We start from the raw sequence: 72089 nt of genomic DNA, 5'->3' as shown, positions 1-72089 counted from the left end.
ACACCCTACACCCTGGAATCTATGAATATGGCGAAGGTTCTGGAGCCTCCTAGCATAAAGCAACCAAGTACAACTGCAAGATCTGTGAATAGAGGCTTCTCAAAATGCTAATTAGTTGAATAAATAAATCAAAAATAAAAAAATAAGATTCAGCCTCCATTTATTTCACTATTATATTTAGAATAATCCAATTAGTACTGTGATCTATCAGAGCTATGCAATAAGGAAAAATCTTCTTGGATTAAGTTTAATGAAGGTTTACAAGGGACAACTAAAAAACCCCATAATATTAAGTTATTAAAAATAGAATAACTATATGCTTGGTTCCTCATTAAAGAGAATAAATTGAGCGGGAAGTTAAAAAATTCTAGCTTTAGGAAGTCACATTAACTTGACACAGACCTGAGATTAACTATGCATTTCACATGAGGCAGATAGGGGCCAAATAAACCCTTTCTCATGCTATCTGAGGAATGACCCTGTTGTTGATCATTTAAGCATGTTGATGTCTGAAATAACTACACACTCCATGACTCTCCTAAGACAACCAAAACACACATACACACACAGACACACACACACACACACACACACACACACTTCAGAAATTCTTTCCAATTTTCAAACATTTATTGAAATATGTTATTTGGTATTGCCAAAGAGGAACTCCCTCATTAAGGTTTTCATAGTGGAAAAGAAACTGCTTTGATGAAAGTCTAGCATTGTCAAATAGAATTTTCTTCAGGGACGCAAATGTTTTATAACTGTCACTGTCCAATATGGTAGCAACCACCTACACCTCACTATTGAAAACTTGAAATATGGCTAGTGCAACTGATAGAACTAGTTTTTACTTTAAAAATTCTTTAAAATTCAATTTTAATGGCCATATGTGGCTAGGGGCTACTGTACTGATGAATCACACTAGGGGGCATGATTCTAAGCAATCCTTGTGTCTGTTGCCTTTTCTATTATAGTAGGAGGATTGAGAAGGGGATTATCAAGGTGTTTTCAATCTCCTAACCTTTAAATTTGAACTATTTAAATATTTTGACTACTGTGATCAGAATATTTTGTGTTTGTGTCTTCTCAGAATTCATATGTTGAAACCTAACCTCCATTGTGGTAGTATTAACATGTGAGGGCCTTGAAGTGATGAGGAAAAGGAGGCAGAGTCTTCATGAATGAGATCAATGTTCTCATAAAAGATATCCAAGAAAACCCCTTCTACCATGTGAGGACACAGCAAGAAGACACCATCTGTGAAGAATAGGCCTTTACCAGAGATCAAATCAGCTGACACCTTGATCTTAGATTTCCCAGTCTCTAGAATGATGAGCAATAAATTCTGTCATTTATAAATTACCCAGTCTAAGATGCTTTGTTATAACCACTTGAACAGACTAAGGTAATCCCCTTTATTCTAAACATGAGAGATGAAGTGATTTTTACCAATGGCCCAGAATAAAAGTTCTTATGATCCATTTATTTTCTTCACTGTTAATATTTTGACATTCAATTTTCTGAAAAGAAGACTCCAATGGAGATCAAAAGCACAAAATCAGGGGGAAAAATAGTCTGAATTCTCCCACAACTAACTCATTTGTGTCCCTGGTAAGCAGAGCTGCCAGTACATGTTCATTTAACAGAGAGCTAATGGGCATAAAGCCCTACAGTAGGCATTACAATTATAAAATGTCAAAGATAGAGTTCCTGCCCTCTAGGAAGTCACAATCAGAGTGATATTTACATAGAATCCTATTATATGGTTCCCCAGAGCACAAAAGCATATTAAATTCTCTATACCCTGCATCTGAGTAACTTTGTGTCCCTCAAAACCATCCTTGCTAAATGATGACATTGCAATCCTATAAAGATCAGCTTATCTGGTTCTGCCCTCCTCTCACCTGTACTTCCCACAGGTGTAAACAGTACAGCTGGCACTCTGTCCATGGCTTCCACATCTGCTTCAACCACACATACTGAAAATATTCAGGGAAAAAATTGTGTCTACTGAAACATGTACAGGTTTTTTTTTCTTTTCATTATTCCCAAAACAAAGTATAACAACTATTTGAATAGCATTTATATTGTATTGAGCTTTGTAAGTAATCTATAGATGATTTAAAGTATGTGGGAGGATTGTATAGATTAGATGCAAATACTATGTCACTTTATATAAGGGGCTTGCACATCCATGGATTTTGGTATTCACATGGAATTCTGAAACCCATTCCCTATGGATATAGACATATGTATTATTTTTGAAGAATTGAAAGCTTGCCCTTAGCTCAAACTAGACATCTGACCTAGAACTTCATTATTTCAAGACTTTTCTGATATTCTTTTGAGTTAAATAAAAAGTTCTGAGATCTTCACACTCATAATTAATATCTTATTTACAATTGTATGTAAACCAAGGAAACTAAATAACAAAATACTTGCTCAAACCTCAAAATAGAGGCAATTCTAACAACAAAAATCAATTTGACTATTTTATTCTTCTTAGCTAAAATCATCACTTTTGGATATTAATGCTTAGAATTTAATGCTTTCTCACATAGCTTAAGTGATTTGCTAGAAATATTTTCTTAAAACTTTAAACTAATACAGACCCAAATAGGCAACATGAAAACCATTAGATTTAAGAGAAATCATAAAGTTTTTAATAGCAAAATACGCCTGTCACTTTCTTCACAGTGTTTTTATAATAAAACATTATAATAAAGGCTATAACAAAACATTAGTACCTCTTATACTAAGCATCATATAAATGCTTAATGTTAAACTCCAATTTCAAAAGAATATTATATTCTTTTTTTTTTGAGAGAGAGAGGGGGACAAAGAGGGGGGGACAGAGAGAGAGAGAGAATTTTAATATTTTATTTATTTTTTCTTAGTTCTTGGTGGACACTACATCTTTGTTTGTATGTGGTGCTGAGGATCGAACCCGGGCCGCACGCACGCCAGGCCAGCGCGCTACCGCTTGAGCCACATCCCCAGCCCAAGAATATTATATTCTTCACAGCCCATATCCCACCTACATAGAACACCAGATTAGAGACATCTGGAAAATGATTGAGATTCCAACACAGTTCTTCAAAAAGCTCTGGCTTCTCTGCACACAAAGTGCTACATATGCATTAATAAGCCTGACAAAAATGTAAAGGAGAGGCTTGCCAGGAATGAAATTTCTCTTTCAGAATTTCTTCAGTCCAATAAAATTCTTCTTAATCTAAAAATGCAAACCTTCCAAGTCAAATGCTTTGTTAGAATTTCAATTAGTTTTTTTTAAATGGATCTAACATTTAAATTTTCATTTCAATGTTGGCGTGAATAACAGATGAACACAGAAATTCTAGGCAAGAATTATTATAGCTTTATATACCTCCAGGAAACTTGTCACCTTTCACAGACTGTAGCCACTTCAAAACTAGAATTCAGCAAACATTTTAAAAAAGATGTGCACAGCCATTGAAGATGATCAGCCTTCTGATAAAAATAATCATAGCTTCTTTCAGCTCCTGCCACAGCACATAGAACATGCTCAATAAATGCTGAATTGAATAGCATTTAGCATGTTAGCATGTCAAGTGTGACATGGGAAAAGATAGCTGTTTGAGTCCAAATGTAAAAGTTATCTGGGATAGATGCAATTTGTTGGGGGGTGGGTACTGGGGATTGAACTCAGGGGCACTCTACCACTGAGCCACAACCCCAGCCCTAGTTTGTATTTTATGTTGAGACAGGGCCTCACTGAGTTGCTTAGCACCTTGCTTTTGCTGAGGCTGGATTTACTCGCAATCCACCTGTCTCAGCCTCCTGAGCTGCTGGGATTACAGGTGTGCAGTGCTATTTTATAAAGGAGAAATAAATGGAATAATCACAGTCTGCTTGTTTTAATAATGCCTTGTGTCATCTTCTTATTTAAGAGTTTAAAAATTCCTGTAGCCTATGAATTCGTTAGGTTTCACTATAAGAATATTAGAAAGTTGGGATTTGTTTTCATGCTATAATAAAAACATGATCCGAAAGGTTAAGTGATTTGCTTGAGTGTAGAAGATCTATAATTTGTCCCCCAACCCCCATTTCCTGACTCTGAGCCTAGCACTGCTGACATGCATCACGCTGGGCCCAGCTGGCTGAGAGTTCAGAGACCTATCAAGGATTAGCAACCCTGCAGCATTTTATCAGATGTATCTTGCAACCTAGACTTCCTATCTTAGTCCATTCAGACTGCTTTAACAAAATACCTTAGAATATATAAAATAAATGTATTACTCACAGTTCAAGAGGCTGGGAAGTCCAAGCTCAAACCACTGGCAGACTTTATATCTGAAGAAGGCCTTCTTTCTCATAAATGGTGCCTACTAACTGTGTCCTCATATGGTAGAAGGGGCAATCAAGCTCCCTTGAATCTCCACTAATGCAACGCACGAGGGCTTCACACTCATGATATTAGCTAATTGCTTCCCAAAAGACCCTCTTCACACCATCACCTTGGGGTGAGAATTCCAACATATAAATTTTGGAGGGGACATAAACATTCAGACCAAAGCATCTCCCAAGCCAGATCAGACTAGTAGAGGCACACACCAGTGCTAAAGGGTCACAGAATGACCATAATCTACGCCCATGACATTCTAAATGTTTTCATTGGCAAATGACAATAAACTCAGGAGTATGAATGCCATCCTTCACAGACATACTTCAGATTTAAAAAAAACAAACAAACAAAACACATCACACAACAGTCACTATAACTCAACTGACTGGCAGCTGTTCACATTCACACCAACAGGGAAACACGGATCATTTCTCATCCCAAGAAGAGATACGATTTTGAGTACAAGCCTTAGTTTGAAGCTAAACCCAAGTGGAGAAAAACAAGTATGGTTTTCACCATTTCTAACCCACATGATTATGATGAATTTCCTCTGCCTACTTACTAGTTTCACAACCTTCTGGATCCCATTCTTATCTTAATCCCCCTAGGGAGGCTGGTTTTACCTCCCTCCACACACCATGGATTTGAGAGACCTTGAGTAAGGCTGCCCATGAAAGAAGCTCCTTCACAAGTTGCCAGCAGATCTGCAGCTCCTCCACCAGTACAGAGTACTCTCAAGGTTTTCAGGAGCTCCTTGGCAGGACCCTGCCCCTGGGAAGCTGCCTCAGAGTTACCAACACCTTATAAGGGAAAGGCCTTTAACCTTATCCACCCAAGTGTAACATCAAGCCATCTCTAACATCCCTCATCTGTGTCAAGCCCTCTCCAAGGCCCTCCTGCCCTCATATTAATGTTTCCCGAAATAATGTGAATGACCATGACATAAACGATCATAGCATTTTTAGCACTTTTTACATGTCAGAGACTGCACAAATTACTTTATTTACATTATTTGATTTAATTCTCAATATTTACAGAAGAGGAAAATAAGGATCATAGAGCTTGAGCAGGAGAATTTCTTAACTGACCTTTACTTCACCAACTCAGCAAATTAACAGACTCTATTTTGAAAAACTACACTGTGATAAATGACCTCTACCCAGTTAAGGCTGGTGTAGTGGGAAATCTGCAAAGTTTTCCCTTCTGCAAAGACGTGCTTACCAAAAAGCTAGTCAAGTTTGTTCCCAAGCCTGTTTTTGCCAATTATATTTGTTATTGCAGTGATGAAATTTAATAAAAATAATCTGCAAACCAATGGAATGCAATTATAAAAAGAAAATTCTGTTTCAATGACTCGGTAGGATGCTTTGAATGATAAGGCAAATTACAAAAGCAATTAAATATGGGAGAGAAAACAAAAAGGTTTGGGACTGAAAATCCTAGAAGTCTAGAGAGGTCCTATATTTAACTCCCATGTGTCTATAAGTTCTGATTTTTAAAGAGAATCAAAAAGTAAATAGTCTTAAAGAAAGGGTCATAAATGGAGATTTTGCAAGAAAGGCAGTATGGTCCTACAATGGATGCATCAAACACTAAAACAAACAAAAGAACTAAACCTGCCAAATGTGCATTACTGATTTAAATAAAATGTTCACGGCATTCAAGTTGTCCCTTCTTGGAGGGAAGGGCATTTTTTTTTTCTGTTGTATGGAGGAATAACTGCCATAGAATAAAGTATACAATTTCATGTTTCAACAGATGTTTGTATTTGTAAAATCATCACCAAAATCAAGAAATGGACACATCAAGCAACCACAAAGGCTTCCCCATTAAAATTTCCTCTGTATTCATTCTCTTTCCCCTCCCCATTAATATCCTTCTACCCTTCTCCAGGCAAGCACTCATCAGTCACTATAGATTCACTTGCATTTTCTAGAATTTTACATAAATGCAATCATATAATGTGTAATTTGTCCCTTTTGACTCCTTTCACTCCAGTCTGAGATTCATCTATGTTGTGGCTGGCTATGTATCAAGCATTAGTTCCTTTTTATTGCTTAGTATTTTATCGGATGGATATTACACTATTTTTCACCCATTTTTCTGATGTTGGGCATTTGGGTCATGTCTATTTGGGGTTATTACAAATAAAGCTGCTATAAACATTCAAGAACAAGTCTTTATATAGATGTTTTCTCTTCAGTAAATACTCATCAGTGGAATGGCTAGAATGTAGGATAGGAACACATTTAATATTTTAAGAAACTTAGTCCATTTTTTTGGTGTGTTTGTGTGTGCAGTGCTGGGGATTGAACCCAGGGACTTGTGTATGTGACTCAAGCACTCTACCAACTGTGCTATATTCCCAACCCCAACATTTTAGGAAACTAAAACCGTTTCCCACCAACATAAGAGTTCCGGTTACTTCATGTCGTCACCAGTGCTTGGTATTCTCAGTCTTTTTAATTTTAGTCATACTGAGGTGGTATCTCATTGTAGTTTTAATTTGTATTTCCCTGATGACTAGTTGAGAACCTTGTGTTTGTCATTTTTTTTAACAAAGTATCTTTGAATATATTGCCTACCCACCCCCTTTTATGTGAGTCATTTTGTCTTATTACTAATACATTTTGGGAGTTCTTTTCATTTTCTGGACCGAGTTCTTTTCTCTAGTATGTGGCTTACCTTTTATTCTCTTAGCAATGTCTTTTGGACAAGACTTCTCTTTTGAGGAGAATTTATCAATTTTTAGATTGTACATTTATATCTATCGCCCATCTTGTTATTATAGTATGAGTATGGATCCAGATTTCATTGGTTTTTACATTTTTGCTTGTTCCAGATTAATTTGTTATATTATCCTTTATTCATGAAATTTGCTTTGTACTTTTATTAAAAAATCAATTGATTATATATATATGTGTGGCTCTATATCTGGACTCTATAGTCTTCCACTGATCAACTAGACTATCCTTTTATAAGTTGTAGGTTCTATTTTTTTAAAACTAATTTAAAAAATACTAGCTAACTTGCAGCTGGATTTGTCAGTGAACTTGTGTGTGCCATGATTAAGGAACATGCTGCAGCAGAGAAGGCAGGAGAAAGGACAAAGTGGGGAAGGGAAAGATGGTAGGCAGGGAAAAAATAAGGCAAAAGGCATCACAACAACAAAAAAGTAAACAGACTAGAAAAAGTAGAGGATATATACTTTTAAATGGCATTTTCTCAATTCCACCATCACCAAAGACCACTCAATCTAATGTGACCACAAATTATTAGGTAATAAAATTGTGTTCTCATATCTATCAAAGGTGCACACACTGCCACTGTTTCTGAACATCTAAGACAACTAAGGTTGCTATAACTCTTGCCAAAAACATAGGCAGGCACACCTGTAATCCCAGTGGTGAAGGAGCCTGAGGCTCAGTGGTTAGGTGCACCCTGGTTAAATCCTCAGTATCAAAAAAGAAAAAAAAAAGTGATATACTGTACAATCATGTGGTGAATAACTTTTGATCTCTACTAAGCTTTTCAAAACATTCATAATAGCCCCCAGGACTCTCATCATCCTACTCCCTGACCAAATCACTCTTTTTTAAACCATGGGATTCTGAAACCTCAGAGAGACACCAGTCCCTGAGCTTCACCTACCTTATTTTCCGCCTTAATCAATCACCTGTTGTGTCATCAAAGCATCAGAAAAATGTAATGAAAAGCAAAATTATCAATTGCCAAACCATGGATTTGCATAACTTGACTATCACTAATTAGGTAAAAGGATAGCCCCTACACTATGAAAAATTTTAATCTTCTTCAAGACAAACATGTAATCAGCACATTTTCCCCTTAGGACTGTGTGGAATTAAAAAGGATCAAATACAGCAACCCCTCAAGTCTGGATACTCGTGTTTCAGACAAGATCATGAGAAACTGAAAATGGGATACACATAAAAAACTGTTTGAAAAAATTAAAAACTCTGCCCAAACTGTATAGATCAATGCTATCAAATCTGACAGCTTGACATATTTGAATCCAAAAATATCTCAGAGTTAGAACCCAAAGTGAATAGAATAATGGAATTTTTTTTTGTGTGTGAAGACTATTAAAATATTACCTTACACTCAGATAGTTCTCCTCAAGCAATATCCTATCTTAACAAATGGGAATAGATGTCAACAAATTAATGCATGAAAATGAGGCAAAAGTCACAATTACTGATTCCAAATACTTTCTCCCCTTTAGAAAGTATTCATTTTTTTCTAAAAGTAGGGGATGTTTTCAAATACTATGCTATGACCTGAATGCATGTCCCCAAAGTCACTTGTTGGAAACTTTATCCTCAGTACAAGAGTGTTGGGAAGTGGACCCTACTTGGAGGACCTAAAGGATTAAAAAACGGCTTGCGAGAGTGACTTCTTTCTCATAGTCTTTTGCCATGTGAGAATGCAGCACTAGAAGGCCCTCCACAGAGGTTAACACCTTCATCTTGGATTTCCCAGCCTCCAACACTGCAAGAAATTCCTCATGCCCACCATCACCTAATCTGTTATTTGGTTATAACAAAAACAAAAACAAAAAAAAAAAAAAAACAGACCAAGATACTGCTTGTTACTCCTAGCTAGGCCTCTTAGAATTTCACCAATTTTTATATTTAGCACATATTCTGCTAAAGAAAGGCTATTATACCTTTTAAATCTACTTCCTTGTCAAAACCCAAATTACCTCTAAACTGAAAATAAAATGCTCATCCACAGACACATATAAGAAATATAATTACCAATATTAGTAGGTTCTGCCTATAGTCCTGGCTACCCAGAAAGCTGAGGCAGTAAGATCACAAGTTCAAGGCCAGTCTCAGCAACTCAGCAATAATATCTCAAAACATAATAAACTGGGGCTAGGGATGTAGTTTAGTGGCAAAGCACTTGTCCAGTGTTTGTGGGGCTCTGGGTTTGACCTCTAATATCACAAAAACAATAAAAAATAAAGAAAGAAAACAACTCTCAAAATGGATCAATCATAACCTACATGTAAAAGCTAAGAGCATAAAAATTCAAGAAGAAATCAGAGGATATGGATTTTGCAACATTGGATTAGGTAAGACATCAAATGCACAACACACAAAGGACAAATTGATGGGTTATCCCAGGTACAGCAATTATCCAGTATGCACAAGGCCCTGGGTTCTGTCCCTAGCCTAGGGTATGGGTATGGGGGTGGTAAATAAAAGCGGGCAAGATTTAAACAAAGACACGCAAATGGCAAACACATGGAAAGGTGCTTAGCTCCATTATCATTAGGAAAATATAAATTATAAACCCAATACTATACCACCACAGATTAAAAACTGGTTAAAATGACTGGGCTGGTATTATGGCTCAGTGGTAGAGCACTCCCCTGGACCAGGTGAGGCACTGGGTTGGATCCCCAGCACCACATTAAAATAAATAAGTAAAAATAAAGGTATCGTACCTAAAACTAAAAAAAATATTTTTAAAAAAATGACTGACCATGGCAAGTGTTGGCAAATATGTGGAGAAGCCGAAATTCTCAGTTGTTAGGAATGTCCAATAGTGTGACCAGCATGTTGGTGCACGCCCATAATCTCAACTACTTGGGAGGCTTAGACAAGAGAATCATGAGTTTAAAAAAATGATGCAACCACTATATAAAACAGTTTGGCAGTTTATTAAAAATCTGCCACACCCCTACTAGGTTGTCTACCTATTGCACTCCTAGATTTTTACCCAGGAGAAAAGAAAATATATGTCCAAATGCTTGTGCACACATTTGCATAGCAACTTTATTCATAATAGCTCAAATTGCAAACAACCCAAATGTCCATCGGCAGGTAAACAAATAGGACCTATTCAAGCAACACAGCATAGATAAATCTAAACTATGCTGAGTTAAGGAAGTCAGACAAATAAGGATACATACTCATTATATGATTCTATGTACATAAACCTTGTAGAAGGCAAACTAATCTTGGGGGCAGAGAAAGCAGCAGTTGCTTACAGATGGAAAAGCAAGGAAGAAAGTGAGAGGGAGTGATAGGTATGTTTACTATTGTGACTGTGGGGGGCTATATATCTCCACCTATATCAATTGTATACTTTTAATATGTATGCTTTATTGTATAGCAATTGTTTCTCAATAAAGTTGTTTCTAAAAGTACACATGCACCCCCCATGCACATACACACAGATTCCATGCCCACGAGGCTCCCCTCAATTACTTCTAGGGACTCACCATTCCACAGAAGGTCCAGACACTTCTCCTATATGTTTTTATATTAAGCCATAGTTAATATTAAATCCCTCAAGCCCGTGTTTTATACAAGTTGAATAGATATCTTCCTATTTACATATCTGGTTAAGTATATGTCCCTATAATTGACATTTCTTCCCTTTATAGCAAATATATCTGCCATTCATCTAGATTTCCCAGATATGTTGCTCTTAGCACCAGAAAGTGAAAAAGAAATCAGTAAACAACCAAAAGCCAAACCAAAAACCAAAATTAATTTCACTATATAAAGTTGATGTTAAAAACAAAAACAGGTTCTCCAGTAATGAGGGAAGTTTAAAAAGCTTTTTCAGGTACCAAACATCTAAATCTAATAATTAACATGCTAAAAGTAGCCTATATGATAATAGTAATAGAAAAGAGAAAGCAAAACTGAAGAAAGTTCATGGACACTCCAGCTCTAAGCCATGGTGAGCTAGCTGAGGGAATCCAGATTTAATTTCTGGTTAGCCATTAACTACTTAACCTTATTTAGATTTGAGTTTTCTGGGCCTCCGCGAATCTCTAAAATGAGTACAAGAGTCAATGTAACTTAACAAACCCTTACTCTGTGACTACAATGAAAAGCATAACCCTTACTCTAAATTCTATTACTGTTAGGTCTATGGCATTTCCACTTTCTAGAGTTACTGGGGTTTTTAGGAATGCAATTAGGTAGTCCTAAACTTATTTTAAGATACTATCAAAATTTTTAATCAAGTGTCTTAGACCACTTGACATGAAGACCATCACCAAGATACAGTGGCCAGTCCATTTGAACACTGAGATATGTAACCAGTATTGTTCTACTGGACTCCATGAGACAAAGTACTTTATCTTTCTGTCCCTGAAACTTAGCAATGCCAGATCAAGCTTACATAATTATCACAATGCTAAAGATTTCCACTAGGAAAAAAATTCTACTTTAAAAATAGCATTATTATTAGGGCTGGGGATATGATTTAGGGGTAGGATGTTTGCCTGGAATGTGTGGGGAGCTAGGTTCAGTCACAAACACTGTAAAACAACAATAGCAACAAAACATTATTATTTCAAATATTATACCTGTACCACATTTTACTATCTTCAAAGACATTTACATTTATTAGACCCCCCGTGTGGAAAGCCAAGAAAACAGGAAAAGAATGAAAGCTCAAGACAAGCTTTTTTTTTTCTTTCAAAATTTAACTCTTTACTAAATAGCCCACATAATTAGCAATATGCTGCTGAGTTTTTTCAAACTTTAGTTAAAATAATGCAAGCAAGATTTAAAGTGCAAACCATTAAGAACAAGTAAGAGTTTTCTTCCACTAAACTTAACTCTTAGCAATCACTGTATAACTTTGGTCTTCCCTTCCCCTCTGTAGTAAGAACTGTAGTTTCCTGAAAATGGCAATGAAACTTTGTTGACATGTTACATTAGTAAAAGTCACAAAATCTCAAATCTACTTAAGCCTTTGAACAAAATAAAATTTATGCTTCTGATGCCTATAATAAGAAGCAACACAGGCTTTGAATCCTGTTAGATTAGAGACTCTTTTCTCCTACACATCTAGTCCTATGTTCTAACATTATTTTGGATTTTATCCACTGGCTGAGAATGACGACGAAATTAAGGGACCAGCAATCTAGAGAATAAATTATATTTGATAATACTACATAAAAAACACAAGTTTAACAATGACTCAGTTTTACTTTGCTTAGAATGAAGAAGCATACAATCTAGTCTTTTCATTATGAAAGTCTGTAAAGGCCTAGGAACCAAAGAAAATATTTGTAGAATAAGATCATCTATTATCAAAACTAAAATCAAATCAAATTTTTAAAATTAAGTTTATCCTGCATTCAAAAGAACAGTTGGTAAAGAGACCTTGAACAGAAAGTGGCAGGAAAGTGGCTCACAACAATTACAGCATTTAAAAGAATTTTTTTTTTGTAAATTGTAGATAGACTGCATGTCTTTATTTATTTATTTTTATGTGGTGCTGAGGATTGAACCCAGTGCCTCACACGTGCAAGGCAAGCACTCTGCCACTGAGCTACATCCCCAGCCCAGTTACAGAATTCTTTATAAAGCATAAGGAATGTTTTACCCTCTTTTGCTTTTAGCTGATATATATTAATATTCTTTTAAGCTTATCTAATATTCACAAGGACATAAAGCTTATATTTTGGTTAATTTATGATTATAGATCATATTGGGGGTAAATTAGGATGACCTAAGTTTTCAGAATGTGGCTAACCATGGCTGGCCTTGGCGTTTATCAAAACTGTGGCCTTGGGGCTGGGGCTGGGGCTGGGGCTGAGTAGCAGAGTACCTGCCCTGTAGGTGTGAGGCCCTGGGTTTGATCCTCAGCACCACATAAAAATAAAGATACTGTGTCCGTCTACAACTAAAAGAGTATTTTTTAAAAATGTGGCCTTCATTTTAAGTCTCATTTTACACTCTCTATTCAAAAGAATTCTCTATAATAAGAACAATAATTTTGGACTAGTCACATGGCCAGGGGGAGGGGGGGTTGCTATATAGAATGCTTACTTTGTTGAAAGTAAGTTTACGTGTGATACACAATTTGCAAACAGCACAGTCTATAATTTTGATTAGTTGTAATAGTGACACTAAAATGGTTTTCTGAAGTATTTAAAACTTCAGAATCTCTCTACTTATCTACTATATTTTCTGATTAGATCATCTCATTTCTCAAAAATTCCAACAAAAAATACTGACACACTAAAGACAATGTTAGTTTCTGAAATTTTTATTTTAATACATACATTTCACAAACAGAAACCCTCTAACACCACACACAATTCCATAACCAAATGTTTCAATTTTATTAACATTCTTCAACTATTTACACTGTCTTCCCTCAACAAAAGTGCAATCCAAAATATCTTGACAAGAGATCTTTACCAAGAATATGTTTTGAGCTGGTTTTGATGGTGCCCACCTGTTTTATTTTCTTCCAATTAATAATAATAAAGTAAACAGGACATGGAGATGAAATGGCTTAGGCAGCATCTTATTGGAACCAAAACACTAAACAAGGACACTTTCTCCTCATATCTATCCCCAACCTCCAACTAAAACTGCTCAACAGGTGTTACCATGAAACTAAATAGAAAAAGCAAACTGGGGTTACCAACCTGGGCTGGGCTTAGAATGACTGAACATTGGTCTTGCAGGACTAAATGAAAATTTTCAGCAAGTTAATTCTTGTAGTCTAATAAGCTATGCATGGATCTGTTAGTTTTAGTGTTTAAACACCTAACAATATTTTTTCTTGATGAATTAATTTTCCCCAGATATAAAAATTCATTTTATTCAGAAAATTAACTTCTTTTACAAAAACCAGATATTAAAAGGTGCATGAGGATGTTCCTGTGTAATTAGAATGGGAAAACATACCCATATCTCAATTTCATAGCACAATGGTTATCTTTTATTAGGTAAAAGACCAGTATAATTAACTGCTTCAGATGTAACCAGAAGAAAGTACAGAGCTAAGATGGTCTGAAGAGAAAATGATCAATGAGAAATTGTCTTCTCTCTAAACTAAAGCAGATAATTTGTTCAAGGTATGGAACTCTTAAAAATAAGTGACAAAAATGTCAGATAAAAGATCACTTTGAAATTATTAGTCATTCTTAAGACTGCCTTTATGTTATTGAATACTACTCATCAGAAAGACAGAAACTGGATCTCCTTGTGACTGATATCCTTTAATGTCCTACCTACAACAAAAATAATCTTTCTTGACATATCCCAATTGCCATCAAGGTACTCAGGGAAAGCTTGGAGAAAACAATAAGGTCAGCAGATCCCAAAATGATATTTATCATTATGGTGTTGCATACTCAACTGTATTTTCTTCTCAAATTGGCCCAATTTTCCCTTTTAGACAAAAATGTAATGTTGAAAAGGCAAAAGATATTCAGTTTCTCTTTGTATATGACTGAATACATCCACAGAATCCTGACTTAACCACCAAAATAACATCCAAAAATTTTTTTTACTTAATTATAGTGAAACCTCATCATACTTACTTTTCAGAGTATAGAAAACAACCTAAGGAGAAAACAGTGAATGTAGCATTCACTACACCCACAATGGTTTGAAACTGAAGAGTTTGCTGATGCAGTATATAGGTCAACTTTTACAATAACAATATAATAAACAGGTTTCACTAGAAAAATGTAGGTGAGTTAAAGAATTGCATTACAAATATTTTAACATTTATTCTAAATTCAGATATCAAATCCAAATGGTTCTCTGAAGACAAGAGAAACTTTCCAATTTTTATACTTGGTGCATAAGAGAACCAATAGGGAAATAGTTAATTCACAATTACAGCTTTGTGTATCAAAGAGAAACTTTCAAGGCTATGTCCTATAGACCTCTTGAAGCTGCATCAAACACTGTCTGACCAATATTGATTTTCTGCTTCTCATAAGCATTTTGAGCATTTCCTTCCACTGTGAAAGAGTTTTCAGATCATCAGACACCAAATCAGAAGCGGAAAACCAAATAACAATCATCACAATTGAAAGTTGAAGAATATTAAGTGAATGCATTGGTTCTTCAATGCTGTATTGAATCAAACAAAACATCAAATGCTTCATGTAGTAGAACTGAAATTCACTTGCAATGCCTAAATACTTCTAAAAAGAAAAAACACACTGAGAAAAAAAATGGTATCAACCAAATGAGTAATATAAAATATTCACACCAACCCCAAATGTGGCTATTCATAAGATTATTATTTTTAGTATTCTTTTAGCATATGTATGTATATACGTACACACATATATATAACTTAAAATTATCAAATTCACTTATGAGAAATGATTTTTCAATTCCAATTCTACCAGGGCATGGCGTATCAATGTATTAAATCACCAAGATATAATGAACAAAAGGTTGTATTTTGGAATGCCCAAAGTTGTTCTGTATGTGATTTTTTTTGGGGGGGGCAGAAATAAAGTATCCTAGAGATCTTGAGATATATCATTATGTACTATAGTGATTCTCTAAAATGAAACCCATCTTAACAAGAAGTATCAAAATTATTATCTTCATCATTCTCTCAATTTTTTTCTTTCCCTCCTTAGATCAACTATTCAATTTTGGAAACTCAGTTTTAAATGTGCTAAGTGTGGCTATGAGGTATTATGAGGAAGTAAGTTTGTCATAACTGGTTCTGAAGCTTACCCATTAGGTTCTGTGACTGAGAGATTTCCTGCAAAAAGGATGTACCAAACAGCACTTTCAACAGTGCAACCTATATAAACTATTACTTTCCAAGTCACGTTATGTAAGGATTATCCTTAAGAGCTAGTTTGTCATTTGAATCTTGACTTAGAAGTTGATCAAAGTTTTGCCTTTCTGCCCTCTTGATTCAGTGTACATCATTTCCAAATTCATTTCACAAGTCTCTGTTACAGGTCAGCTTACCTAAAAATATTTGCAACACCAACAACTGTGATATCTTATAATTTGAGTATTATTTTCAGTAAGAAAACTGACTGTTAAATTACAACAGTGAAAGAAACAGCACTCATGTCCACTTTCAAATCATCTGTCAGAGTAAATTGCATGTCAATATGTGCTGCAGAATACTAAGCTGCAAAAGCCTAATACACTATTTGCTCTCCAGGCTCAGACTTACATTCACTTGTCACATGTTTCCCCAAGGTCCACTGAGGATCTAAAAGCGGGTCTTTATAGTTAACATTTTAGTAAGAGCTCCCTCCAAACTCCTATCAGGCTTTTAGTTTATAGCCACATAATCCCCTTCCTAAATCCATGCCATCCTCCCCACAACCTTAAAGCTGCATCAGACTCTTGGTGAGAGTAAACCCCTACCCAAACTCACTCGATCATCTATCTGGTCCTGACCAAAGACTAACATTTGGGAATCAAGACAGGGAAAGGGGCAGTCCCCATTTTAGTGGCACACATACAAAGTAACTCTGCTTTAAATTAGAAAAGAAATTAATGTCACAGAATGTTTCCCTATAAAAGATATGTAATAAAGTAATAATATCAATAAAATAGCTATTACTAAAGCAAAGCTTTCATCAATAAGCTTCGAGAACTTTGAAGGAGGAGAATGGCTTCACGAAATGGTAGTCCAGGTTCCCACAGTGTGGACACTGCTGGACGTTGCTGTACTCAGAGAAGTACTGCATGCCAATCCGCACGTCGATCACTGGCTTCCCACAGTGCTTGCAGTTCAGGCGGGCCTGGGAGAAATAAATACTGTAAGCCACAACTTCTTCAGTTTTGCAACTCTTGTCAAAGTCATCTAAACCAACATACTGGGAAACAGATCAAGAGTTCAGTAAAGCATCTCCTCTATTAGCAAAACCAGGGTATATGAAGCCTAAGATATGTATTCAAATATACATCATCAATCTGAAAGATTTATAACTCGCAATCTCTCTCTAGATGAGGCATTGCTAGTCCTTTCAAAAATTCTAAACTAGTACTGCCTAAACCACTTGATTAAAGTTTCCTTGACAATTGGGGCCACCTGTACCCTGAATTTTAAGAGAGGAGCTGCTGGGTGGTAAAGTGCTTGCCTTGCATGTGTGATTACCTGGGTTTGATTCCCCAGCACCACAAATACAAACAAAAACAAAAGAAGAATGGCTAAAGCGAACTTCCTCATTCAAACCTGCATAAAATTTCTTTGAAGATTCTGGGTTTATTTCAAAAATTCATAAACATTTTTCATTCTACTCCATAATACATTGTGTTTTCTTTGAAGGAAAAAAAATCCCCAAAATATTTAAGCAAAATTGGCAATACAGGCAGAGAGTGTTTATCCTAAGGCTTCAGGAATCCACCAGCACAGTGTCTCTTCATTCATGCCTGGGCCTAAAGACTTTCAGCAACAGATCCAGGACTGAAGGAATTAAACAGAAATTATAAATAAACACACCTAACTTCAGCTTCCTCCTAAAAATGTACTAACAATCTCAATTTGTCCTTAAAATACTACTGTGAGATAGGTATTATTATCTGAATTTAAGCTCATAAAACCGGGGCATTCAGTGATAAAGTATCATGCTCAAGACCACACAGTTAGAAAGCAGAAAAGCAACAATTTAGACAAGTGTAGCTTGCCCCAGAGCCCACACTCTTCGCCAGCACATGAACTCCCTTTCTGCAACCTGAGATAATCTCCCTTTTAAATATTTCTTCCTTCCCAACAACATTAAAAGTGAGATTCTGAGCAAACCTCTCTCCTTAACCTTGATTATCCTTTCTGATAAGCAACAGTTGCTTATTTTTGGATCCGATGTATTGGAAAACTCCTGTGGATTCCTTAATAGTGTCTAGCACCTTTATCTTCACAGTGAAAACTTTAATTGATTAAAAATAATAAAAACAGCAAACATGGTGTTATGGTTTGGATGCGAGGTGTTCCCCAAAAGCTCAAATGTGAGACAATGCAAGAAGATTCAGAGGAGAAATTATTGGGTTGTAAAAGTCTTAACCCAATGAGTGATTTAATCCCTGATAGGGATTAACTGAGTGGTAAACGTAGTGTTAGGGTGTGGCTGGAGGAGGTGGGAATTGACGGTAGTTTGAGGTATGTATATATATATATATTTTTTATCTAGAGAGTAGAGTCTCTCTCTGCCTCCAGATCACCATGTGAGCTGCTTCCCTCTGTCACAATCTTCCGCCATGATGTTCTGTCTCACCTCAAGCCCAGAGGAATGGAGCCTTCTATGGACTAAGACCACAGAAACCATAAGCACTCAAATAAACTTTTCCTCCATTTAATATTATTATGGTCAGATCTTTAGTCACAGCAGTGAAATGACTGACTAAAACATATGTTTTCCATTTCAATAGAAGGCCAGAAAACATAGGTCTGGGTTTAAATCTTTTTGTGGGGACTGAACCCAGGAGTGTTTTACCACTGAAATACATTACTAGCCTTTTTTATTTTTTATTTTGAGACACAGTCTGGCTCAATTGCCCAGCTGGCCTCAAACTTACAACCCCTGCCTCACCCTCCAGAGTCAATGGGACTACAAGTGCATGCTACAACACCTGACTGCGCTTAAATCATTTTAAAGAAGAAATACATAGTGTGTGTGGCAGAAATATATATAGTGTGTGGAATGATGCCACTTTGTTTTTTTTTTTCCTCCTCAATAAAGATAGTAATAATCCCATAGTACTTCAATGCTGTAATAGAAAGAACACCAGAATGGGAATTACAGGTTTTAGTCATTGCTGTGACAAAATTTATGTTAACCTGGGTAAAACATTTAAATTTTTGAGGCATCCATTACAAGTGGAAAATCAGGAGGCTGGACAAGCTCTCCCAAGTCCCTTCCAATGCCAATATTCCATGAGTTAACAGTCCCAAACATTCTTTTACTTCCTTATTTTATTTAATGTAAAAGATAACCCTTGTGGTAGGTGTGCAGAGAAAGGAGCTACTTCCTTTGGTTTCTTTGATCTCAAGAACTGACATTTAGACACAACAACAATCACAAAATGCTACAGTGAATAACTAAAAAATTTTGACAACTCATTTCCAAGGCTAAGTTTTAAAATGGAAATATGGTCAATGTATTAGAATGGCATAGAATTAGTCAATCCTATTTGGAACTACAAGTCCAGCTATAGATTTTAGGACTCTCATAAGCATATTTCTCCTCTGCCAAATACTAATACAAAGTAGATCTGAAATACCACCTCTGTCAACTTTTCAATTCAATAGACAAAGGTTATTTTCTGAGAAAACAAATAATAGTAAAGACATTCTCTTTATAAAAATCAAACTGACAACACTAATAATAAAAACCCCTATAGTAACTAAGTATGTGTGTTATCAGTTATTTCTATTAAAAGCCAGGCCTGCAGACTGAAAAATAAAGAAAACTTTCTCCTCTACCCATAAATAGCAGGAATTATATAACAAGTTCTTTAATCCCCAAGTGCTTGGAAATACACCAAGCTATTTCCAAAGATTTTTACCTCCTGTGTTTCTATGATCTTTTTTAGTAATATGTTTGCATGTTAATACTACTCTCTTTTCCTTATGACAGTTAAAGTTCAGATGCTACTTTAGCCTCAAAAAGCACCTCTTCCTACCAGTGATTTAAGGATTGCAAATCTTTCATGTCAAACTCACACACCTTATGAGGTAGGCAATTCCTAAGTAACTAGAGCTAAGTCACAGAAAGGAAACAACAAAATTCTGTGAAAGACAGTGAAACTTTCATCTTCCTTTCAAATCACAACCTATTATTGTAAATTCAGTGTAAGCTAATTATAAAAAATAAGAGAAAACATAAGCATGCAAAAAGAAAACTACTACCCAGCTCATCTGAATCAACTAGCAGATCCCTTTTCCTGTTCATTCACAAAATGGAAGCACAGTATAGTGCCATTTTGTTACCTGTTTGTTTTTTTTTTCCTTTAACAGATGGGAAATACTCTACATATTAAAAATATAGCTATTCTACAATGTATCTTTTAATGACTTTGTAATATTCTATCACAATGTAATGTCTAAATCATCCATGTCAGACTCTGGGGGAGTTTCTGCATTTCTTCTTTATTTGCAGGAGCATCTTTTCCAAGGCCTATCACCTCCCTCAAAGTAACCAAAATGCAGGCAGCCTCTAACTCTGTTATATTCACTAATGGACAGAAGCTGAGCATCACCTATTACTCCCTGGGTGGAGTCCATACCAACCTGACAGCAGGGAGAAGCAGCCAGGATGTCGTAGGTGTACATGGTGCCCAGCTGGTGCCAGCTGCCATCCCACCGTGACTTACACTTGATGCAGATGATCTTGTGAACCCCTTCCAGGCAGTCCACACATACTGCGTACAGATGCATGAGTCTCCCTGTGCACAAAAGACACAAAGCTGAGAGTGGCCATCGTGAAAATCACATCTTATCGCCAAAGGGGATTTTAAAAAATGCTTTATCTACCAATTCCAAGTAAACATTTTATCATATGCATAAATATAAAAAGCACAAAAGATATTTATCACACATCCCCAAGCTGCCCTTTAAAATTAATGATGAATTACTATTATCAATAGGACAGCTACTTTAAACTCAAGCTTATTAAAAATATTAATACTTGCTTCAAATTACTTTTCCAAAAAGTTCTGCCAGGTTACATAATTGATCCTCCCAAATTCATAAAAGCAAAGCCACATATGCTCCAAACCAGCCTGTATTCACAGAACTCTGCTCAGAATCTTACGTGTGGCACATGGAGAATGAACCAACTCTGGTCTTATAACGAGCTCTTGCCACTATGAATCTCGCCATAAAAAAAGTCAAGTCTGTCTCGGTACTGACAGCCCAGGATTATGCCACAGTCTACATTACTATGTTAATTATCCTTCTCTCCAAATTGCTCAGCCATCATCACATCTAATTTAGGAATCAGAATTATATCTTACTTATAAGTAGTTTGTTAAAAGTTCAACATCTTATTATTTACTGGGCTCTTAAAAAATCACAACCTCATTCCTTTATTACTTATCAACCTCTTAATGTTTATAAAGAAACAATGTCATCCTAATTTATAGGAAAGGGTTAGGATTCAAACAAGTGGGGAAGATTCAGAATGTCTAAAGATCTGCCTAGACAATATGTATCAGTAGCACTGCTATCTATTTAGGAACACGGAGCTTCACTGTGCCCAAAACCCCTTCACCAGAACACATACCCAAAGTGGTCTCTTATTCAGAATGTGATCACTGCCCCATGTTAGACTACAGGTTTTCACCATTGGTAGGGACCAAGCCACTTCTCATCCACTGGAAAGGCATGTAATGAACAGTCAGTCCTTAGAGGGAACCCTTTTGTTATAGTTGCTTACATGACTCTCTATTCTTGAGGGCAGGAACTGGGTCTTATTCATTCACATAGACTTGGTGTCCAGCACAATGTCTGGAGCATGGAAAACACTCCTCAAGTGTGGGGGTATATAGATGGGCATGCTATTATAATAGCCAAAGACATTATAACCTTGGGGCCCTCTGTGCCAAAAACAGGAAGGAGACCAAGAACTGCTTGCAATACAGCCCATCTCTGCTCTGGTACACTGAAATTAAGGTGGTCTCATTTGCCATGGCAACTCTGAGTGCCTGAAGGCAATGTTAAGGAGTCAGTTCTAGTATCCAGAGACCACTAGAAACACCTCATTTCCAGTCTCCCTCCCAGACCTACTCACTGCAATTCTCAAATATCCAATCCTACATGGGCCGTTGCTAGGGAAGGTGGGAGGAGAGGGGCACAGAAGTCAGGTGTTGATCAATAGCCATGATGATAAAGACAAATACTGTGAGCTCTACATGAATCATTTCATTGAACGCTTATAGCAACACTATCAAGTAGGTCCAACTGTTACTCCCACTTCAGACAGGAGGAACTGAAGCTTAGGGACCCTGAGCAGCTTGCTCAGTTTCACAAAGAAAATAAGTGGCAATATCTAGACTCAAATTCATGTCTGTCTCTTAACCTACAGGCAAACTCTTGGGAAAGCCTGGCCCAGACAGAGTTTGTGGATTTGATTTTAGTTTTATTACACACTGTCTAAAGTACAGAGAATTCTATGTTTCTAAGGATGAGATTGTTTGTGAGTTCAAGTAAAAAGCAGATTCAAAAATGACATGTGGGGGGCTGGGGATGTGGCTCAAGCGGTAGCGTGCTCGCCTGGCATGTGTGCGGCCCAGGTTCAATCCTCAGCACCACATACAAAGATGTTGTGTCCGCCGAAAACTAGAAAATGAATATTAAAGAATTCTCTCTCTCTCTCTCTCTCTCTTTAAAAAAAAATGACATGTGGTGCAAAGTGGTAAAGAAGGTCAATAAGACCTTTCTAATTAGACCCATGTTAATAAATTATTAAAACCAAACAAAACATTTTCTCAGAGGAAGAATCAGAGCATGAGGGCACAGGTGGAGGTAGCAGTGGGGGAAGATCAGGGGTAGGGCAAGGGAATAACAATCTACAGGGTCCACCACTGAAAACAGCAAATTTTTCAGCAGCACATAATCAACTGTATACTGTGGAATCCCATAGCCTGGAATGTTGACTTCTTATTGCCATTGAAAATACTTTAAGGAATATATGGTTGGGAACCCTGGTGGAAAAAATGAACTACACAAACCTGTTATAAGTAAGATCACCCATACATCTCTGAGATATACCACAAAAACACTGACACATGTCCAAGGTCTCATTTGTGACTTCTCTGGTAATGATTAGACACTTTGACCTTCAGATTATAAAATTAACAGTGAATTCTCAATACTTTTATAGTATATATCTAAAACATTCATTATCTATTTGTGTATGATTACATATTTATGGGAATACAAATGACAGGGGCCAATCTAATTTTCACCTCTTTCTCCAACCACTCCCTAATACTTAATCTCAAGACTTGGTCTTGGGCTCTCTCATATCCTCTTTCTTTTCTTTCTCTTTTCTCCTTGTACTCAAGATTTAACCACCACTGTTATAAAATAAGCTCCTGGTGTTAATCCCAATGCTAATGTATTTTGAACAGTGCTTGCTAGATATCTCCATGCAAAAGTCCCAACATACATTCAAATACAAATGCTTTCATCTTCTTTGCCTCCCAAATCAGGTCCTATTCCCAACTTCTCTGCTCCTGTCTGGGTCAGCACCACTTATCTGATCTAGAACCAAAGTGGCCAACAAAAACTCTTCATCCTCTATAGTCAAGGAGTCCCAAAATGCGCCATTTTCCTTTAAAATAATCTCTTGAAGATATTCCCTCCTTTTGATTCCCACTGTCACCATGCAGTAGGCTTTCATCATTCTGCATTTAGGCTACAAAAATAAAGTTAAAACTTTAAATTAAAATTTAAGTCTCTAGGGCCCAACCCTTTCAAATAACTTTGGGGGCATGTAATTGTGCTTTTTAAAAATTGTTCAAAATCGGGGCTGGAGTTGTGGCTCAGTGGTACAGTGCTTGCCTAGCACGTGTGAAGCACTGGGTTTGATCCTCAGCACCACATAAAAATAAATAAAATAAAGATATTTCAAAAAATTGTTCAAAATCTTTCAATTCATAAGAAATGTGGCCTTCTATCTATGCACTCTCATTCATCTTCATAAAGAATGGTTCAAATATATATGTATTTAGATGGACACAATAGCTTTATTTTGTTTATTTAGTTTCTTTATGTTGTACTGGGGATCAAACCCAGTGCTTCAAGAGTGCTAGGCAAGCGCTCTACCACTGAGCCACCACCCCAGCCCAAGAATGGTTCAAATTTTAAAATGGAGAAACAAATGTGTTTCTACAACACTTCCTTCTAAAATTCCAGCAAACAGGATTTAAAAAAAGGAATAAAACACAAACTCCATCTTCCATGAAACAATGAAGTACCTATAATCTTAAACCAAAATATATGAGGCTGCAAAGTGGATAAAGGAATAGGAAATAATTTAGCTCTCATACTGGAAAATAAACACTGAGAACAGGGGATAAGCTGCTGAAATGGGAAATGGCAAGGTGGGGAGTGCTGCAAATTACAAGCAACCAGAAAATTGCCTCTTTCCTCAAGAAGCAGAATATTCTAATATCCTCAGAACCTGGGCTGGACTCAGGACTTAGGCTGATGAACAGCATATGGGAGGAGTTTTGGAACTCAGCCTTAAGCTCAAGCCTCTGAAGAGTCCCTGAAGCTTCTACTTTCACCCTCTGGAAAGCTGTTCTCATAATGCCATGTGAATAAGTCCAAGCCCAAGTGGATGTAAATTAGTATAGCCACTACAGAAAGCAGCACAGAGGTCTTTCAAAAAATTAAAATTTGTCACTGATTACATGGTGACAATAAAATATTTGATATTCTGTGTAAAAAAAACAATTAAAACTACAACTACCCATGTGATTCAACAATAGTAGTGGTACAGGTATATATCCAAAGGAAATGAAATTGGTATGTTAAAGAGTTACTATGCTCCCATGTTCACTGCAGCATCATTCACAACAGCCAAGATATAGAACCAACCAAGTGTCTATCAATGGATGATTCAATAAAGAAAATATCGTACATATACACAATGGAACGTTATTCAACCATATAAAGATGAAATCCTATAACTTGTGGCAACATGGATGAACTTGTCATGCTAAGTGAAATAAATCAGGCACAGAAAGGCAAATATCACAATTTTAGAGTAGAATCTTTTAAAAAAAAAGTTGAACTCATAGAAACACAGGGAGAATAGTGGCTACTCAAGACTGGGAAGGGGAGAAAGAGATTGCCTAGTTGGTACAAAGTTAATTAGGAAGGAGTAAATTCTGGTATTCTATTGCACAGTAAGGTAACTAAAGTTAACAATATCAGAAGAGGATTTTGAATGTTCTCATCAACAAAGAAAGGTAAATGTACAAGGTGACAGATATCCTAAATAGCCTGATGTGATGATTATACAATGTATACATATATAAAAACATCACATTGTACCTCACAAATATGTATGAGTATGGTGTTATTATGTATCAATTAAAAACAAAATAAAACTAGCCTAAGGGAAGATGAAGACTACATAGATCCTAAATGAGCCGTTCCAGCTGAGACTCCTGAAGCATCTAGTCTGACAGCTGCTAGATGTGTATGAAAGATTGTTCCAACCAACCCACCCATAGAATTGGGAAAAGTTCTTAAATCATAACTGCTTTTAAGCCATGAAGTTTTGGAGTGTTCTGCTTTAAAACAAAGGCTAAAAAAGAATTAAGTAAAATTCTCAAAATGAATGAGACTACTCCTTTTGAATTCAGCTCCCTTTTCTTGCTCAGAAATATAACATAAGAAATCGTTAAGAAAAAGAAATCGTATTCATGAATTAAGAACAGAAAGCTATTAAAAAGAGCTCTTAGGAATTAAAAGTATGAGAACAGAAAGTCAAGGAAATCTCCTAGAAAAAAAGAATAAAGAGATAAATAAAAGGGCCATGAAGAATTCTCGCTCAACCAAAAAGTAGGATGAATATAAGAGATCCAACATCTAATTAACAGGAGTTCTATAGTAATTTTTTTTTAAGTGACAATGAGGAGAAAATTTATCAAAGAAATAATACAAAATAAAATCCTTCCAAACTGAAGGTTTTGAATCAATAGCCCAAGAGAGTACACAGCATAATGAATGGAGTGGGTAGGGGAAGAGCAGATATCATGGTGAAATTAGAACACCAGGAATATAAGAAACCTGCAGGATGGGGTGAAGATAGAAGAAGAGACAAGAAAAAGAAATCAGACTTCCTAATATCAACACTGTAATACAGAAATACCTTTAAGAAGAAAATAAAAGAAATACTTTCAAAACTCTCAGGGGAAAATATTTTTTAATTTAGATGACTATACCCGGTTAAATAGTAGTCAAGTGTGAAAACAGAATTGAAACAGACTTTTAAAGTCTCAAATCATGTATTCCCATGCTCTCTTACTTCAGAAACTTAGTCCTAATGATGTCTCCTAACAAACTGAAGGAATAAACCAAGAAAAAAGAAAATATGGGATCTAGGAAGCAAAATTTACACAGGAAAAGAAATGAAGGCTTTCCAAGGATAGCTGAAGTACAGCAGGTCCTAAGGGTACCAGGATAAATAGGAACAGGGGGATAAAAGGCTCTGTGAGGAACATTTTCTGAAGAAAAAAAAAACACAAAAATGTCTGTCAGGTATGTGGAAATGCTTTTGAAAGGTTTGTAAAGCTCCTGGAGAGAGAGAGAGAGCAACTAGCCAACATTATATATATATAAAAAAAAACCTAAGCAAATAAAAATATGAATTAACTCTAATGAAAACAAAAGGTATCTCTATAATAGGAAATATAGCCATATGCTTTGGCTCAACACTAAATATTTACAACTCATAGCAGCAAAAACATTAAGGATTTAACCAAGAATTGTGATATTTTCTCCTAAAAAGGGGGGATGTATACTCATCCACCATAAAAACTAACAGATAATATCTAAAACTGGAGAATGAAGATAACAGTATTTAAATTATGATGTTAAAGCTTTTCAAAATCAGTGAAGATTTGAAATGCTTGTCTCTGGGGACTGAGACAGCAGGAGCTGGTGGGAAAAAAGCAGAGATATATTATTTTCACTACAGGCTTTTTAGCACACTTTTAAAGGTATGAACATGGTATATGTCATGCATCTCATCTTTATGGAGATTCAATCATTTTATAAAAATTAAAGAGATTTCACACTTGTACTATCCAACCCCATGTCATTCAATTTATGCTTCAAATTTGCCTAAGTTCTTGGATATCATCCACATAAACTTTCCCACTGTTCCCACCATCACCAAAATAATGTCTGGGGTTTCTGCACTTTCCTTTTGATGCTAATAAGACAGTCTCATCTTTCACAATTTCAAAATTAATTCAACTAGTCTGAAAACATATTGGCCCATCCTGTTCCTTATTCCGCGTCCGCCCCCCCACCCCCTGTTATGATCGAAGAAAATGTACAGCTTTCTGGACACATTAACACAGGATTCAAAAGAAACTATTTCATAGCCAGCGAGAATTATACAATTCCTTTCCTAAATTCCCTCCCAATTATGAAAAACTATACACCAGTAATCCTCTCTTCAAATTAAAGCAGAAAAAGAACATAAAATTACCCACCAGGCCAACTATACTTGGTACAGTGACATCAGAGTACAAAAATCACCATCACCTCACTGGGCGAAGCTGAAACATTCACATGTTACCTAGCACCTGACTAGAACAAAAATACATCAATTAAAATTAAGTCAAAACAGAGCAATTCCACCTTGTTAGCTTTTTTTGAGTTTTAACAAACAGTAATCAGGCAAGGTGAATCAACACCTATACCTTGAAGGTGGCAAGGAACATCATATTCGATCTCATCATGTCTTGAGGGGCTTAAGAACAGAGTTCCATCCACCAGAGGGAACTGTTCGAAGACAGGGAGTGCCCGGTGGCACAGAGCACAGTTTACAACATTTCTGTGGCTGGCACTGAGGGCTGCAAGAATGAACTTCCGTAGATCCTCGCCCTGGCCCACTTGAGCATCATCTTCCATCCTTACATGAAAAGTGTTCAGCTTGTGCCTGGGGATGTGAGTGAGGAGCTCAGAGAGGTCCAGCCGCCGTAGGAACTGTACAGGGGTATCAAAGTGTCCCCCCCTGTGAACAGATAACCCAGTTGGAGCATAATCGAAGTGGGCATTTCTGAACACATGGCCCCCAGCCATGGCCTTTTTGTGAGGCTCAAGATGGATGGCATTCTTTAAGAATTCCCCAAGGTATCTGGAGGAGCGGGGACCACTGAAGTGGGCAGGGGAAAGGATAGAGTAGCCAGTAGGTGGGGACTGGCCAGGGGAGCCACAAGGGGAACGGGCACCATAGGCTGTGGCACTGACGACCTTTTCCTGGGAGTTCTGCCGGTCCATGGAATGTCGTCGGGGGAGATCATGGTTCAGGCCTTTCTGAGACTTGTTTGGGGGCCTGCATTTTTTTGCCTCCTCCCCAGCCTCCCCTGGGGTCCTCCCTGTGTTCTTCTCTGACCCAGACTTCTTCTTTTTCTCGTCCTGCATCCGCTTCACCTGGTACCAGTCTGTGTCCTTCTTTAAGTGGCCCTGACCACAGCGACAGGAGCAGAATCGGAAGGCCAGGTCATAGCCCTTCTTGGTCCACATGTTCTGACGGCACTGCTTCTCATTCCAGCTGCGAGCCCGGCCAATGCAGTTGAATTGTGCCAGGATGCTGCTCTCCCACTCATAGAAGCACTGCAGGTGCATCCAGGTGCTGTAAGGGCAGTGCTCATTGTTGCACACCACCTTCTGATAGTCATCCTTCTCCAGGTCCACTGGTCTCCCGAAGCTGCAGAGCAAGGGTGTGGCACATAGGGCTTCTGGAAGAGGAACCAAAAGAGAGACTCAGTGCACAGGACACCAGCAGACACCAATCCAGACAGCAAACCTATCATCCACTTCAGCCCATTCATGCCAGAGATATGCCACTACTGGAATAACTACTAGACAAAATTAAAAAACATTTACCATTTTCTTCTGGTATGAAGTTGTACCAAGGAAATTTATTTTCTGATATTTGTTATCTGTTAAAAAACAAACCAGTGAGCTTCAAAAAGTCTGGATTCTTCAAGTGCAATTTTGTGTCAGTACTTGCAACAGTACAGTATGAGGTTTTCCTAAGATGTGGGGTGGGTATAAAGACAGGCAGTTACAAGGTTCCTTTAAAAATGAATAATCACTCCAGAGAACTAAGAAATAATATGAAGCAATTCTGTTGGCACTTTCAAAGCCCTTTATCATGGGCTTTAAGTTGTCCTGAATATCAGAAGAGAGAAAACAGATAAGCCTCAGCTCCAATTCTCTTCTAGAGTGAGCTGACCTAATGACAGTTATGTGTGGTCAAACTAACTTACTGGTCTACAAAGAATTCCACTGCCAGACTATAAAGGGAAAAAAATCAGAGTTCTCCCAGTTCTTTCACAAAAACAATGAGATGTCTCTACCCGGTCTTAAGCAAAGGTCTCACACGTTACAAACAGCCAAGCAAGTTCCCAGAACAGAAGGAAAAGATGATGGCACAAAGCAGAACTCATTTCACCTCCAGGGCTGGGGTTAAAACCCAGGACCTCACACATAGGCTAGGCAAGCACTATACCACCAAGCTATATCCCCAGTTCCCAGAACCTATTTCTTTTTTTTTATGGACCTTTTAATATATATATATATATATATATATTTAATTTTCTATGGACCTTTATTTATTTTTTACTTATATACAGTGCTGAAAATCGAATCCAGTGCCTCACACATGTGAGGCAAGCACTCTGTCACTGAGCCACAACCCCAGCCCAGAACCTATTTCTTAAATAGCAAGTGTGGTATAGAGATTAGAATTCCACTGGATTCCTGTAACTTCTCAATGATAACTCAATGAACTTAGAACTCATTTTTTTATTTGTTCTTTTTAGTTATATATGACAGCGGAATGTGTTTTGATGTATAAAACATATAGAATTTTTTAAATGTCAAAAAATTTGATAGAAACACTAAAAAATCAATAGTTTCCAGAAAGAGGGATGGATGAACAGAGCACAGATGATTTTTATGACAGTGAAACTATTCCATGACATTATAATGGTGGATACATTTGTCAAAATTCACAGAGTATGCAGCATCAACAATTAACCCTAAGGTAAACTATGAAATTGAGTGATAATGATGTCAGTGTGGGTTAATCCACTGTAACAAATGTACCGCTCCGTGGAGAATGTTGATAGTGGGATGTTATGCATGTGTGGGGGTAGGGAGTGTGCAGGAACTCTCTGAACTCATAATTTGCTGTGAACTTAAAAAACTGTTCTAAAAAATGAAATATACTTTTTAAATGAAAGGAAAAAGAACTGGAAGCCCAGTTCCATAGAATACTAGCTTATAAAAGTGGACTGGTTACTTCACCTATTTAATTCTCAACTTCCTCAACTATAAATGGGCATAATTAGTTACTTCCTTATAGAGATTTTAGTGAGGATTAAGTAGAAAATGCTTAGAGCTTTTAGCATAGTACTTTGCATATAGGATTTACTAATGTTATTGTCACTATTGTTCTTATTAGCTGAATCTTTATGATACAACTAGGACATTTTAATTTGTGAAATAAGCTCTGTAATGAGGTGGTGGAGACGCTAAACTAGATATGGCAAAATTGGTCAAAAGTAGGGCCAAACTCGGAGACTGAGAGCCTGGTGGTGTAGCAACAGAAAGGATTCCAGGAATGCCAAAGAAAGAGGCCAGAAGCCACAGGCCCAAAGTAGGAGCTGCCAGTTATATGGAGCAGGGGCTGAGTTTAATTACAAGCCCAGAGATGAGAAAAGCACCATGCAGAGCAACATGACCAGTAGACTTCCCCACCTGGTCTCTGCATTTCTACAATTTTCAATACAATTCATCACTCCCCTTAAACTCTTCTCCGCATTTATGTGCTATTTTATTACCATCTAGTTCCTCCTTTGCCTCCCATTCCTCAAAAGAAGTACTTCCCAGTCCTGGTGCTCAGCACTTCTCCCTCCACTATTTTAGAAAGAAGCTAAAAATTAAATTTGTCTTTTCTCAGTGAGGGCTCTGCTGGTGCCTGAACAATTCTTTGTGGAATAGGGCTGTCCAGTACATTATAAGAACACTTAATATCTGTAGCTTCCACCCACCTTACCTTCCCATAACTCTGATGCCCATAACATTTCAAAGGCCCCTTTGGAGGGCAGTATTAATCCCAAATGGAAACCCCTGGACTTGACTGCAAAGTTTCCATGTGCTATGTGCAGGAATTTAGACAAATCCCCTGTACGTGAGACACTAAAGGACGACTCTCAGCCTCATGATTCTGTTTTAGAATGTGCTCCTTAGTGGCAGTGTGGGGCATGGGACTAAAAGCAGGTAGTCCAAAGACAAGAGCTCTAGTTATCTGGTGGAATGGTGAGTCCCTGATCTCCTGTAGCAGTATCAGATGACAGCACATGAGAACTCACAAGATGCTGAACAGGGACAGGTATGGACAGAAGACTTTGGGCTCCCCTAATTTGAACCTGCTGAGTTAGCTGCAAGTACCCATGCAATACAATATCAAGTTAGAAAAAGACATGAATGTAATTAGAACTTAAAAGAGTCTGAGCTGAGAGTACAGATGTGGAATGAGTTACCCAGAGATAGAGGTCCTGAGACCCATGGGATGCTCAAAAGGAATTGGAGGAATGGGCATAAACAAGAAACTGATGAAAGAATCCTGGGAAATAAGGGTTAGTACCAAGACTAGAGAAGAAAAGTCCTCAACAGAAATTGGTTAAAAAAAAAAAAAAAAAGGAGAATCACTGGAAGACAAGTCAGAAATTCCATCAAATCAGTTAGGGAAAAGTATTACGAATAGAGGACTGTGCAATGTCCCAGAGTACCTGGTAAGATTAGTTTCTCAGCCTTTGCACTACTGACACTTTGGGCTGGGCAATTCCTTGTGTGGAAGCCATCCTGAGAATTTTTAATATGTTCTAAGTAACATTTCTACCCATAGCTGCCAGTAATACTCCATTTGCCCGATTGTGACACCCAAAACATCTCCAGACACTTCAAGATATCCCCTAGGAAGCAACATCATCCTTGGTTGGGAACTATTGGATAAGATAAGCCTGAAATGTCCTTGCAAAAATAAGCAGTGAGTTGGGTACTGCCACCTTAGTGAGGACAATCCAGTGGCATGATGGTGGTGAGGCCAGAGGCAGACAGTGAGCCACTGATGGCGAGGTGAAAAAGTAGAAATATATGCAGATGTCTCTCCAAGAAACTCTTTCAGAAGTATAACTGTAGAGGGAAGAAAAGAGAATGGGCAGAGGACAGAGAAGAGCAAATGCTGAGACCTAAGCATGGTCAGGCACTGGGGGAATAAATGTCAACAATTCAGGACAGCTTGACAAGACAGAAGCAGGAACAAACACTATGATTCCCCTACTCAAAAACCTTCACAACCTCACCACTGCCCACTTAATAACCACTACATTCCACCAAATGCATCAGCACAGGCAGGAGGACCCCACAAAGCCTGTGTGAATACTAGATATGACTATCTGTGTGTTACAGTTATTCCCTTTAGTATGCAATTCCAGGGTCTTAGCAAAATAGCCGACTTGTATACCTCCATGTATCTGATTACTGTAGCTTCCCCACCTAGGTTCTAGGTGTGCACAATTCTTAATCTTCATCTGTTCAAATCCTGTTTTGTCTAGGACAGCAATTCACATTATTAAACAGTACCATTTATGAGCCACGAGCCCTTGGACAAGTACTTAACTTTTACGTCAGTTTCCTCTGTATAAAATGCAAATAACAGAACATACCATAAACTGTACAAGGATAAACAAAAACTAATACACACAGTGCTTAGAACAGGGCCTGGATACCTATTAAACATCCACTCTTCCTCCCACTCCAGGGATCAATGCAGACACCAGGACTTTCCTCCCTGTGCCACCGGACTCCTCTCAGCATGGTATGGTCTTAACCTTACTGGAGTCTATCACTGTGGTCCTGCCAGATGACAACTCAGGAGAGAACACTCATCTTTGAGTTCCTGAGACCACTGGGCCCAGGCCTTTTACAAAGTCAAGGCTGAATAAAGTTGCATTAAAGACACTATACATAAGACTCACACCTGACAAGAGGAGCAGAGGAAGGGAGAGATCTATAATCCCAGAAGAGACCTGAATATACTAAAAGCACAGTGAAAAAAAGTAGAAGAGTGGTTTGAAATGCGGAGAAAATTAACTGCAGTCACCTGGGCTGTGACCTTTAGTGTCCTTTAAAATGTTAATTAGTCAATTAAATAAAGTTCAGTCACTTATCTTCAATCCTCCAGAGGAACAGACTTGCAGGGAATGTCTCCAAAATGAAATAGCAATAACCAAAATATATTAACCCAGGCTAATAAACTCAAATGAAAAGATGGCCTAACTATACCCTTACATTCACAATATTCAAATTGCATAATTCTGAGATTTACTTGACATTTCTTTAAAAAATATAGACTAGGGCTGGGGATGTGGCTCAAGCGGTAGCGCGCTCGCCTGGCATGCATGCGGCCCGGGTTCGATCCTCAGCACCACATACAAACAAAGATGTTGTGTCCGCCAAAAACTAACTAACTAAATAAATAAATATTTTTAAAAAATAGACTAAGGTAGACTAAGAATGAAAAATCTTGTTTATATTTCAAATCAGCAGAAAATGTATCATTTAAGCAATACTAAGCACCTCCTACACACCATGCCTTTGGAGCTGGAAAGATACGGCAAATTGTGCTAGTAGCTCTAATGAAAGTACATGCAGGCAACACAGAGAAGGTACCACAGTCCTGCCCACATCTGTCTAACAACACTGTCTATAATCATCACCACCATTCTCATGTGCTTTCTACCTTCCAAAACTCTACAGAGGGCCCTACTATGGTTTGGACATGGTTGAGTGCCCGAAGACTCATATGTTGGAGGCCTGGTCCCCACTGTGGCAGTGAGAGATGGTATGGAACTTTTAAGAAGTGGGCCTGATGGGAGGTCCCTGGATCACTGCCTTTAGAAGGCAGAATACTAGTCTCCTGGAGTGAAGAGTTCAAAAAGCCTGAGCCCCAACCCAAGTGGCTCTCTTCTTTTGCTTTATCTTCAATCATTCAAGATATAGCCTCGAAGAGAATGTTTCTGAAATGTAATGGCAATAACCTGGCTGATTATGTGATGACTTGCTCCTGGCACATGGCCCTAACATTGCCATTGTCCATACAATGTGACCCAACCAAGAGGGTCTTCCCCAAAACCAAGCCAATGTAGATTCCATGCCTGTAAACCTTTAAGACTGTAAGCTAAATAAACACCTTTTCTTCATAAGTGGACTATCTCAGGTATTTCCATATAGCAATGAAAAGCTTACTAATACAGGCCCCCACTTCAACTTGCCAGGCCTGTTTGTTCATGTCAGCCACTTTGATGTGGCCTTGTGGCTAGGCCTCAAAAACAAATGAGGCCAAGATCTTGTTTAATGTTGAGTAATGCATGCTAACAGACACCTTCCTCCATGACACACACACAGCCCAAGAGTGAGTCTGCAAGGGAGGCAGGCAATTCAGGAACAGGGTGACTAGGAATAACAGGAGGGTGAGCCATCAAACAGTCAGGGACTTCTGACAATTCTCTCACCTCACACACAGCCTCCCACCCCATCCACACTGGAAAGGCAGCAGGGACAATAAGACAGATGGGTTTGCGTGTCAGTCCTGCTGCTGACTAGTTGACACTGAGCAGTTTACACATCTGTAAAGTGAGGATAAAAAATGCATGCCTCACTCTGCTCAAATATATGTGAAAACACTTTATAAACTATAAGGTTCCATAAAAATGCCTACATTTCTATGCTATGTCTACCATATTTTTATGCCTTTGTAAATGGCTCTTCAACTAAATGCAAACTGTTCCAATGTATTTCCGACTTTTTCGAATGTTTTGTATGTACCATACAATAGGCACTTAGAAATTAATAGACAAATAACGTCACACCTCTTTTCCAATTTCTTGTGTCTTACAACTAACCAAAACATATAGGAAATGATTTTGTAATTCTAACAAACAGTATCAGCAACTTTGAAAATCAGACTTATAACAAATTAGCTTTATTACAGAAGCATTTAATTGCTTCCTGAAAGGAAGAAATTTATAAGATCCTTAGCTCTTAAGAACAGCAGTCCCACAAAGGTATAAATGGAAAACAGATTGATCTGATAACTAGGCCTTTAATGGGAGGAAAAAAACAGCACCTCACATTCAGGGAAGGCAAGTATCACAAGTGGCCCTTGGGACATTAGTCTAAACTGTGATAACTGAACTAACAAGAAATATGGATAATTTTCTCTTATGCAGAGTCATAAAAATGTATATAAACCCTCCGAGGTCTGTTTTTACAGTTTCATCATCAAGCATTCAGTGCCTATAATCTATTTTTCCTTGCATGAGTTAAAATAAACAAGTTTCATGTCATTCTGGACAAAAATTTGAAGGAGTTTCAAGTCTAGACAACAAGGGAATTAGGCTGAGGTCACCTGGCAGTCTGCCTTGTCTCCTCAACCTACTCATCCTGTATTTCTGCCCCTACTTCAAGACTCCATACTCTATGCCAGGCAGTGGTGCACACCTGTAATCCCAGAGGCTCAGGAGGCTGAGGCAGGAGGATTGCAAGTTCAAAGAAAGCCTCAGCAATTTAACAAGGCCCTAAGCAACTTCCTGTCTCAAAAGAAAAACTGAAAAAAAGGCTAGGGATGTGGCTCAGTAGTTAAGTGCCCCTTGTACAATCCCTGGTACCAAAACAAAAAAAAGACTCTATATTCCTTTTAGTTAAATTAAAAGTAAAGGGTCTGACAAGAGTCATTTGTCATTTACACTGACCACTGGACAAATCTAAATCCCCTGACAATCCTGACAATCATTCACACAAAATGAAGGACCCATAAATCAGGAATTGCAATCTTCAGGGTTTTGACTATGAAATGAAATATTTTCAACCATCTTAAAACAGATGCAAGCATCTCAAGCTGTTGGGAGCTGGGTGCAGTGGAGGAATCCAAAGAGTCTTGTGAAATCATGAAAGGCTTTCTAGGCAAAATCTAAGGTAGGGACCTGGTCTTATGCATTCTTATAAACTCATAACTGTTAAAATTGTAAAAGGTATTTAATAAATGCTTTGTTGGAGGAAAGAATGACCCAACCAGATATAGTACACTGGGGTGACTAAAATACTAGAGACAGGAATCAGGGATGAATCTCTAGGGATATTTAGCCCTTCTGGGGGGACAGGCAGTCGGGGAGTACAAACTAAGTCTTTCAGAGTCAGGCCAGGCCTTCTCTGTAACCCTCACTTCCTCAAATTCATTGGCTATGCGTACCAAATGTCAATGTTAAGGTTTCTAAACAACTATTGAAAATATTTTCCATACAGCAATTCCTTGTATATGAAAACACCCCCCCCCCCCGATTGCACAGTAGTCCCCCATGGGGCATGAAGTTCCTGACAAGTGTCCTCAATCTCTACATTCAGAGTGCATGGCATAAAACTACAGACTCTGGAGTCAGCCTGCCTAGATTTGACTCTCAACTCTGAAATGTATTAGTTTTCAAGTCTTGGGCAAATAATTTAACATCCCTGTGCCTCTATTTTCTTACCTGTAAAATAGTGAAAATAACACCACCTACTTCAAAGGGCTGTCAAGAGGAACAAAGGAGTTATTAAGGTAGTTTGAACATAGCCTGGCACTAAAGCATTCAACTATAAGCAATTATTATCAAAAGCTATCTCACTTTACATCACTAAACGTAATAATCAGGGACTTTGAATGAACTTAAAGTTACACAGAGGAGATGACTACCCTCCTTTCTCCACATGTGCAGTTCACCTGGACTCACCAGGAGTTTAGCACTTTTGACAGGGCACATCAACCCCTTCTCAACGCCACACACCACACCACACAGGGGGACACACTCTCCTCTCACCTTGTGCCTCTCCTTAGCCCCCCAAACCCAAACCTCTCCCACATCTTCCATGCCCAGAGAAGTACCTCCCTCTCAGCTGAGAAAGCTAGCTCACTATCTCCAGGTCCTCCACACTCAATACTCCATACTCTGAGGCCAAAGGCTGCCAGTGTCTTGCCTATTCTTCCAACTTAACTCTTTGTCAATCCTGACTTCTCACATGTGTTGTAAGCTTATAAAGGACAAGCAATGTATTTCTTCCCCACAACAAACAAAGCAGTCTGGCATGTATCCAGAGAAGGAAAAGTAACCTTCAAAATGTTTCTTCTAACCCTTTAAAGATGTTTTCCTCAGTCCCAGGCAAATAAGTCCCTTGTTGGATGTCTCTTCCAACCTAAACCATTTTTACCAAGCCTGGGTAGCAGGGAATCATAAAACACAACTGCATTTTATTCATGAGACAATTTAAGACTGATTACCCCAATGTAGGGTAGACGTTGGGGAAAGCATGCTCGGAACACATATATCCTCAGTCACTATGTTGTACTTCTGCTTCTTAATTATGTCAGCTTTATCGCTACTATTTCTGTTTGATCTCATAAATTAACTGTGTGGCTTATCTATAGAGTCTTTCATCATATCTAATTGCTATTCCAAAGTTATTGATTTCTGGATGTTTTTCAGCACTTCTTTCTTTTTAAATTTTTTTTAAGTTGTAGATGGACATAATACCTTTATTTTATTTTTGTATTTTTATGTGGTGTCCGAGATCGAACCCAGTGCCTCACATATGCTAGGCAAGCACCCTACCACTGAGCCACAACCCTGGCCCTTTCGGCACTCTTAAGTCATTCAAATAATATTTTAAAAGCTATAACGAGGATTTAAAATTATAAGAGTGACTGTCAAAATAACAACACAAATGTCATTAAAGTCCTCAAATATGTTCTGTCAACAAGAGTTCAAACACACCATCAAAGTTAGCTGGTATTTTTGTCTATAAGAAAAGGTGGGCCACTAGGTAACAAAGCATTTTTATAATTCAGCTGACCTGCCAGCTTTGAAAATATAAGATGGCTTAATGCATAATTTGGGGGAATGGGTTCACTGAAATTTTGTATATAATATGAAGCTTTTATTAATATTATTGTCATTTTTTGAAATTCAAATAGTTCAATTTGCATATAATGGGATCATTGTCCTAGAAAATAAATCAGCAAGGCTACCTTTTCTCTTGCTTGGAGATTTAGAGCTTAGGGGAACCAGATCACTGAAAACTGTATAAGCACCCTAGCATCTACACATACTGTCGGAACACAAGGAGGTCTGGGTATTCTGGGAGCCAAATCACAATATGGTAAAATGGGAATGGGTCTCCAGATTAAGTATATATACAAATACATGTAAGTATGTATATCTGCAAAGAACAGTTCAGAGAGTTGTTAAAGTATACCATTTTTTAAAGACCCTAGAGAAAGACTTCTTGTCATTCTTTAGTATCATATTCCAATTTTAAGGCATTTTCCTTCTATGGAATATAAATCTTGGTTTTGGTGATCCTTATCAATATTCTCCTTTGTCAGCAAAACTCCTTGATCATATTCTATAAATGTGATCCCCATTGACCATTTAAGTTGTAACACAGCATCCCCAAAACGTTGTACCTGCATCTTCTCTCTTGATGAGCCCTAAAGTGGAGGCCAAAGCCAAAGCAGAATTGGCCCACTCACTTTACCACTGGAATCCTAATACTACAGCTAAAAAGACCATGGCTTTTCCTCTTCCCTAGGATATTCCCCAAGTAAAAATATAACTGCGTGATTAACTGCCAAACTGGGTCATCAGCAGACCTGTCAGGGAATACAACCCATAACTCACTGCTTTCATCATCTTCCAAAAGCTCAACTGGGAAATAATTTTTATGAAATGTTTCATAGGTGACATGATGTCTACATTCTCCTCCAGATCAGAACTCCAGTAGAGCAGTTTAGTTTCAGTGTTATCTTAAAGGAGTCCAGGGATTTTGTTAAGGGATGTGAAGAGAATGTCTTTTAGGTGCAGCATGCACTCTCCAGGTAGCCAGGCCTCTACCTCAGCCCCTTATACTTATTCACATACTAGGCCCCAGAGTCATTTGGGCGTGGGACTTCTGTGCAAGATAAAATCGATCACTCAATTAAGCCAGATGGCCAAGAGCTGGTTACCTCAACCACACTGTTTCATTCCCTTGACAGACTGCTTTTAATGATGCCAGCAGGTTTCATACATTTGTTTTATTTATGAATGGACATTGCAAATGGTTAAGCGACTGCTTTTTGTTTTCTAATCTGATGGGTATTATAAAGCACACCACTGCTGCTGTTTGCTTCATCTGTACTGGAAATCTGAAAACTAAATTTGTGACCTACCTTTTAGAGCAGTTCAGAACATGCATTTTTTTCCCTAACAATATTATCTTTACTATTAATATCTTCACTTATTAGTCATCTTACAGTATTATGTGTATTTTTGAAAGCCAGTTTAAATTTAGAATAAAGATCCAAATAATCAAAAAAATCTATTTGTCAACTCCTAATTTTCAAATATGCATTTGACAAATGTGCATTAAAGCCAGTACTTGATGGGTGCCAAAATTACTAGTGCTTATATTCCAAAGCTAGTCAGAGAAATAGGTGCCCACTTGACCTCAATGCAAATACAGTGAGCATCCTCCTCTTTGCTGTAACACAGGATTTTGAAACTTGCCAGTCTAGTAGTTTTACTTTATCCTTTTTGTGTCAGACACTGAAACAAAAGAATATAAAACAAAAAATGTACACAAACGAGAATTTGGAAATTGAAAATACTGATAATATTCTGTGCACAAATGTGATAACAGGATTTTGTTTTCCCTTCTTCTACTCCTGGAAGGAATCAAGGAACATCAATACAATATTTGACACCCTTGAATTTCTTCCATCATCACAACTGACCATAAATGTGGTAAAAGTTAGTTAGCTGCAAATATTACAGAGTTGATGCTAGATTTTTGTTTTAAATCAGCATGTGCTAACCAATTTACTAGTTATGAAACATTAAAAAAAACCTCTGATAAATTATAATAAAGAATTCAAGGGATGGGGATATAGTTCAGTGTATACTCAGAATATGTACTGCCCTGGGCTCAATCCCTAGCACCAAAAATCAAGACAAAATAAAATGGTCAAGTAGAGGACATTCTGGGTAGTTGATTAAAAGTCATGAGAGATGAGGAAATATGCAAAAAAGTATATTATGTACATTCCAGGATGCCTTAAAGTTCAAACTGTAAACTTCGCGCAGGAAACATTTCAACGTATCCTGAAGAAATCAGTTCTCTTAGTGGGTTTTTATGGACAATTGCCTAAGAAAAGAGTCTTCAAACTTTCCAGGACACTAATACACTTTATATGGGCAATTTTTTTTTATAATAGCTATTCTTTAAGAAGGACCCTGTTCTAAGAGATAAAAGTAAACTACCAGACTCGTCTTAGGGTTAAATATTTGTTTCATAACATAGTTTGGATCTGGAATAAACCCCAAGGGTATATCCTCAACTTGGTGCTACTGGGAAGTGGCAGAAACTAACTGTAAGAGGTAGGTAGGACCTAGTGTGGAGATCTTAGGTCACTGGGGGCACAGGTCCTTAGGGGAACTGAAACCCTGGGTTCTTCCTCTCTTTTTCACTTTGTAGCCATTAGAGCAGTTTCATTCCACCACATGTTACTGCTAGCAAGTGGCCCCACAGGGCTTTTCACCATTAAGTAAGCTCTAGCCTAGGAATAGGGCTTTTTACCAGTAAGCAAATAAACAGGGCTTTTCACCATTAAGAGAGCTCTGTGAGTCAGGTCAACCAGACTTGCCTTACAAATGAGGCTTTACCAGGGAGCATCAGGACAGGTCAACAATTCTCTGGGGCTAGGGGCTTGGGGAAACTCCCAACCTATTCGTCACCCTCCATGAGTACTTACTAGTCCACTAGTTTTGAAAGCTACCGTGGAGGTAGGGAGAGGGGGTAGAAACAAGTCAAGTTAAAACACAACAGTGCTCACCATTCTTGCTATGATTCAGCCATTTCTTGTGAACAAACACTCTTAGAGTTACTATAAAACTCTAATTAACTTCCAGAATTTTGAAAAGTGGCTTTTGTAATTTTTGCCAGTGTTCTTGTTGCTTTTATGGACAAGTAGATTTCTGGAGGTCCTCACTCTTCCATTCTAGAAGTTTTTCTTCAGTTTACACATACATAAATGACAAAGTTTACAATAAACCAGAAATAGTATCCTTTGCTTCTATTTAATAAACTTTTGAAAACAAGATGGTGACTATTTAAAATATACAAGAGTGGAAATAAATTTAAAAAGTTTGATTACCACCAGATCAGTATTCTGAAGACTAGACTATGATCATGTTATATACACATCCAGAAACCTCAGAAACAGAGTAAAGTCCCACATCCCTAGGTTTTGTACAAGGAGTTCCAAAACTAGGCCCAGGCTGGTGTTTCCACCTGATCACCCACCAGGCCATATGCAAAGTCTCTACTTTAACCCTGACCCCTCTATGTCACATCAACGGAGAAATCAGATGAGAATGGGAAGAACTGGGCATAGAAGCTAACTGTGCCCCATACCACACCTCAAATTCATAGGGTATTTAAGAATCATTTCTTGACTAACTGGTAAGAACATTTTTGGCAAAAACTAAAAAGGACTTTTATGTTTGTGTGATACTGAGGATTGGACCCAGGGCCTCACACATGCTACACAAATGCTCTACCACTGAGCTACCTCCCCAGCCCCTAAAAAGAATTTACTAGGTTTTCTCAGATATTTTTGAGACATTTTCTTTACTGATAATAAAAAGCAGGGGCACCATGGCATGTACCTATAATCCCAGCTATTAAGGCGACTAAAGCAGGATATTACATGTTTGGGGCTGGACTGAACAACTCCATCTCAAAATAAAAATATTTTTAAAGGGCTCAGTGGTAGAGTGCCCCTGGGTTCAATCCCCAGTATCCAAAAGTAAATAAATAAATAAAACTAAGTTCTATACATAAAGAAAAGTTAGTACTTATAAAAATATTTTTTCAGCTTGTTTTAATTAGTATAAGAGCTACAATAAGATCACCTAAGCATATCTGCCTTAGTCTCTGATTCACTTTAACCTCCCTTATATTATTTTAGTGTGAGAAACTACTATAAAGTGGACAGCAAATTGAACACACTGTGATTATGTCCAGTTAAACATGTTTGTACACTTAAAGTAGGGTTTAAACACATGGTTTTTACTCGGGCAAACCACTCTAACCAAATAAATATGGATGCTTCACATTTAAAAAACAAAAGGCCACAAAACCCCAACCAACTCTTCAACTAAATTTAACAACTTGAACTTTTAATGTTCTCTCAATATATTCAGTCTATTCTCCTAGATCCACTTTTTTTTAACTTTCAATTAAAACCCATAAACCTATCCAGCCACAAATTCAAACTAAATAGAACACTTCTATTTTACCTATTTTTTATTTCTACTCTGGATTCAACACTTTGACAATAAGAAATCCACTTCAATAATGCCCATAAAGCAGAAATTTCATATTTTCTAATCTAACAGAAGCTATATCAAGACCCAAAAGGACAGGGACCCAAGGTATGCCTGCTTTAGGCTGAGTGTCAGTATAAAGACAATAGTTTGTAGTTTTTCCTGAATGTTTCTTTAAAATACCAAAGTTCCATAAATAGAATACAGCAATCCCTAAACTCAGATTCTACAAACACTTTCTGAGCACACACTCCTTTAGTAATATGCCCAAGGTCATTCAGCTGTAAGTGGCTTCCATCCACATAGCACATAAATGGGATAAATAGCATTGAATAGAACTAGAGATCTAGCTCAGTGGTAGAGTACTTGCCTGGCAGGCTCAAGACCCTGGGTTCCATCCCCAGCACCACAAAAAAATAAATTAAAAAAAGAATCAGAGACAAAGACCAATAACTTGTGCAAACACATCACTGTACAAAGTTCTATAATTGATAACAGGGCCTTACTCAAAATGTTCAATGCTCATGTTAATACTCAAACTTACTTAAAAACTAATTAATTAATTAAAATTAAATTAATTTAATTAAAGGAGTATTTAAGCCCAATTAAAGCATAAAGGTTTCCTAATCCTAAACTTTGCACTACATAAAAACAGACAATGAGGCAAACCTACTCTAAAAAACTGCTAAACTCAAAAAGAGCAGGGGAAAGTTATGAGCAAAGGCTCACTATCATTCAATGAGAAAATAAAGCAACTTTTTGTCAAGAAACACCATTCTCTTGGAATTGAGAATTTGAAATTAGCAGAGACCGAGTATCAGAAGGTGAGCCTGCTTTGCCTGCACCGGTCAATGGATTAGGTTAACACACCAACTCCCAATATGATTTTAAGACTACTATATTTAAATCAACATAGCCTCAGCACAGGTAGCTAAATTCATTTCCATACCCTACTTATCCCTAAAAGAAACTACATCTTTATACCCCTTGTTTTCCACATGCATATTCTGCCCTGCTGAACTCTCTGAAATGATACACTTTTTGCTCCCTTGCTTTGCCTCGAAAATAATGTAGTAAAAGCTTTTTAGTGATCACCCTAACATCATTTTGCTGGGATCTAGGGAAAAAAAGACAAGCCTTTGCCTGGGGCCACTCTTCACAGACTATTTCTGAAATGCTACATCAGCAACCAACAAGCAAGTTAAAGAATCTGTTGCAACAAGGAAAGACTTGTCAAAGAAGAAGGCATGTCTAAGTCTCATTACACACTTCAATAAAAATGAAAACGACCCAAGATTCAGTCATGATTATGTCTTAGCCTAGCAGTTCACCACATATACTCTCTCAAAGCAGCTTGCTATAATACAACTTGTTTTTAAGAAAAGAGTTCACAAAATTTTCTAAGGAAACTCCAAATTCTAGACTCCTTTGATATTTTAAGGTAGTGATATTATTATAAGTAGATATTCATTCCTTATCCAATTACCAGCTCATGTGGAACCCAGATGTAATTTTGTACTATGGATGTTTCTAGGTTTTGGATTTTCTTTTTTCTTTCTTTCTTTCTTTTTTTGGCAATATTAGAGATTGAACCCAGCTCCTCAGACATGCTAGATGTGTTTGCCAGTGTTCTTGTTGCTTTTATGGACGAGTAGATTTCTGGAAGTCCTTACTCTTCCATTCTAGAAGTCCTTCTTCAGTTTACACATACATAAATGTGAGGCAACCAACCTGGCACTGAGCTACATTCCCAGCCCACTATGGCCATTGTCAAAGACTCAAAACCATTCATTTCAAACTAGAGGAAAAAATAATCTCCCATTTGCAAAAGAGTTACCAAAAAATCTAGAAATTTCTTTTTGGCATAAGAGAATTTGTCATATTATATATTAAAAGTTTATACAATTACATTCTAAATGAATTCTAACTAGTATTTCCAAATTCAAGAGAATAAAACATTTCAAATTAATTCTTTTAAAATGTTTCCAAGTCATCTTCAGATCACATATCTCATAGAAGAGTAAAAAATGTTAGGAGAAAAAGTGATTGCTCCAAAGTCAAAAATTTCAAATCTGAATCTCAAGCATGAAGCTTAGAAAATTTTTTGTCAACCCAACCCTAAGAAATAAAGTGATTCCACATATACATATGAATACATATATGTAACAAGTATCTCATGCCCATAGAAACTGATTTGATAAAATCCACAATATAGTTTGGTAAATGCACAATTCTATAACCTAATTTAAAATGCAACATTATTAAATGGGATGTAAGGAAACAAAATGAAAGTCCTGTGACCATTTCAAATGTTTTATATCAACACTTAAACTCCAATTGCATATGACCCTAGAGGCAGGTAAAGAGCAGAAAGCAAAAAGGCCTGAAGTGAATCAAGATATAAACTATGCAATGCATAACTACAAATCCAGTCGCAATGGTAAATCATGCAGTACAACATGCAATAGTTATAATCAAAGTGAACTATGCTGTTAAAATGAAGCCAAGGAAAGCCTGGGGATGGGATGATTCACAGGTCACAAGGAAACAATCCCCAAATCAGCTATACTCACCTATACCTCTATTCACAAGTGAACGAACTCTCCTTATGGCCCAGTGCCACAGTCCTTCCCTACTGTGGGGTTGGGAAGGTCCCTTGAAGTAACTCTGGAAGGGCTCACTTAAGGAACTGGACTTTCACTGAAAATAGTAATCAAACAAACACTGAAGATTTTCCAGTAAAAACCACACAGCAAGGGCTCCCAGATCCAGCCTTGCCAAGAAAAAAAAAAAAAGGCTTCCCACAAGAAGCAGAATATAGATTTTGGAAGATCAACATTTACTGCAAACCAAGGGAGTAAGTAAGCCAAGGTCTACCTGGTTCTTCCAATTAAAAAGAATCCCTAATTGGGAAGCAGCCACACTACATCACAAACTGAGATCCCCAAAACCTGTATAAAAAAACCCCAAATCACTGCACAAGTATTTGCTTTTTCAAACTGCACTATGATTTGCAGACTTTGTCACAAACAATACCATGATATCCTCACTTTCTCCAGATAAACTTGGACTGGGAAAGGTTCAGTGGACTTGCAAGATGGCATAGCCAGTTCTACAGCTCTGGCCTATGCTTTCCAAATCTCATACTCTTTTGAACAAGCAGTAAGCGTGGGAACCTTTTCCAAATCACAAATATTTGAGAAGGTACAAGGGCTGCCTGGATCAGCGTGATGCACGGTATGTGAATAAACTCTTACTTCGATTGAGTGCTATGTTCTCATTTTATTAGCATACACATGTAATTTCAGTTCAAGTGCCAAAATGAGAAAAATGAGAACTTTCTTCTGACTTGGCAGTTAAGTTTGTTATCACAAGCAAGATAGGGGCAATTTAGCCTTAAGAGATCTCAGTTTGCAGTTTGGTTCTTAAGAACTGGCGATAACAAGTACATAATGGGCCTTTATCTACAAGTTTCAAAGTCCTACTGAGCTGGTATAAAAACTGCAGGGATTTTAGAAATGTGAAAGAGACAGGTGTTGAACACTGGAGCTCAGCTGTCTACTAGACAGTAGTGGCCAGAGACATAGGAGACGTCAGGGAGAGCAGCAAGAATTGCAACCAATTGCAAACAGAACCTCCCAAACTGGAAAAAAAGAAAAATAGAACCTTACAAATGTAACAGCATTACTGTGACTGATATTCAAATGAAATATACACTAACCCTATGCCATGCTCAAAACATTCTGCCCACAAGTAACTTCACAAATTTTTCCACTCTCCCCTACCTTAACTAAAAAAAAAAATAAAATAAAAAAAAAAAAGTTCTAGTTCTGTGTAGATGTTATAATAATAAAAACATTTCTAGTCAGCAAGAACCACCTTAAATAAAGCTGAAAGACAATAATCTAGGGAAAACACATGCCAAAGATTATCCTGAATGTACAAACACTTCATGCAAATCAAAAAGAAAACAAATATCTTATTAGTAAAATGTACAAAGATCACAAATAATAAAATGTACAAATATACAAAAATATGCAAATAATCAGTATACACAGAAAAAGATATTTACTCACTGAGAATTCTAAAACTCAAATAAAAATATCAAAGCGAGACCATTTTTTTCTATCTGGCCAAGATAAAAATGGCAATGAAAATTTACATCAGGGAATGTGAATAAATGAGCACTCCATAAGCTCGGAGTGTGGCTCAGTGGTAGGATGCTTAACTAACATGTCCAAGGCCCTGGGTTAAGTCTCCAGTACTAAGGAAGGAAAAGAGCACTCCTTACATTGCCAGTGTTAGTATAAACAGGCACAGTGTTAGTGTACAGGCAAACCCTTTCTGAAGATAGGTTTGGCAATACATATCTAACCAGTGATCCCACTTTTAGGAATTTACATTCAAGAAAAGACTCATGTCCTACTGATGAACTCTAGTCCATTAAGAACAGAAGTGCCAGCTCAAACATTCACAATCTCCAAACTGCCAAAACCAGGAATTCCTTCTATAGTACAGAGAAGGAATAAGATAAATGGGTACAATGCATGAGTAAAGTACTTCCTTAGACAAAGTACTGCCTTATAAATTTAATTTCAGTCTAACTATCAGAATAAGCATGAATTCTTTTAAAAGCAATATAAACACACACTGCTTCTTTAAATGTTTTTATACTGAACTTAAGTCCTCTACCTGAAAAGCCTGCATATAGTTTTGCATTATTTATGCATTATAAAGGTGGTCAAGATGAACCCAATTTTGGCATAAGGATTAGATACGTTTCTCTTCACTCAAACATACCTTTTCTGCAAGAAGGAAAGAAGGCCAACCCCTGATACTTGGCATCCTCAAATGCTGGAGCTGGGCATGGGGCACACACCTAAAATTATACCTGTAATCCCAGTGACTTGTGAAGCTGAGCCAGGAGGTTCATAAGTTTAAGGCCAGCAATTTAGAGAGGTCCTAAGCAACTTAGCAAGACCTGTCTCAAAAACTAAAAAAGACTGGGGAGTGAGGTGTGCTGCTGGGGATATATCTCAGTGGTAAAGAAACACTGGGTTCAATCCCCACAAAAACAAACAAGCAAACATAGATTGTAGGGTACTGCACCTGGCTTCTAGTAAGCACTTAGAAAACAGAGTTGTGGTACCTTCATTGTTCCTGACACTGTGAATGACTGCTTCTCCTTTATGCAGCTTCCCTGAGTTCTACAGTCCTAATATACTTATCATCAAGAATCTTACATAGATTGAGGTTGTGGCTCAGTGGTAGAACACTTGCCTAGCATGTATGAGGCTCTAGGTTTGAACCTCAGCACTACATCAAAAGATAAATAAATTTAAAAAGGCATTGTGTCCATCTACAATTAAATATATAAAATCTTACCTAATTTGCTCCTGTACTGCAACACATCATCTTTACTCTAAAACTAATAGCCTAATATAATGGAATCTTATCATTATAGAGCTAAAGTTACTTTAGTATGTAAGCCCTGCAAGATAAGAACAGATAGGAGGAATTGGAAACTGAATGAAGTCACTAAGTTACCGTACCTGTGTTGGATATTCACATTTCTGCCTCTACCACTGAAGGGCACTTCTATTTCTCAATGCCAGCCTCTCTCCATGATTTCTGGCATCACTTCTTGGTGCTGTCTATATTTGTTCATTAACACCCATCACCAACTATCCCACACTCAAGCTTCTCTGATTACAGGCCATATCTGCTACCAATCAAAAACAGCCAGAACTTGATTCTGTATATTCCCTGGGTTCCATTTCTGCCCAGACACTGAGTTGTGTTAGGCATAGCAAGTTGTATTACAATAGAGTTCTATTAAATATCCTATCATCATATTCAGGAGTGCTCATTTAGAAACATAAAACAAAGTTTGTGATTCAATTTCTACATTAGTATAGAAAGACTCTCCTGAAATGTTTCTATAACTTGAAGGGACATGATCTAAAGTATAATCAAACTTATGCTTATCCCTAAGGAAAAATACATCTCCTTAACTTACAAGAGAAATCCAATACACAGCTAACTTTTGCCTAAATGTGTGCTCTTGATCAGTTTTGTTATAGGCATATGCCTCAAGGCATTCTATTTCTAATGAATTCCCAATAAAATGAAATAACAGAAATATAACATACGGGCCACCTTTTGCTATCTGACTCTGTAATTGCTCTTTTGGGGGTGTGGCAATATTTATTGAAGGGACTCACAATATGCCATTATGGTACAGAAATTATTTTGAGCTGAAGACTTTGAATTGCTGAAATTTCTTGTCTAAAAGCAGAACCTTCCCAAAGAACTCAATTATCATAAATCCCCTCCCCGAGAGCAACCAGGAAGGACTGATATTCTCCCCCCCCCTCTCTCTCTCTCTCTCCCTCTCTCTCTCTCTCTCTCTCTCTATATATATATATATATATATACACACACACACACATAACAGCAGAATGCATTACAATTCTTATTACATATATAGAGCTCCATTTTTCATATCTCTGGTTGTATACATAGTATACTCACACCAATTTGTGTCTTCATACATATACTTTGGATAATAATGATTATCACATTCAACCATCATTAATTACCCCATGCCCCCTCCCTTCTCCTCCCACCTCTCTGCCCTATCTAGAGTTCTATTCCTCCCATGCTCCCTTCTCCCTATCCCACTGTCAATCAGCTTCTTTATATCAAAGAAAACATTCGGCATTTGTTTTTTTGGGATTGGCTAACTACACTTAGCATTATCTTCTCTTACTCCATCCATTAACCTGCAAATGCCATGATTTTATTCTCTTTTATGATGAGGAATATTCCATTGTGTGTATATATATATATACACACACCACATTTTATTTATCCATTCTTCTACTGAAGGGCATCTAGATTGGTTCCACAATTTAGCTATTGTGAATTGTGCCTGTGTCCCTGTAGTATGCTGTTTTTAAGTCCTTTGGGTATAGACCAAGGAGAGGGATAATAGCTGGGTCAAATGGTGGTTCCATTCCCAATTTTCCAAGAAATCACCATACTGCTTTCCATATTGGCTGCACCAATTTGCAGTCCCATCAGCAGTGTATGAGTGTACCTTTTTCCCCACATCCTCACCAACACTTATTGTTGTTTGTATGCATAACAGCTGCCATTCTGAATGAATCAATAAATAGGATGGACTCAAACTAAAAAAGTTTCTTCTCAGAAAAAAAAAATCTGTGAGGTGAATAGATAGCCTACATACTTGGGAGCAAATCTTTACCCTTCACACATCAGATACAGCACTATTCACTAGGGTATATAAAGAACTCAAGAAAGCTAGACACCAAAAAAAAAAAAAAAAAACCCAATCAATAAATGGGCCCAGGACCTGAAGAGACACTTCTCAGAAGATGATGAACAATCAATCAACAAACATGAAAAAATGTTCACCATCACTAGCAATTAGAGAAATGAAAATCAAAACCCCTCTAAGATTTCATCTCACTCCAGAACTGACTCTTATTACCAGAAATGACTAGTCTCCACATCAAACAGACATTATCACAAAACTATTATATATCCATCTATTCTCCTAAAAGCTCATTCAAAAAAAATCATTTGTTTTCCTGTAAGTACTTGTTTCCCCATCTTTTCCCATTAAACTGGTATAGAAGCCCCAAATTCTAAGCACCTTTGAGTCAAGTTTTTTCTCTGATGAAATGTCCTTTCTATTGCTAATCTATTTTTTATCAATTTGCAGGCCCTCAAATACAGAGCCTAAGAGGGCAGAGCAAATGTTTTTCCTTTCCAGCAATATAAATCTATGAAATGCACTGTATTATGCCCCTACATCAGAATCATGTTTTCTTATTAAATGCAGCTTAATCAATTATATGATTAATATTTAACACTTCCTCTTAAGTCTTCGTTTTTCTCACTTTTCTTTAAATAACTTTTCTTCTTGTTTCTAACTCAGACTATTTTCAAGTATTATCCTAAGTACTTTCCCTTTCTACTCCTGACAGACAACATATAAATTTTAAGTGTTAGAAACACTACTCTTTGCCAGTTTAAAAAAGCTCAAGGACAATCAAGCTAAACTATCTTATTGATTAAATAGAGCAAAATGCTATTTTGCCAACCACAGAAAAATTCAAAACTTTTAAAATAAACAGAACTAAAAAACATAGTCACTTTGTGCAAAATAATGACAGTGCCTGTCACAAGAGTTTGCTTTAAAATTAAAAGATGATAAAAATAAAATAAAAAATTAGTCCAACCAGGTACAGAGATATACACTTGCTACCAAGATGAAAAAAAAAAAAACCTTAGGGACAATTCCCTCCCTCTAGAGTAAACCCATCTGCTCAGATGGTCCCAACTCCCCCTCCTAGCATTTAGTTTTTTGAAGTTAACCTCAATTAGCTAACCTCCCATGGCTCAGAAAGCACAGCGCTGCTAGTTCCCACAATTAAGACTGGGTGCTATGACACTGTCATCCTCCTGGGCAGAAAAACAGTGTGTGTGCCATGTGTCCACTGCTTCCACTGGAAAAATCACAATCAAGGGCCTATGGCAAGTTCAACCTCCAATTTCTGACTAGCTATATCAAAATATAACCATCCTGTTAAAATGTACAACAGTGTAAACAAGCTTATCAACTTCCTATGAGTATCCCATTTTGCAGATTCAGCTGATCATGTCCCTCAACAAAGTTTGGTGGATAGTGTCTGGTTCTTCACTGACTACAAAACAACTTGTTTGAATGTCCAGCCCCAGGCCCGTTGGAGTTGCTACCAATGCACCTTAGAACAGCCATATCAAACTCCTGGCAGCAACTAGAGCAAGGAAGGCCCTTTCCCACTCCTGCCTGAAATATTCTTCTTCAGCCTTCAGAATTTACCACCTCTCTTTCTGCAGTACTCAACTCTTTTCCTCTAGAAAATCGTTTTTCTGCTAAGCACCCATAGCACATTTTCATGGCCCCTGGTATTTACAGGTCTCTCTGCTAGTTTCACTATGAGCCTTGAAAGGTGTGGATTCTGATGCCTCCAAGTGTAATTCTATATTATATACTTTCAGTCATGGTAGACAATAAGCACATAATAAATGTTCAGTAAATGAATGAGCGCAGAGAAAACAAAACAATGAGCAAAGGAATGAGGAAATAATGAATGAATTCTCCACTTGTTGCCTGGAGAGGAAAAAAAGGGTTTTTCAGGTAATTCTCAAGCCCTGGCTGATCTGATCCTAAAGGATACCCTGGGCTCTTTGCTTCCTTTCAATTATTCATCAACTCCACATACTCAACTTTACTCCTCCATCTTCAAATTCAATCTCTAAATTTAATCCAACATTCTACTATCTCACATGTTCCTGCTTCTTACTTCACAGCTGCCCATGTGTAGTACATGTAATAACCTACTTGTATTTATTTTGATAGAAGGAAAATATAACCATTTTTGCATGTTGTTTTTCACCTTTTTCTTTTTCATTCAACATCTGATTTTTTCCAGCTAAACCATGATCAGAGAGAGATGAAAGGGGAAGAAAAGCAGATTACTTACCTTCAAAGCACTTCCTGAATAAAAATCTGTATGATGCCAGAGTAGTCTTTACATTTATACTAAGGAAACCCTCAACCACCTTCTTAATGCCTCAGTATCTGTTCTTAAGAGCATGACAACTTGGAAGTTTTATACTTGGATAAGGCTAAACAAACCACAAACTTATAAAGCTATTGTTGATGTGCCACTATGTTCCAGGCCCTTGCCAAGATCTTTCACATAGACTGTTTTCCTTCAAAAACACCCGCAAAGGTTTGCACTTAGAAAATGGAGGTTAAGAAAGGTTTTTGCCCCAAAGTCACTTTTTACTAAAACTGTGGCACTTAGCTTTATACCCAGCTCTGTTTAAAAATCCATGTTTACTACAACTTTAAAAAACTCTAGGCCTTACTTCATAAGATTAAAATGATATAAGACAAAATTTTAAAGGCCTATGCCTGTGCTATGGCAAATTCAAACATAGTAAGTAATACTAATTCTTCACTAACTCTTTTACTAGTTACCAAAATATCATTCATCATTATTAGATAATTTGTTGAATCCCTGCAGACTACCAAATCCCTGAATACCATATAAGTCCCCAGCAGAAATAAAACTATGACAGCATCTGCTGCAGAATCTAGATCCAAACAGGGCCCTCCTGTTGCTGAACTATTTGGGGGTGCCAACAATCCTCCAGCATGCCTTTAAAATAACAAGAACCAGAGCCCAGTGAAGCCATGGGGAAAAGTCACTCTACAGAGTACTTTTAAACCAGTACAACCTTTCTAGTGCAATATGTCAGTGTGTATTAAAAGGCATAAAAAATGTGTATCTTTTGCACAAATCCTGATAAGAATTTAAGGAAGGCCTATGGTCCAAAAGTTTGTGCCCATCCAAAACTCATGTTGAACTTAATACCCAATGCATATTAAAGGGATGGCCTTCAAGAGGTTATTAGGCCATATGAGTTCTGCCCTCATCGATGGGATTAACGCCCTTATTTTTAAAAAGGACATTAATGAGGAAGAAAATACGCCCCTTCTACCTATTCTAATGTCATCCATAAAACAGGCCCTTACCAGGCACTGAATATGAAAAAATTTTAGAAGGCTACAAGAATACATATCAAGGGGCTGGGGATATGGCTCAAGCGGTAGCGCGCTCGCCTGGCATGCATGCGGCCCGGGTTCGATCCTCAGCACCACATACAAAGATGTTGTGTCCGCCGAAAACTAAAAAATAAATATTAAAATTCTCTTTTTTTTAAAAAAAGAATACATATTAAAATGTTAATAATGGGGATCTCAAAGTGGTGAGATTGTATGTTTAACTAGAATTTTTTTTAAAAAAACGTGGCTTTTTTTAAGAGTTTCTGCAAATGCTCATTTTATCCTTGGAAAAAATAATAAAAAAACACAATATTTTCAATTATATAAGTCTCTTATGAATGCCAAAGATTTGGTGATCAAAATCAGTTAGGACAGATCTTTTTTTCCCCTTAAAATGTTCCTTCTGGGCTAGGGATATAGCTCAGGGATACAGCACTTGCCTATTATGTGCAAGGCCCAGAGTTCAATCCTCAGCACTGCCAAAAAAGAAAAAACAAATCTCCTTCTGTTACCTTCAAGTTCCTTAATTATATTGTCCATAGCTAAAATCTGAAGTAAATTCAGGAGGTTTAAGTGGCAAGAGATTTCTCAGTTTTATCTACTGTTTTCAATTTTCTGAAGAATGATATATATTCTCAGACTTACAGGAAAGTTTACATTGAAGGTTTAGTTACTACTGGAACTGAAGCACAGGTCGTATAACAAGTAAAGAAATAAAGAACAGACTGTGCATAAAGCACCATTAGTGAAACACTGAACAATTCTTCACTATAACATACATAAGTCCACAGGAAGAATCTATGATGGATGAGGCAGTATTTTCTAAGGCCTTACCTTTTTTTTTTTTTTTTTTTTTTTTTTTTTTTTTGCCTGCACAGTCCCTTTGCAGCTCCACTGCAAAGGTGAATTTCAAAAGACAATGTCCAAAAGCAGCACATATTTTTAAAGTCCTAGCAACACCAATTTCTAGATGAAGCAAGAAAATGCTTGCAAGATAATAATACTGCCCTACATATTTCTTAGATCCTCAATAGATATTCTTTAATATAAAAATAAACAGTAGGCAAACACTCCTTATTTTCCTTCTAATGGATACTGCTAATTTATACATGTAGTAAGAACTAATGTAAACACCTAAAATGAGACTCTTTATGTATTTTATGTATGGAGTTATAAAAAGTATACTTAGTGGTCTCAATACCCAACAAAATTGAAATCTTCATAGGGAACAGGTGGTATTCCGAAAGAAATCTACTTGCAAACAGAACATATGGGATTCAGTACACAGTTTCCCAAGGAAACAATGGTATAATGGTGGTTAACTCCCAGTCTGGCCCACAAAGCCTATTCAGTTGTTAGTGAGAAATATTTATACCACATCTGCATTTTACATGAGTGGTAACTGGCAATCTAAGTAAAGAAACCAGTAATACTAGGGGAGTTAAGAGTCCCTTTGCACAAAGGATCTCCAATTGAAAAAAATGCCACCCCCAAGGTCATATCCCCCCCTTCTAGAGGGCAGCCCAAGGCCAAATAACCAGTCAATGTCTTGAGGTGATATACTCTGATGGGCTATCCAAGACCAGAGCTTTCCCTCCTCTACCAGTGTATCACAGTTCAACTCTTCCCTCTGCTGAAATCTACTTCTTCCCCTCTCCTACTAGTCAGGAGCACTCTCTGACAAACTTCCTGCACATACATATCTGTCTCAGAAATTATTTCTAGGATCTGAAACAAACAACTAATATTTTATAAGCTCATATTTTAAGTATTACACTGTCCTAGTGTATCTATTACATATAATAGATACAGATAGGTTGCTATGTATGGGTATGTACTATCTCATTTTACACATGCAGAAAAGTACAGCTCAGAGAAGTTAAATTATTTGACCAAGGTCACTTTTAGGTCTACCAAATGCAAGTCCAATCACTAATTCCATTTACTAGAAAGAGTTGTTGAATAACTTGAGGCAGAACCAGCCAAGGATTCCAGGGGCAGTCAGGAATGAGTGCCATGGTGAACCATGCTCAGCCACAAAACAGGAATTCATAAAAATACTTGGGATCCAGGCCCAATGAAAACTAGATACACAATGATCAAGGTTTCATACAGTTTTAGGCCTAAAGCAGAAAAGAAAGGCCTAAAGGAACTAGAATTTCAGAATGAAAGTACACCATTATAACCTATTGCATGATTACTAGGTCCTAAAAACAATGGTTGGCAAACCTTGTCCACCTACAATAGAAATGCTACAATATGGGTAGACACATGTTTGCTATGTAGGAGGAGGTTTCCTTAATTTGTATTCCAGCCCCTGAAAATGTTTCATAAACTAGTATCTCAAACTTATATCCAACAAATTTGTTATTAGAGGTATGATATCTTTACATTTAATATTCTATTACTTGTTCAAATGCACAACAGCAACCAGTTCAACTTGAATTCCAACCATGCCAGAGCCTCTGCAAGCTTTCCCTAGTTAGTAACTTCTTTTGTAAAGAAGGAACAACTAAAGGCTAATGTTACAATGTTCTGATAGCCACACTGTTCAAAAGCTACAAGACATTAAACCATCCTATAAATTCTAAACAACTACAAATAAAAACTATTATCTTTAAGTGAAGTCATTAAATTTGCACGTTCGCAGATGTAGATAAAACTAGTCATCAATGAGAATAGACCATTTAGAAGTTTTAACAATATAAATTTACTACTTCCTTGAAATAACTGATTCATAATTTTCATAATCACAAAATCTAGTGTTATAGTTACATTAGTTGTTATTTAGAAATACTAAAAATAGCTCAATTCAAGTAATTTTTTTAAAGAGAGGGGGGATTTTAATATTTATTTTTTAGTTTTCGGTGGACAAAACATCTTTGTTTGTATGTGGTGCTGAGGCTCAAACCCGGGCTGCACACATGCCAGGCGAGCGCGCTACCGCTTGAGCCACATCCCCAGCCCTCAATTCAAGTAATTTTAAATTTCAAAAACTAATTGGACCTTGGTTGATTCTGAGAGTTTACAAATCTGATGCCCCCTTCTGTAAAAATTCAACCAACGCCTCCTTTCCATAACCCTACATCATACACATTTTTCAAAAGCATTTACAATTTCCTTATTCATTGATTTTGTACATAGGAGGCCTCAGCATCCATGTTCAGATAACACTGAATGCAGAAAATATTGACAGGTTCTTCAAACTAAGGTGAATCATTCACTGACATGTCACATATATACCAACCAAGAACTGGGCATAATAAAATTCAGCTTACTGCTATAAGTTTGTACCTTCTATGATCCTGATAATGGCAATATACGGCCTATTTCTTCTTTTGCACATTTATTTAATAAAACAAGTTTCTACACAAAATGATAGCTTCACACATATATACAATACTGCTAAATTTGACTTTACCACTTCAAAGAAGAGTAATATCGGGCAAAATAACCAATTTAATGTTATTGAACTAGAAGTAACAACTACTTAAGAAGAAAACTTCCTCAAACCACTTTAAAGAGATCACATCTTTTGTAGCAAGAAAAGAGGAAGAGCCAACCTGAAGCTTTCACGGGAATGGGTGGGGGTGGGGGTGGGGGGTAAACCAGAGCAGGAATGCAAGCTCCATGAGGACCAAGATACCCAGTGTTGATTGCCACTGCATCCCCTACATTTTTAACACAGTACTCTAACATTGTAAGTGGTTAACATTTTTTGAATGAATAAATAATAGCTATTATTCACAGTATTTGTGAGGGACTTTACTAAATTCATTACACATAACAAGCCTTTAAAATAACAAGACCTGAGGACTTGATAGAGGAACACTGAGCCTCACAATAACCCTATGAGGGATCAATTAAATTTTTTTTCAATGTTATAAATGAAGAAATTGAGTCTCAGAAAAACTGATCTTCCCAAAATGACAAAACTCCAAAAGCCTAGGCCAAGAGTCTGTCTTAGCCAGTCTAAGCACCTTCCTTTCTACCACATTAATATCAAAATGAAGTTTAGAGTTAGAAAAACAACAGAACATGGAGAATACAGACTGGCCAAAAGTTGTATTATCAAGCATTCACAAACGAGCTAAGTTGTCTCCAAAAATAAAGAAATAAACCTTCCTATTTCAAAATTGCACAGACACAGCGCAGGGGGCCTACAGTTCTCCTCATAACAGGTTACACTAAACCTCCTGTGTTCTCAGCGCTGTGGGCTTCTCTTAAGTGCAGGTGCCCTTTTTAAAAAGTGATCTACATAAAGTATGGCTTCTAAAGCTGAAAGCTGTGTGCTCAAAGATAGATAAAAGGATCCTAACCTGCATTCACTAAAACATACATACCTACATGCTCTTCTCTGAAACACTGCCTGACCAGAGGAATTACAAGAACTGTCCAAATAAGTGTTTGCCCAGAACCCTATAATGAAATCCTGTCACATCTTGGCTATTCCCTGCTTGTACTCTCAAACGGGAGCAAGCACGCAAGCACACATGTAAGATTATCAGGCTTCTTTCTAAAAATGTGAAGCCGAACTATAGAGGATGATTTTTTTTTTTTAACTCCAGGCTGGGAACGGAAGTCAAGTTCAGATTCTCTTCCTTCCTCAAGCGAGCCAGAGAATTAAAGAGAGCGCGCGCGCACACACACACACACGCACGCGCGCGCGCGCGCACACACACACACACACACACACACCCTAATGTAAAAAAAAAAGTCTCAGGGCCTCTTCACCTGCAGCAGTCGACGCAGCAAGCCTGGGTTTGCTGGCAACTAAGGCTCCCCTGCACTGGGCGGAGAGACGGGGTGCGGGGAGCGCAGGACTGAATGAACTGGTGCCTAACTTTTCAATTCGATCATTCTTCTCAACTTGGGCAGCTCTTTCCTTCCTCCGGCCCGGGACCCACAGGGCTTCGCCAGAGCGGGCACTACGGGCAAGATTGGAAGGGAGCGCTGAGACAGCCCGACACCCGGGCACCCTCGCAGTCGGGAGCACAGGCTGTCTCTAGCACGACAACGAGCAGGGCCCGCAGGTCGGTCCCCGCCACTAGGCGTGGGGAACGCGAAGGGCAGCCGCCGCGGGGCGGAGGGGCGGGGTGAGCACTTCCTGACTCGTATTGTCCACGCACCGCCCGCGCCACCCAAGGCCCCGCCACCGCGCCGTCCCGGTCGAGGAGCAAGTTGGTGATTGCCCCGTCTTACCGTTCTTGGCGTCTCCCGCGGCCGCAGCCCCAGTGGCGGCCGCGGCGTTCGCGGCTCCGGTCCCTGCACCTCCGTTGCCCGCCGTGCCCCCGGTGCCCGCCGCACCCGCCGCCGCCGCCCCGCAGCCAGCCACCGCCGCCAGGGCCCCCCCGGCCGCCGCGCCCGCCGCTCCCGCCGCAGCCAGGGCCCCGGCTCCATTTTCCTGCTCGTCCCCGCTGCTGTTGGCACGCTTGTTTTTGCGGCCGCCTTTGCTGTTTTTGGGGTTGGGCATCTCGCTCACGAAGGTTCAGGTGTCCGGCGTCAGCGAAGGAGGTGCCCCGCGGCGCGGTCGCTGCCGGCCCCGCGCAGAGTCGGCAGAGCGGAGGGCGCGGGCCAGCGGCTCCTCTGGCGCCGTCTAGCCGCGCGGCCCGCGCCGCGCCATCCCGGCCGCCGCGCCCTCTCCGGCTTCCTGGAGCCGGCGCGCGGCCACCCGAGGCTTGCAGCCGCGCGGGCACCGCGGGCCCGGGGCGCGAGCGAAACGCTCCCGAGCCGGAGGGAAAAGGCGGGTCTCAGGCTTGTTTTGATTTGGCTGCGCTGACACGCTCTGGGCCCGCCCCCTCCCGTGACGACACTGGGGATTCGGCTTAGCCGCGCCCGCCAGGTGACCTCACGGCTGGCCGGCCCGCCCGCGTGACGTCACGTCCCGCGCGGAGCCCGCCGCCTCCGAGTGACGTCATCAGGGATCCTGAGTTGTGGACCCGCAGAGCTCTGGGTCTGCGGACCGCCATTTCTGAGGCGGCCCAGACTACGTTACAATGACTCAGAAGTTGTTTGGTGACTTTCTGACCTTTAAGTAATCGAGGCTTAAAACAATACTGTCTGGAAAAATAAGCAGGTGACTAGAAGAGGAAAGGAAAAGAAAGGATTTCATGTTAACAATCCATGGGGTGGCTTTGCCATTCAGTAACAGTAAAGAAATAGGATTGAGTTCTGGATAATTGGAATGAGGAGCAGGGTCCCTGAAATGAACCCATCACAGTCTGGTAGAAACAGTTCCCTCAAACAGAACCCATCATTTGGGTACCTGACTGAATGTTTTCTGTGACTATGCAGCAGGCCCAGTTTGGGAGAACCCAATACTGTAGGTAGCACTGAGTTGTCTTGAAAGATGTGTGGCCACCTTGTGAGGAAGAGGAAGTTAGAAAGTGACACCTGAGAAGACATGAGGACAGGGGATCACCGGGAAGAGTTTCAAGTGATCTCCTTTCTGCAGCTGTGTTCTGCCTTTTCACAGGCCAGGTCCTTCCCATCCCTGAGATCTCAGCCCAAATACATATATCACTTCCTTCAAAGTGATCCCAAAGACATCTTCCCAGAAAAGCAGCCAGAAGTATTGCCCTTTATTTTCTTTATCTACCTGTAATTATGTTGGCATTCAACATGTTTACTTATTTCTTGTCTGTCTTTCTCTTGCTCCAATAAAATACCCATAGATACATTTCATCTTTCTTGGGGACTTCAAGGAAAAGCTAGCATAACTTCGTTAAATTTATAAATTAGGTCCCTTTCCTATGAACTACAGAAGAAAGACTATTTTAGCTGACAGTTTTACAGTGTATCTGTCCTGTAGTGTAATCTTTAATTAATCCAGCTGTTCAGTCAAGGTTTTGTAGCTGTGTTGTGAAGCCTAGAGACAGGGAAGTGCTGGAAAGTGTGCCCTCCTCTGCATACTGGCTACGTTGGATTCTGGAGGACAGAGCCTGGAGCAGCAAGGAGAACCCTGGATACTCCAGAACATTTGCTCGTTGGATTTGTTAGTAGGAAAACCGATACACATTTTAATTCCCCAATACAGTATATGTTAAAGGAAATTGACCCTTTGGAGAAGTGTTATACCACATAGACAGGAAGAAAGAAGGTATTTTGTGCCTATATTTTTGTGTCTGTTTTCCCCCACCAACCCCAACATCCTCTATTCACCAGGAAAGCTGGGATTGCCCCTTTCTAACTCTGCAGTCTAACATAAAATCTTAACCACAGTCGGTGTTCAATAAAAATTTGTTCAATGGAGCATGCCTAAAGCATTCATTTGGCTACACTTTTCTAAACCTTAATGTCTCAGCTAAAGCATCAGTTCTCTAGGAATCCTCTCTGACAACCCAAAACTAGATTTGTCCCCATGGACTCCCTGTACCTTTCTCAACACAACAGCTTACACACAAGGTAAGGATATTGCCTATTCAATTGTTTCTTGCCTGGGACCCCACTATGATAGCAGAAATTCTGTCATTCATCATTATATTCTCAGTACCTAACACAGAATGTGGAATATAGTAGGTATTTATTAAATGCATGACAAATGCCTAACAGAATGTGGTATATAGTATTTATTAAATGCATGACAAATGGGTAGATGTTGCAGGATTTGGTGGCCACTTGGACCTGAGGGATGAAGAATTGAAGTCAAGAAATTCTGAAAACTAGAGGAAATGATGATGGCAGTTAATTAAATAGAGACTTCGGGAAGGACAGTGGGATTGTGGAGGAAGATAATAAACCCAAGTGACTCATTCAGACTTAGCTTAATTTCATTAGTGATACACCTTACTAGAGGTGGTTGAGAGAACTAAAAATATTTTGATGACATTAGATTTTCCCTTTCTTTTTTCTTCTTTTGTTTTTTTTAATGTGGTAAAGATGATGAAGTTTTAGGATAAAGTACCAAAAAAATTTTTGAGATAATTATTTTCTTGAATATGCACATTGCTGTCATGCCATATTGATCAGTTAGTATGCACATACCCTGCAGACAGACATTCACACCAGCTGTCTCCCACCTCTAAATAACTGAGACTTAAGAATTGGACACTTTCCCACAAAAATATCGTAATTGGCTCAAAACACACAGACATCCAGCCAGTTGCTGTTCTGGTTAATTGTGCGAGCCACCTTCTCATTCAAACTGAAACAAAATGCAAAGGAGGAAGGAGAAGCTGGGCTACTTCTTCCATGCTCAACTTCACTAATCTATTTTTAGCCTTAGTCAAATTTCAAAGAGGCTATAGTTCTGGTTTTGTAGCTGCAAAGACAAAAAACTAAAATCAAGATGTTAGAAACAAAACTTATATAAAGTTAAGGGATACCATCTTTCATATTCCGTATATTGTGTGAAATTTCATGGTAATCCTCTCCTAGCCCTTTTTTCCACTATTTCCTTTTTCCCCGCCATTCTGAAGGTGTGAGAGAGAAACACCAAAAAAGCAAAAGATGGCAAATGATGAGGCAGATCCCTCTTCCCTTTGATGCTTCCAGAAGGAAACAAAAGAGGTCTAGAAAACTGTGGGGGCACTGTGTGCTCGGTACATGTGCACTTGTCTTCTCATTACTTAATTTCCCTTGATCAGCTCATGGGCTCTGAAATATGCTTCAAAAAGCCCTCTATCCAGGTTTCTTTCCTTTAAATTTCACCCACCCTTCTCGCAAAAATAAACCCAGCAACAAATCAAGTCCTTCAAAAGTAAACCATTTACACCCTTGAGAAAAGGGATGGGTTAATCTTCTGGGTGGGACTGGAATAAGGGACCATTGTTTGAATGCTCTAGTATTGTTCGTTTGACATTTTGTGCCTTGCCTGAGTTTGGGATAAGGTTAGAGTATACAATTACGTGTTAATATACTTACAAACAGAACAAGAGGTGAGAAACTGAGTATCAAAATACAGCTTGATCTAAAAATCCTGTAGGGACACAGAAGGAATTTTGGAGATAACACAATAATGCATACAAGAGCTGTTCCCACCTGAAACAAGCTAAAAGGTGCCAAAGCCTGATCAACTAAATAGCTCTATCAAGTAAATATACCTTGAACAATGTATATTCTATGTATCATTATATTCTTCTGAAAATAATCTATCTTATGCCCACACGTTTTCTTTGAGGAATACTGACTATTATACTTATTAAGACTTTTTAAAAGGGGGTTGTAATACAGATAATAATATCAATTATTAAATGCCATAAAGTCTGCTCTACCATTAGACTGTTCCTAATTATCAGTGTTAACATTTTCTCAAATATTTGCCCTCAAAATCTCTTTTCAGTCCTTTCATAAAATGTTTTATTTGTTCTTTTTAGGTATGCATGACAGTAGCATGTATTTTGACATGTTACACATACATAGAGTATAACTTATTCTAATTAGGATCCCATTCTTGTAGTTGTACATGATGTGGAGTTTCACTTGTGGTGTAGTCATATATGAGCATTGGAAAGTTACGTTCGATTCATTCTGTCCTTCCTATTCACATCCCCCCTCCCTTCCCTTCATCCCCTTTGTCTAACCCAGTGAACTTCTATTCTTCCCCCCCCCCACACACACACACACTTGTTGTATGTCAGTATCCCATATCAGAGAGAACATATGGCCTTTGTTTTTTGGGGGATTGGCTTATTTCACTTGGTGTGATAGTCTCCACTTCCATTCATTTACTGGAAAATGCCATAATTTCATTCTTCTTTCTTTTCAGTCCTTGAATTATGATTTTTTTTACACTATATCCATGATTTTATTTTAAAAAGTGTCAGAGTTATGTCCTCAGAGACCCCTAAACTTGCTGCTTACTCTAATTTCTATGCCTTCTTTGCTCATACTGTTGTCCCAACTCAGCATCAACACTGTTATAGATCCCATTATTTCCAATAGGATACTCCTTCAGGAGATAGATCGGTATAATCTTTTCCAAGACAGATTCTACCACTTCACATTCTCATTCACTGACCATTTGCCCATTGCTCACCACCTGGCTACATCAATATTTTCCAAACTTTGGGCCATACTCTGTTAACAGTATGTACAATCACTTCAGAGGGGTTCTATGAGCATTTTTTGAACACTGCAACAGAACCGAAAATATAAAAATGCATTGCAAACTGAAGTTTAGTATTGTGTTGTGATATATAAGTATTATTTTGTAAAATGTAGGTTATATGTTCACACACACACACACACACACACACACATATATATGTGAATTTGTACACTGGATCATGATTTAAGATCCTTTTCTCATTGGGAGTACAAGTCAAAAGAGATTCTGAATGACATTTTTTATAGCATGGCATCAAGTATTTGATTTATGGGCTGTCTTTCCATTATATTTTCATTTCAGAGAGAACATTTATCTCCCCAAGTATTTTTTAAGTTCTCCAAAGACTGGAATCCTATCTTTCAGCTTTTATATTTCTTCTTATCAACCTATCATCAAGAATGTCTTGCTTGCAAATTCCATAAATATGCATAAACAAATAAGCCAAACTCAAAGACATTAAATTCTAATGAGGGATGGGGGGACAACAAGCACATACAAAACAAAGAAAAATTAATCAACTATTAACTTGAAAATAAAGAAAACAACAACAAAAAAATATATGGCTGTCCCTTGGTCAAGCCAGTCCAAGCAGAACTGTTCCAGGGATTTTCCAGTGGATACCAAAAACCAAGCCTGCTCAAATCCTTTATAAAAAATGGTGTAGTATTTGCATATAACCTACGCACAATCTTTCATATACTTTAAATCATCTCTAGATTACTTATAATACTTAATACAATGTAAATGCTATATTAATAATTATTATACTGTGGTGTTTAAGGAATACAAGCTAATTGTATTCTGTTTCCTTTTGTTTTGGCTCCCTCAGATTCCAAGAAATAGAAGGAACAGTGGAGGATAGAATTGTCAAAAAGAAGGAAAAAAGACCTTTTAGAAAGGAAAACACGAAAGCAAAAATCAATATGGAGCATAGAGAGGAAAGAGGAAGCCATGAAGACCCTGATGTTGTTTGGTCAGTGTTAGAAAATGGGCTGATCATGAAGGGTCATCGCTCTTGTGGACACACAGCTGGTTTTAGCCCAGACCTGGACTAGGAAGCTAGAACTTACTGCACCCTCTCTATCCTCTTTTTCTGCTTTCCCATAGTCCTTCATTCCTCTATTTTTAAAGTTTTTTATTACTGTGAAATGTATTTAGTTTTTATGCTTCTTTACTTTGCTTATGTCTGTCCTTCCCCAGATAGAATTTGACTTTTAAGAGGGTGACTCTTCAGTGCCTAAAAAAGTACTTGACACACACTAAGTGTTTGATCCATATTTGTGAAATAAAAGAGTATATGAAGGGGGCTGGGGCTGGGACTTGGTGGCAGAGCATTTGCCTAGCATTTGTGAGGCACTGGCTTCAATCCTTAGCACCAAACAAAAAAATAAATAAATAAAATAGAGGCATGCTGTCCATCCACAACTACAAAAAAAAATTATTTTTAAAGCATATGAAGGGGCACTTAAATGGAATAATACAAACCAGACCTCAAGAAAAAGGAAAAAGCAGCCTTCTAAATCAATGTTCCTATGTTTTTGGTATTTATAACACCCTTCCCTCATAGCTGGCATGATACTTAAATCAACAGAGGATTACTCTATTTTCAAGGCTAAGTTTGTATCACAAGAAACCATATGACAGCAATATCTTGTTCAACAATTGCACTGGCCATTGAATTACCAATTTCTACACCAGGTACTTCTGATACAACTTTGGAAATGTCACCAAAAATGCAATCATTTTTATCACCTATATTTATCTTCAATATCCCCTATGTTCTTCCCAATTAAGTTAATATTTTCTATGCTGCCATTCCAAACCATCTTAACTTTTAGTCTGTCTTTTGGTTGCCCCCAAGGTTCGACTTAGCTAATGTAGCATCGTCCCTCTCTAAGTATTTCTTGAATACTGCACTAGTTGTGTTTTGCTGTCTAACAAATGACCCTGCAATTCAGTGGCTTATAACAGCAAACATGCTATCTCACTATTTCTTGGAGTCAATAATCTAGGCATGTCTTAGCTGAGTCCTCTTGCTCAGAGTCTCTCCAAAGGCTGCTGTCAGGTGAACGGAGGAAAGAGCTACTTCCAAACTCACTCCTACGCTTAATGGGCAAGATTAAACTCTTCATGGGTGGTTGGACCTAGACCTCCCCAAGTTTCTTGCTACATGTGCCTCTGCATAGAAGAGCTCACTTCAAGTGGGCAAGTGGGAGAGCAGGGTGGGGGTAAACAAGGCAGAAGTCAGTCTTTTTTGTAACCTAATCTTGGAAGAAAAATCCATCTTTTTTGTCTTACTGTATTCCTTAGAAGCAGGTTACTAGGTTTAATCCAAGTTCAGGGAGAGAAGATTTTACAAGGATATGAATACCAGGGGATAGGTATGATTGAAACCCATCTTGGAAGCTGCCTATCATAAATATGTTAATATACTGCTTGCAACCTAAATTATAATTCCTAGGGACTTTAAGTTTAGCTTATAAGAGCAGATGGGCAGAAAATGGTAATAACTCATTCTGGTTCTTCCTTTCTAAATTACCATTTCAACCAATCAATTTGATTATTTTGGATGATTAAATTTCATGAATTTGCAATAGCTTTTGCAGAGGATCTTTGCTTAAAGTGTTTCAAATCTTTGTATTTAAAATACTGTTGATTTGTAGAACAAGCACAATTAGTGTAGTATATTGTTGGGTCTGCTTCAAGGATACCCATTTTTTTAAGTGCTAAGACTACTACTGTACCTATTTCTGGAATTAATTTTCATTGATCATGAGTAAAATTATCTCTTGATTCATCTTTCTTATTTCCATTTGGAACAATTTCTACTAAGAGTATCCTAAGTAACATGAGTATAATAATGCATGTCTCTGTTTCCGTAGTTAAATAAGTCTAGAAAGCATTGTATATGTGCTACAATATATAGTTGCAGAGTAAAGACCCAAGACCCCAAGAAGACCAACAGCAAAGAAACCTGGTTATTATCAGCCTACAACTCCCCAAACTTATACACCCTTTAAATTCCTGGTGGAACTAAGGTTCTGATAAATATTTTTTTGGAAAATAATGCCTTATATACCTTCTTCTAATACTAGCATACAATGGTAAAAACTCAAGCAAAAAGATAAGCATCTCGTAAATAACCAGTTCTTTTGGAAAATATCTTTCCAATTCTATAAACTGCAACTGTTACAGAATATAAATGCACTAAGTGTTAATTCTGAATGATATAACAGTAAGTGTTCATAATATTGCTTCTATTTTCAGAAACTTCAATTTTGCTATCATTGCTATGTTGAAGAAAAATTCAGTATTACATAAATAACCAGTTTCACCTTTAGTCCAGTAATAAGGATTTCTATGTGTGTTTCTGGAGTTCATTATGATTGATCATGAATAGAATTCCCTCTCAGGATTTTCTTTCCTTCTGCAGAATAGCTTTTTTGGGACCTTGAGTGTAAATAGGACACCCCATTTTTAAAATATGAACACAAATTTTCACTTCTGTCTTTCAGAGGTGGAGAATGTTTCCACTCTTTTTGAATCTGACCTTATGACTTGTTTTAACCAATTAGAAAGGCAGCAAAAATGCTTTTGCTCCAATTCAGGCCCCAGCTTTTGACATTGCCCATTTAAAAACCAGCAACCAGGCTATAAGGAAGCTTAAGCCAGTCTCAGGGCTGATGAGAGGCACATAGAGGTTGCAAAGACTCTCTTCTTGGCAACTTCAGTCAAGCTCCTGAGTCCTCTTTTTGACTAGCCTCAGACCTTGGACTCTGTTCCTGGCCAGTTTAGCAGGTTTTTATAAGAATCCTGCTGAGTCAATTCTGCAAAACTTCACCTTTGGTATCTGATCACCCTGGACTACCAGCAAGAATTCCATCTGAGTTTAACCAGAATACCACTAGCCTTGATGCTTCCACTTAGTAATTTTCTATCCACTAACCCCTACCCTGCTCCTTGATGATAAAGTCCCACTTTTCCTTGTTGAATTTGGAGTTGAGCCAAATTTCTCTTCCCTACTATAAAACCCAGTTCAATACCCAGTTTCTGAAAAAAAAAAGTCTACTTTACCATCTTTAATAAATGTCATGAATAAAATTTTTCTTTAACATAGGATCCTAAACACCTGGAAGATAAAAAGCTATCTTTGATGTTCTATCCTAGGCCAAGCTCCTAAGTCAGTGGTTCTTAAACCAGGCAATTTTATCCCTAGTAGACATTTAGCAATGTCTGGAGGCAGTTTAGGGCATCACTATAGAAGCCGAAGCCATGGATGATGCTAAATATTCTATAAGATAGAGGATAGCCTCCACAATAAAGAATTATCCAGTTTCAAGTCTAGTACCAAGATTGAGACGTTCTAGCCTAGCTTATACAACTGTATGAGTCACGATAAGGAGCAGATTGCCCAGATGAACCCATTCAACTAACAGAACTGTGAGAAACAATAAATAGTTGCTCTTCTAAACAACTATCGGGGTAGTTTTCGTGGTGCTATTGCTAAACCAGCTGGGGAGAAAGGAAGCAGGGGACCCTGATTTGTAGTATTTCTAGTTGTCCATGGTATAAATATTCTTATCATCACCAGTGTTAGCCTACTGTCAGGAGCCATTGAACTCCAGGTTGGAAAGAGGTGTGTACAATCCCTTCCTGTGAGCCTGCAGGAGTCACTTACACTAAACCAGACAACAGAAGCAACAACCTATGTACAATGTCTTTTTACATCTGAAATTCTAGGTGTGCGTTTTTCTTACACTCTGTTAACTACCTGTTCAGAGTTCTCTACTTACATATCATGGTAACATTTTCATCAGACATGTCTCCTTCACATGCTGAGATGTTGTTTCTGCAGTTTTTCTAGTCTTTTTTTTTTTTTTTTGGTCATTTTCTATACCATTAAAATCATCAAGTTGGGTATAGTCAAGAGGCTCCCACAAAGGATCACAGCATGGACTCAACTCCAAAGTAATTCTACTGTGCTCTTAAATTTCCAGTATTGAGGAGAATGACCTGATTTGGCACAAAACATTACCCTCGCTAACCTGTGAGTTTTTTCTGAAATGGAATAGTCAAACAATAACAAGAAACTGTTCAAAAGTGAAGCAAAGGTAGAATAAGGGTGTTACCTTTGCCATATTTGGTCCCAAGTTATAGCATGCTTTTGTTCAAAAAAGAATATATTTTTCCTTACAGATAAAGAGAATACTTTCTAGCGCATAAGATCAGATCATTCTTTGTTATTTCTTAGAATAGCCACTTCAGAGTTTCAGGATAGTCACTGGCTTTCGTTTTCATCCAGAATGATTAGTTTTGCTCTCTCTGTTTCCTGGCTTCCATGAACTCTCAAGTTTCATCCGCCATGCCTTTTGACAATGCTGTTCTGCCTCCTTGGGCCCAGAACAATGGAGCCAGCCGACCATAAACTGAATGCTGAAACCAATGCAAGACATCAGAACCTAACCCAAAGCCATTATTTTTGTGGAAAACCAGAAAATCCATCCTTTATAGCCGAAACAAGGGATCTGGTCTCCAAAGATTATGTTAAGGCACTTGCATGGACACCAGGCATTCTCCAAATGTCAAAATAAGAGTAAATCAGCCTGAAAGGCTATAGGTTATAAGTAATTTTTCAGAAACACTAGAATTATTCAAAGATAACCTCTGCTTTTAGAAAAGATCTTTGCAATACATTATTGTGATCCAGTTTAAGCCAGTATTTTTCATTGTGTTTAATATTTAATTTCATTTTTCATCAATATAAATCAATAGTTCTTTCTGGAGTACAGTGGTTCTATTCTACTATCTTTTGCAGCTTTTTCACCTTATGACACACACCCATAAAGGTAGGGTTATTTAAACAGATATTTACACCAAAATGTGCACAAAGTTAGTCTGCAATTGAAGTACTAAAATAGATTTTCAAGAGATTTTGAACTTCAGTCTAGCCTCAATCTGTTCTTTAACCTATTACAAACAGAAAAAAAGAAGAATTATTCATTTTGTGCTTAAGAGACTTTGATGCATGCAGCTAGACTTCCTGGGTTTCAGTCTTGGCTTACTAGCTGTGTGAGCTTGGGCAAGATATTTGTGAAATGAGAATAACAATGGTATCTACTTTAGAATTCAGATAGATAGTGTTTGTATAGTGTCTAGCACATGGTAAACTTTTGATAAATAGTAGCTATTATTATCCCAGGAGCATTTAAAGTTTATATTCACTGCCCATTGCTATTTACTTCTCTTCCTTTTAGCTGAAAATGCTATTTAACTTTCTCCTTTTCAAAAACCTTGAAAACAGAAGGTTTTGTTTTTCTCGAACTCTTTATTTTCTTTCTTTCTTTTTCTCCCTCTTTTCTAAAAGCAGTGCCATTTCTAGGTTAAAGATAAATTGTTTTCATCACACAACTTCAGTCTCATCCCAAAACAAACCACACCCTATTTCCTGTTGCATGCAAATATGAGTACCTTAAAGGGACAGTTAAAACCAGAGAACCAGTTGGCGTGCTGAGATTGCAACAGAGCACAAAAAAAAAACAGGAGCCAGAATGGAAGTGATTGTGTCAGCAAAGGCTTTGCCTGAGTTTGAAGTTGATTTGTTCAGCAATAAGAAGTTATTATAATTCACCAAATAAGAAATAATATGATGAAAAAAAGTATTTTGGAAGAACAGTCTGATAGTAACATTCAGGATCTGTTTGATAGAGAAAGTGATAATAACAAAGATAACTGAAAATCTATTGTACCATTACTAGACGAGATCATGAGAATTTGGAATTGGGGAAGGTTTAAAAGGAAAACCAAAAGGAAGGGATGAATATGAGAAACATTTTGAAGGAAGTAATCATAGTTAAGATTAAAGACAAAAACTAATCTTATAGAAAGGTCACCCAGCATCTCAATCTGTTTAGATCAGTACCATAAATTTCAGTGCCCACAGATTAGTAACTAGTATTTTATGTTTTAGTAAAGTCCATGAGGATAAACAAAACAAAATAATATTTCCTATGTTGGCTTATTTGCTTTAAAGAACAAATAGTACCTTGTTATAGTATTACTTCATTAATCTACTATAAGTCAAAATTTGAAGGCTTTTGGTGAAATAGGGAATTTTTTAAAATATATTTTTTAGTTGTAAATGAACATAATACCTTCATTTTATCTATTTATTATTATGTGGTGCTGAGGATCGAACCCAGTGCCTCACATATGCTAGGGGAGCGATGTACAACTGAGCCACAACCCCAGCCCCAAAATAGGGGATTTTGACATTAAAAGAGATTGCCCAGTAAGCCAGATACTTTTTGTGTGACCCTAGGTTAAGCCAACAATCCATCGTCCAGTGGCTTCCTGAGATGTTTTTCGGACTGAAATGAAAAAAATTCCAGACCTGTCCTGCCAAGCATTCCATGTGATTATTTCCCAACCTAGTATCTAGAAAGGTAGACTTATTCACATATATTTATCTAGTACCAATTATATGCAAAGCTCCATAATAGATATAGATAACAAGCAACAGCATTTTTCATTTTCATTGGTTTATAAACCATGGAAGTGTCATGGTCATAGCATTGGTATGTTAAGAAAGAACTTAGCATTTAGTTCACCTATTTATCCTTGGCACATAAGGAATCACTCAGTCTTCTCGTTTTAGGTGACAGTTGGACTCACTGTCTTTTACTTCTGTCTTACCATGGAAGAGGAAACTAGCTTTGCTCAAACTACCAGATGATTTCTTCCTATTACATAACCACAAATTGATTTAGTTTACTTTCAGAAATATTTATTGAGCATATAATGAAGTTTTTGACAGATCTGAGTGCAAACTGATAGAGAAACAACCCCATTCCACTCTCCAGGAGCTCATAATCTGCCAAGAGAAAGTTGCAGGTGCCTCTATGCTGGACCTTCTTAAAAGAACTTACAGGGAACGAAGAGAAGTACAGCATCAGAGAGTAAAATCCATTAGAAACAAGTGAGAAAAATGAGGCACAGAGAAAGTAATAACAGCATCATACAATAGAAGCAGGCTAACATGCAAAATAATCATGATGAAGACCTGCGTGTATTTGCTGAGGATCCATCAGGAATTTGTCTGTACTTTTTAGCCATTTATATAAGGGGAAGAACAGGTTCTACCAGATAAAAGCAGACTAATTGCTCAGAAAAATACATACCTATTCCTGACATGAAGTCAAACAAAAGAACCCCTCAAAAGTTCTCCAAAGACAACACTATGTGAGCTACTAAAGAGTAACCTCAATAATTCCCTTAGGCAAAGGCAGTGGGGGGTTATCCCTACTGCCAAAACCTAGCTTAGTAAAGTCGAGATTACAGAGGTTTACTTACACCAATAATTTCATTGCTATATGATAAGGAAAGTGACAGAAATAAGTTTGTAGTGCTCTGGGACAATAGAGGGGCCGCCTGGAAGTTTTGTTACTTAAGGTTGGAACATAACTCAAATCATCAAGGAGAGATTCGGGGAACTTCTGTTCAATTTCCCAAAGAAATATGCAGGTTTCATTCTAAACACATAATTTGCTTAGAATGCAAATATTTATTATGGATCCAATGTTGTTTAAAAAGGCTCTCTCATCACAGCAAACTTCACATTAAAAATCAGAACAGGGCTTTAATTGAAATATCCTTATTTTCCTTGAATTTTACATATTTTATTTCACTCTTAATATTAAATACAATGAATAATAAATTAATAAAATCAGTCCACCTTCCTGAGGGTGTCTGCCCAAACAATCAATGAGGATTTAGAGTTATATGAAGTTTAAAGTACGTTTTCATGGAAATCCAAAACCACAGAACAATAAGTATTCTTTGGAGATTAGTTCTGGTTTCATGTTGAACTGTATTTTAGAAAAATGATATGGTAAGGAGTTGTATATCCACCTAATAATAGGAAGAACAAAACTGAAAAGGACATTCTAACTATAAAATAATTCACATATCTGATGTCAAAGTCTTTGATTTCTAACTTACTCAATAAAAAGGTATAATAAGATTAGCTTTAAAGGGAAAGAAAAGTTGAATATAATA

At 37.8% G+C, this 72089-nt stretch overlaps 1 protein-coding gene across 1 annotated transcript; it reads right to left on the bottom strand.

Annotated features, from left to right (window-relative positions):
• Positions 1–13419: 13419 nt before the first annotated feature.
• HECA (hdc homolog, cell cycle regulator) lies at positions 13420–58780 on the bottom strand. Its single transcript, XM_081294505.1, has 4 exons — positions 58190–58780; positions 27568–28608; positions 20408–20562; positions 13420–16922 (listed from the first exon to the last, which is right to left on the bottom strand). The coding sequence occupies exons 1-4, from the start codon at positions 58458–58460 to the stop codon at positions 16758–16760; spliced, it is 1632 nt and encodes a 543-aa protein (XP_081150631.1). The 5' UTR covers positions 58461–58780; the 3' UTR covers positions 13420–16757.
• Positions 58781–72089: the final 13309 nt, after the last annotated feature.

The sequence above is a fragment of the Spermophilus citellus genome (genome assembly GCF_964194105.1).
Source record: "Spermophilus citellus genome assembly, chromosome: 5".
Classification (NCBI taxonomy): Eukaryota; Metazoa; Chordata; class Mammalia; order Rodentia; family Sciuridae; genus Spermophilus; species Spermophilus citellus.
This window is presented reverse-complemented; position numbering and strand designations above follow the sequence as displayed.

Coding starts and splice junctions, on each gene's coding strand:
- HECA (XM_081294505.1), bottom strand. CDS start 58,460: ATGCCCAACCCCAAAAACAGCAAAGGCGGCCGCAAAAACAAGCGTGCC. Junction 20,563..27,567: donor TGTTCCTTGCCACCTTCAAG/GTATAGGTGTTG, acceptor TTTTGTGCACAG/GGAGACTCATGCATCTGTAC. Junction 16,923..20,407: donor CTGCTTCTCCCTGCTGTCAG/GTTGGTATGGAC, acceptor TATTTCTCCCAG/GCCCGCCTGAACTGCAAGCA.